This window comes from Phyllobates terribilis, unplaced genomic scaffold, assembly GCF_046119375.1.
Source record: "Phyllobates terribilis strain yellow unplaced genomic scaffold, ASM4611937v1 Scaffold_5__5_contigs__length_657084704, whole genome shotgun sequence".
In the NCBI taxonomy this organism is placed as follows: Eukaryota; Metazoa; Chordata; class Amphibia; order Anura; family Dendrobatidae; genus Phyllobates; species Phyllobates terribilis.
In genome coordinates this window covers 469,840,165-469,912,253 of record NW_027362765.1, presented here as the reverse complement: position 1 = coordinate 469,912,253, position 72,089 = coordinate 469,840,165, and the positions used below count along the sequence as shown (strand labels likewise).

The following is a 72,089-nucleotide window of genomic DNA, read 5'->3' as shown; positions in this document are numbered from 1 at the left end:
TACCTTTACTGGTGCTGTTGTTAGGTACGGTCCAGGGTACTCTGTAGGATAGGTGCACTTCAGGACTTCGCCCCAGTGAGCGGGTATAAGGCCTCCTGATCCGTGTCTGTCTCTGTGTATGCTCCTGGCCAGCCTGCAACTGAGCCTAGATTATGTGTCCTGCTATTATTTCACCTGTTGCTCAGAAGTAGGACCTCGGGTTGGTAACCACTTTCCCTGGACGTCAGGGCCTTCGTGGTTCCTGGTCCTGTGTGTGTCTAGCTTCAGGTTTGCCAGGGACTTGTAGTCCTCCTGGGATTCCAGTTATCCCTACTGGGTGTAAAGGGTCTCTATAGGCTCGGACCCCATGTCCGGTTTGTATAACGGAGTGAGCTTACTATGCTCCTCTGCCCCCTTGGCTCCACTCTCCTTTTCTCCTTGCTGTCGGCCACACTCGGGGCCTTCACTACTCGGCAGCTGACGTGCTGCATATTCGCTGCTCTCCGAGCGTCAGCACGCTCTCAGACTCTGTCTGTCTGACTAATCACTCAACGGCCTGGCTCAACCTTCCCTTTATATATCCCTAACGGGCACCCTCTGCTGGTCTGAGGTGGAAGGTGGAAGTGTGTGAATGTAGTGAGGGCCTCTTGTGCAGAAGTCCATCCATGCACCCTCATGGGTTCTGTGGCACCAATGCGTAGCAGGGCGCCACATATACAGAGCAGGAATCTATTTATGAATGAATATGAAGTAAATGGGGAATGCAAATGTAAAACTAAAAATCAAAAATGGTTCCTTTAGATATCTATTTTACAATCCAATACTTCGTATTGGGTTGTGAGAATCTCATTTTCTCCTTGGTTATTCTCTTGGTTTTGTGTATAGAATCCTTTCAATCAATTGTGTATTTCATGTGTATGCCGGTCATTTTTTGGATACTGGCAGGCTTTTTTTCTTTTTAAATGTGGTTGGGATGGAGTGTTCTCGCAGCCTGTGTGCGGGTGGGAAGGTGTAGGCTATTTGATATAATGAAGTTCAGCTTAATGCAGGGGGAGAGAGCCCCACTCCTTACTATACAAACAGGGTATTTAAAGCTTGTATATTGTATAGCTCAACATGCACCTGATGAAGGCTCCTTGAGAGGAGTTGTGCCATTATATGCTACTATATGCCAACCACTCATCCCTTGAGTGGTTTTTAATTCAAAATAAATTTTTATCTTGAATCTATGCGCTTTTGAGCAGTAACCTGCGAGCCTATTGGAACGTTTCCACTAAACTTACAGTGGAGTCTCTATCATTATCCACAGGAGCTCCTCCGGTAAAAAGTTATAAAGAAATAAAACATTTCTTATGACAGTTGAGGCTCCACTTAAGAATATTCTTCAATCACTAGTCAATAACAGAATAAAGAATATACAGCCATGGAAACCCCAATAACAACCCAGCAGGCAAATTACCCAAAACATGGCAGGAGATGGACTCAGAGTGAATTGTTACCACTTTAAGTGTGACTTCCACCATTATCAGCTGGACAAAGTTCTGGAGTAATAGTGTCCGGTCAATGGCAAGAATTTGAATAGGTCTTTCTAACCAAACTGTCCCAAATCCTAATCTGAGGACTAGTCCTGATTCTATGAAGTTGGCAATAGACCCACAATCAATGAAAGCTACCTCTGATAATGATACCTGACCCTGGACTTGGCCTCTGACTTTCCATGTAAGTTACTCTTTTGTCTTGATGTACTCTCCTGGCATTTGACCCTGGACTATTTCCTGGCCATGCCACTTGTCTTTCCTCTCTGTACCTCGAGCCCTCCTGGTATATGACCTTGGACCTACTGACTACTTTTTCTCATGGCTTCTCAGAGTCACATTACAGTTGACCGTTTACTTTTTTTCACCAGCATGGATCCCATGCACACGCTTGGTGATCATGTGGCGAACTTGTCTCTGGAGATTCAAGATCTGGCTGAGAGACACTAAATCCTTGAATCTTCTCAGTCCCAATTGAAGGGCCAGATGACTAGCTTTAGGAAAACTCCCCATAGTTCTTCGCTGCCAGCAGAGATTGTGATGTCTACACCATATGACTTTCAGGAGGTCTCCCCCAAACTCGTAGTGACCTTCCCATGTAAATATTCGGGGGAAAGAAACCAGTTTAAAGTCATCAACTGTAGTCATAGGCAACGGGGAAATAAGGTGTGAGATGGCCCAGCTATTAAGGGACGGAGGAGGCATTTTTTTTTCTCTTTTTAATTCTGCCTTATATGCAAGTCATTATACAGGAACGAATGGTTTCGAACATTTTTTTCTTGTAAAATCCATTTTATCTTCAGTTTAGTATGTTTAATTGTCAGTCTATGAAAGTGGAGGAAAACTCTTGACAACATTGTCCCCAACATCGTCCTTGGAGTCAGAGATGAGTCCTGGTATTTACTGCTGGATCATCACTAATCCTAATATATTGGAGCTGTGCTACTAATGGAATTATAAATGAGGCTGACCTAAGCATTGGTCCTGAAATATTTGGGGTAAGACCCCTGAAGATTGGTAATTTGTAGAGCACCTGGTTCTGTAGAAGTTTAAATGAGAAATGACTCTTGTAAGTGATACATTTTCGGATTGTCACCTATTATCTGAAACTGGAGAGCTCTAATCATCATGAGATGGGTGGAAAAGCAATGAATCAGGTCATTAATACTTTATTCAGCTGAGATGTTAAACTTTATTTCATGTATTAATTATTGTAATGGCTCACAATCTAATTATTGATATATTATTGATATTGTTGTGGCTCACATTCTAAACTCCCTATCTGTATAATTTTATAGTGTGGGAGGAAACCGGAGTACCCGGAGGAAACCCACGCACTCACGGGGAGAACATACAAACTCCTTGCAGATGTTGTCCTTAGTGGGATTTGAAACCAGGACCCCAGTGCTGCAAGGCTGCAGTGCTAACCACTGAGCCACCGCGATGCCCCAAATGTAATTCAGACAAGTTATTTCCGTACAACAGATTCATCCATCGCTTGTTCAGGCTTGTACTGTATAGCGAGGAGAGCTGTCCGCCTTGTCTCTTCACCCTGAGTTGCTCTTGTTGCTGTCACATCCTTACATGGTGGCCAATTGATGTACTCGAACTCCACAGCGGCGGCAACAAGATTTATTCTCGGCTACTTTTCTCAAACGCCCAAATCTACAAAGATAGAAGGAATATTGGTTAACAGACTAGCATGAATGTTGGTTAGTACCATGGATTGTATCAAAAAGAACAAATTGTAAAAAAAAATATGAAGAACTGTCTGTAGACAACAAAATATATATAATATATATAATATAATGTAGCATCCTTAACCCTACAGCTTCCAGATGTCAGTCAACTCTGACAGAAGTAAAATCTAAAAGCATAATACCAACAGAGCCGCACCGGTGTCCTTCCACAGTGATCGCGTTTCATGAGGTATAGCGTCATCAAATTTACTTACCTGTTATCACAAAGTACATCGACAGTAGAAGTTATATCATAAAGTATAATTGTGATATTTCTTCACCTCTGGCAGCTCAGGATGGATAGAATTGACCCTTTTTGCATAAGCCTGCCATAACGGACCATGCTTGTCCTTTACATCCTCGATTAACCAGCAGGCAGCATGGCACATCTCGTGTGCAAGTGTGGATCGTAATCGCTCTGAAAAGAAAATAATTTATTAGGCATGAGATTAACTAAGTATACCTGGTTTGAATTTTTTTGCTTTACATATCAGGACATAATAAGAAAATATCTGATTATTAGAAGATCCCTGGAGCAATACAGTTGCCACTTAGGGCTCTGAAATCGGTGGCTGTAAAAACACTCTGACTGAGAGCCACACTGAACTGCGCACTGTCGAGCTGGCTATCAGTCAGTGCCGGGGTGTGGTCACCGGTGACTGTAATTGCTCCGGGCACACCTGCATCACTGAAAGCCGGCAGTTCCCGGATGAAGTAAAGTTCATTGTCTCCCGGGTGCTGTACTTTCAGTACTGCGGCCGGGCTCCCTCGTAACACTATTACCCTACACAACAACCCTATATCTGCAGGCTAAGAGCATTATCGGACCTGACAGGTTCTCTTTAGGTCCATATTATTAGCAGCACGTGGCAGCTACTTCCCCTGTTAATTCCTTTTAAAGCAGATAAGGTGTACTTAATTTTTCCCACACTGCTTTTCTATGTTGGCTGAATTTTTGTCAAATACATAATGTCACAGAGTTATTTATCAGGAGTTGTTGTTTTCTGAGGTTGTATTTACCTAATTTTAAGACATTCTAAGGACCAAATGCTTTTTTATTTTGTCCTGATATGTAAATCCATAGAATTCAAAGAGGGTGTACTTAGTTCTTCTCATGATTGAATGTACAATGGGTATATAAGATTTATTACAACCAAGTAGCAGCTTTTTACCATGTATACACATTATCTTATGAAGCTGGTGGAAGTGATGTGAAACCTACCGGCAGAATTCAAGACTTTATCGGAAAGTTCTATAATGCAATAACTATCGTTATTCTTCTCCAGGTTATAGGTTAGACCAGATGTTGTGGTCAACGTGTTATTCCACACAATTTTCATTTCGTCAGGAAGCTAAAAAGAGGAAACAATTCCCATTAAATCTGTAAACTCTTAGGTCCCAATCTAACAAACTTCCCACGCTCATATGTTATTTACTTTACTGGTATCCTTATATTAGACATGGGGTATTGTGAGAAGTCCAAATTGTGAGAGCAAAAACAAAAATAAACTCATTATAAAATGTCCAAATGTCAACTACATGGATTTATATACAAGTGTAAAAATCCTTTGAACATCAAGATAAAATGTGAGATTCTCTATGTCTATGTATGGTGGATCTCCTGTATGGTCTCCACTCACTCCATAGATAAGAAGAGGGTTTTCCTGAGATTCTCAATAACTAAATTACAGAACAGTAACAAAGGTATTAGGGTGCCCTCCAGAAAGCTAAAGCCGCTTTTCTTGTTTTCATGTATAACCCAGATACTGATGATGGTATACCAGATTCCCGAAGACGGTTTCATTATACAGCCGATACAGTCGTTTCACTAGCTCCTCTTTATTCTCCTGGAAGTTTGTCACGTAGATGGAACTTGGTAATATGATTTCTTCCAGGAAACAACCAGCGATTTTGCACATTGGCATTCTGGGAAAAATAAGGAATCATCTATAAATTCACAGGAAACATTTCTTACCTAGTTCATGGTTTTATATACAGTAGAGATATTTATATACAACATAACCCACCTCTCCTCTGTGTCGGGGCTCTCTTCACTCTCAGATGCTTCATTATCTGTACAGAAATATGGAAGAGTGAAAAGATTTTTCAAAGTTTTAGGCTCAAAACTGATGATTTTGCTGATAAAGTATATCAGTATACAGGTCCATACTAGACAGTCTGGAGTCTGGAAAGCCAACAAGACTACAAATGTAGGTTCAAACCAGAGCAGAATACATCACTGACCAGACTACCAGGTCAACAGGATCCAACATTAGGACCAGGATCTGACATTATAATGAGGTCCAAACACAACAGGACCCAGGAGTTTTAGCAGATGTCTACCCCACCTGCTGCTCAGTTAAATTGTCCTTATTGATTATATGATTAATATATTCAGTACAAAATTAGAAATGAACATGTCCTACGTAGCCGGAGTGTGGACCCTCAACAATCTCAACCATTCTAACAAGGGTTGTCAGGAAATAAATGGATGCTGAAATTAGATGATTTCCAACTAGTTATAACAAGTTAAGTAACTTAATTTGTTCTGCACAGATAATACTGTCATATTAATTATTTATGGCAGATCAAAAGGAAAGGTCTGTCCAGTGGGGCATCCATTTAACATGAAAATAGACATCCCGTGACCTTAATTGATGTGTCATGGTAGTGTCCATAGGTTTTAATGGAGATGTGGGAGCACTTTTATAGGACTCTATCGATGTGTATGGGACTTACAGCAAAACCCAAGCAAATTTGTTGCATTGATGTAAGAAATTCTGTAAAGACAACGGTGGCCATAAGTCAACATGGTGGTCAGTTGTTTTGCCAATATGGAAGTGTCCACCACAAAAAGCTAAGAATTGTTCTTTCTACAATAACATAAACCTGAATTTCATCTTGAAGTTATTACTTACTTTTATCTGTGGAAGTTTCTCCACTATTAGAAGTCACATTATCACTAATAGTGATGTCGTCATTGGAGCTGTGAAATAAATGTAACAAAATGTGAGCCCATGATCATTAATCCCCATAAAGTCTCTAGTAATGGAGAAGATGTATGTCCTACCTGGTGGTATTGTCCGAATCATTATCTGAAGTTGGTATTTTCAGATCTGCAGGAGCAAAAATACATAAATCTCTTTTTAGAATATTGCAATAGCAATGACTGAGGCTCAACATCAAAGAAACAAATGCTAATAAAGTATTCAGTACATCCCTATATGTACATGGGAAAAATGATCCCATTCCGCTACAGTAAACTGCACTGAGGCCAACTTTAGTCAATGTGATTCAACATGAGAAGAAATTCATAAATCACATTTGTATCTGAATTGAGAAGGACATCATGAATATTCCTAACCAAATGTTGAAAATAAATTTTGAGTATTAATTCACTATCAGGGGAGTAAAATCACAGTTGTAGAGGGTGTGACCATGAGCAGACCTGTGGAGTCAGGGAGCCCTCCGACGCAGCATCTTTTTTAGCTATATATGTGTCCGAGTACGCACATTCAGCTGAAAAGTATTGTGCCACAGAGAGCCACCTGCTCCCTACACCACAACATCTATACAGGCCGCCGGGCAATCAGAGGCATGCCCATCGCGGATGGCACATGAGGCCACTTGCCACGAGCCAGTGCTAGCGATAGAGCAGAAAGAGACACTGCTGGCTGTCGGAGCCGGGTGTGTTAAGAATAATCCTTTGTTTCATTTTTTTTAATGTGCTGGAAAAGAACCCCAGGATAGGGTGCACGAAGGGGCCAGAATAGGGGACATTAATACTGGAAGGGGCCAGAATAGGGGACATTAATACTGGAAGGGGCCAGGATTAGGGACATTATCAGCACAGGGGCCCAGACGGAGAACATTATTACAGGACAGGGGACTTAATTACAGAATGGGTGCCAGTAAACGGGACATTACAGGAAGAAGCCAGAACGGGGGACATTACTACAGGATGGGGCCAAGACAATAGACATTGCTACAGGATAGGGGCCAAGAAGGGAGACAATATTACAGGATGAGGAGGCCGGACGATAGACATTATTACAGGATAAGGGCCAAAAAGGGAGACAATATTACAGGATGAGGAGGCCGGACGATAGACATTATTACAGGATAAGGGCCAAAAAGGGAGACAATATTACAGGATGGGGCAGGACGATAGACATTACTACAGGATAGGGGCCAGGAAGGGGGACAATATTACAGAATGGGGCAGGATGATAGACATTACTACAGGATAGGGGCCAGGAAGGGGGACAATATTACAGAATGGGGCAGGATGACAGACATCCTTACAGAATAGGTTCCAGGATGGAGGACGTTATTACAGGATAGCAGCCAAGATGGGGACAATCTTGTGACTTCTTGTACAGGGGAGACAGCGCAGGGTCAGAGCTGGGACAGCGCTGTGCACACGGGTGGTAACAGCACCTTTTGTTCCTCACACACTGAGACAAGGAGGGCAGTTGAATATCCCTCTGTTCTAATTTTGCTACTAAACAAAAATACCTAAACTAAAGTTTGTGTCACAGACAGTGTTCCTCTTGGAACAATTGTTAGATGGTCGTCATTCATTTTTCCCTATCCAGATAGGTTGAGATCACTTGGACATTACTGTGTTAGCATTGAAGAGCCCGGGTGACATAGGCTTTGCTTGCACCTGGGTTTTATATTAATAGTTACCTGGCTCCAGGACCACAACAACTTCAATCAGGTCTGCCTCCTCCAGTATGCCCCGACGTCTCCGGACGCCATACAGGTAACTGTGACACAGAGAAATGTATTAATATAAACTAGTACAGAAAATAATATTCAATTACCCACAATAATATGCCCCTGCCCCTCCCCCACTACAGAGGGTGAGATATAAAGGTACAGCGTATACCAGTCCTAGTATATATTACATCATAATACAGCACCAGGATCGGGAGAATGGCAGCTACAGATTATATCACAGTCCACACAGTCCACACAGTCCTGTAGTATTGCCTGGCTGCTGTAGTTACTGCGCCCCCTGTAGGTCTTTTTCATTTATTTATTTTCCTCACTTATATAGCATCATTAATTCCACAGCTCTTTACAGACATCATTGGCTCTGTCCCCACTGGGGCTCACAATCTAGATTCACTATGTCTTTGAAGTGTAAGCAGAAACCCGGACTACCCAGAGAAACCCACATTGTTGTGGCTCACATTCTAAACTCCCTATCAGTATGATTTTATAGTGTGGGAGGAAACCAGAGAACCCAGAAGAAACCCATGCAATCACGGGGAGGATATACAAACTCCTTGCAGATGTTGTCCTTGGTGGGATTTGAACCCAGGACCCAGTGCTGCAAGACTACAGTGCTAACCACTGAGCCACCATACTGCCTATTTATATGGGAAAAGAATAATGTGATATGTAGAGGAGAAGATGGAAACTCACCAGCAGATCCAGATCCCGACCAAGAACGTAAACATTATCATCAGACACACGGGCTGGACATAGCGACCAATGACTGGGAATAAAGAAACAAGATGCCGGTTATTAATTCCTATCCCAGGCGGAATATTCTAGAAGACATTGTCAGGATAAGGGGCGCCACATTATATATATAAGTGCAGGCAGGACTTGGTATAGGATGATGGGAGTAGAATCAGGAGATGAAGGAATTGACTACTCACTGTTATTATCGTCGCTGATCCTCAAGTTCAAGCTGGGGAATATCACAGCCCATGATCTCTGGGAAACCACTGTCCATAAGAGAAAGAAGGAAAATGAAGACATGAACCCCATGATAGCAGCAAGTGACCCCAATAACATGAAGGGGACAGAAGACTCCTTTAACTGAACCCTACAAACACAGTCCCCAGTGATAATGTCCATTACCTGCTTATATCATTAGAACTTTCTTAACTAAACATGAGCAAATTAACAAACATATAGAACAATTTTCTCCATTTTTATATTGTACAAAATTAACCCTCAAAAGACCCAACACATAGAGCACTGGGCCCAGCGCTGTGATGTCACACAGTGTCAGAATTCTATAGTGTGGGTGCGGGGCTGCTGAACGCTGCTGATGTCATCAGAGACACGACCGGAATGATGGCCAGTATATGGGAATATAATATGTACAGTGGATTCTACTTCCATTTACCTCTATGAAAAGCCGTATAGACATTAAATACATTGTATCATCAGCTGAGAGTAAATGTTCTCCCATAAATAAGATTCAGGATGTAAATATGTTCAAAATGTCTCACTGATTAATATCCTCATACTTCTTTATAATGGTCAGAGCTGAGTTTTCTCATACGGAGCTCACAATGGCCTGCATAGCCATAGAGGTAAATGACACAATTCTGTCTGCCACCACTAGAGAATATGGGAACTACTACACACATGTATACACTCAACTCAATAGAAGTCAGCATTCAGTGAGCTCCCTCTAGTGGTGGCTTCAGACATTCCCATTTTATTCTATAAAAGGGTATTCTTAAATTATAGAATAATGGCTAGTTTTTTCATACTACAGCACCACTCCTGCCCATGACCCGTGTCCGGTATTGCCGTTCTATGACTTTCAAGAGAATGGCGATACAATGCAATATCACACACAACTGTTTTATAACCAATACCCATGAACATATAGAAAAAAATACAATATATAATCCTCATTTATCAATGTCTCTTACCTCCTGGTGATTCAACAGGTCTCCCTTCTACACAATAGAAAACAATTGTGAACAGCACTACAGCAATGCTCCGCAAATCCATTTTCTCCAACATCAAACCCTCAAAAGACTCCAGAGTCCTCCAGCGCATAGATCACTGAGCGCAGCATTGTGATGTCACACAGGGTCAGAACTGCCAGCTGTGCTGATGTCATCAGCGATGTCACACAGGGTCAGAACTGCCAGCTGTGCTGATGTCATCAGTGATGTTACACAGGGTCAGAACTGCCAGCTGCGCTGATGTCATCAGTGATGTCACACAGGGTCAGAACTGCCAGCTGCGCTGATGTCATCAGTGATGTTACACAGGGTCAGAACTGCCAGCTGTGCTGATGTCATCAGTGATGTTACACAGGGTCAGAACTGCCAGCTGCGCTGATGTCATCAGTGATGTTACACAGGGTCAGAACTGCCAGCTGCGCTGATGTCATCAGTGATGTTACACAGGGTCAGAACTGCCAGCTGCGCTGATGTACACTTGTCGGAAGCGGTGGGTCTTCAGGTTCCTTTTGAAGTTTTCCACGGTAGGCGAGAGTCAGATATGTTGGGGTAGAGAGTACCAGAGTAGGGGGGATGCACGGGAGAAATCTTGTATGCGCTTGTGGGAAGAGGAGATAAGAGGGGAGTAGAGAAGGATACATTGTGAGGATCGGAGGTTGCGCGCAGTTAAGTACTGGGAGACTAGGTCATAGATGTATGGAGGAGACAGGTTTTAGATGGCTTTGTATACCAAAGTTAAGGTTTTGAACTGGAGTCTCTGGGAAACAGGGAGCCAGTGCAGGGATTGACATAGGGGAGAAGCCAGGGAATAGCGGAGTGACAGGTGTATTAGTCGGCCAGCAAAGTTTAGGATAGATTGGAGGGGTGTGAAAGTGTTAGAAGGGAGGCCACAGAGCAAGAGGTTGCAGTAGGTGGGAGATGATGAGGGCATGCACTAGTGTTTTTGCAGATTCATGGTTGAGGAATGTGTGGATCTGGGAGATATTTTGGAGTTGGAGTCGGCAGGAAGTGGAAAGGGATTGAATCTTAGGTTTGAAGGAGAGATCAGAGTCAAGTTGCGGGACTAGGGAGAGAGGGCAGTCATTGACTTTGATGGATAACTGAGGCACACGCGGACCGTACTGTGCTGTCAGGGCAGGTAGAGAAGGAGGGTGACTCTCATGGAGAGGAGTGGGAGAACAAATAGGATGATGATGAGGTTGTAGATCCCACTTGGTGTGAACCCAGAGGCACGCAGCTGATTAGCTCAGCAGAGGATGTGGAGGAGGAGGAAGACGAGGAGGTTATGTTGCGGCTTCCCGCGCAGACACTGACTGATGCAACCACGACAAGCACTGCATCCACAGCTGCAACTGTGGCCAGCAGCGTTCACGGGTCTGCAGTTTGCATGGGAGTCAAGGGTTGCCTAGCCTGGGTCTTTTTGGAGACCGCAAAGAGTGACACAACTCACATTATCTGCCAACTTTGTAAAAAACTATTGAGTAAATGCAAAACTTGCAATAATTTGACTACTACATGCATGAACTGGCACATGAGCGATCAACATGCATTAGACTGGGAATCTCACTGCTCTAAAATGCAGACTAGCAGGCCTCGCCAACCACCGGCTGGACCATCAACCGCAACTGCTGCTTCTTCCTCCTCCGTCACTGTGTCAAGTGTTTTCACACAGGTCTCTGGTCGCAGAATCCCCACTTGTTTACCCGCTACAGACAGGTAGGGTGAGAGACTGTCAGCTGTTATGGAAGTGGACATGCCTGCTGTTTTTGACCGATCTCAGACACCGAGCACACCACATCTTTTCCAATCAACCATAACATCTCCACCTGCACCTTTCTCACAGTCCAGCAGTTTGTCATATTCACCCTACTCCACCCTCTCTCAGCGCAGCAGGCAGCCCTCAGTACCACAGTTGTGGTCATGTAAAAGATTGTTTCCTTCTACATACGCCAAAGCAAAGAACTTAACCTTCACCATCTCCAATCTGTTGGCCACGGAAATACTGCCTTTCCGCCTGGTGGATACAGACGTTTTCCGAAATGATGGCTGTCGCAGTCCCCCCCCCCCCACACTACCAGTTGCCCAGTTGCCATTACTTCTCTAAGAAAGATGTGTCTGTGCTACACCAGCATGTTGCAGACAACATCACCCGTTCCTTGAAAAAAATCTATGTCTGACAGGGTGCATTTCACCACTGACACCTGGACAAGCAAGCATGGCCAGGGGCATTACATCTCACTGACTGGGCACTGGGTTACTCTGATGGCTGTGTGGGCAGGCAAGGAATGTGCTGCTCCACAAGTCTTGGAACCCCCAAGGCTTGCAGGGCGCTTGGGGATGGAGAAATAAACCACTATCCACCAGAAGATTGAGAACTAAACTACTACACAACAGGGGATGGAGAACTAAACTACTAAATAGCTAGTGTTGGAGAACTAAAGCACTACACACCAGAAGATGGAGAACTAAACTAATAGACAACAGGGGTTGAAGAATTAAACTACTAAACACTTAGGGTTGGAGAACTAAACCACTAGACACCAAGTCTTGGAATTCCCAAGGCTTGCGGGACAAACCCCTGTATCTAACACTTCCTCCACTGTTTCTGCCTCCTCCACCTCCTCTAGGGCCTCCACCTGTGTCTTCAAACTCTGCCTTAATGAGACACGTGTTCCATCAGTGGAGAGAGAATCTCTCCCACCTCCGTACTGCGCAGCCAGGGCTCTCGGCAATCAGGCAGTGTTTAAAATAATATGCCTTGTAGATCGCAGTCATACAGCTCAAGAGTTGTAGACAACTATCCAGGCCGAGTTTGAGCAATGGCTGTCTCCACTGAACCTGGAACCAGGTGAGGCCGTGTGCGATAATGGTCGAACCTGGTGGTGGACCTATGCCATGGCAACCTCACACACGTGCCTTGCGTGGCTCACATCCTCAACCTGGTGGTACAGCAATTTCTCCACCACTATCCTGGCCTGAATGCGTTGCTGCAGAAACCTCTGTGTGCTCACTTCCTCCATTTGCAATCCACGGTTCATCGACTTGCATGGCTGTTGAGATCTTTCAGCCTACCAGTTAACCGGTTGATATGTAATGTGCCGACATGGTTTAATTCAACTCTGCACATGTTGTAGCGACTGTGGCAGCAGCAACGAGCTCTGGTGCAGTATGTCCTTTTGCATAGCCTGGGTCAAGGCAGTACGAACGTGGTGTAAATCACACTTGCGGAGTGGACACAGATGAAGGACCTCTGCACCTTTCTGCACATGCTGAAGCACACTTTGAATAGTCTGGGGGAAGGTGGTGTTGATACAAGTGGGAGGGGAGGAAGAGTTGGAAGCAGAGAAGGATGCGGAAGGATAACAGTATCTCTAAGTTTCAGATTGTCGTCGCACAGGTGGTTGCCATGGGAGGGTGGATTGCAGTGATTAAAGGGGGCTCGTGTTACCAGAGACACTGTTAGTGAAGGTGCAGGAGTCGAGGAACAAATGGAGGAGGACAAGGAGGAAGAGTGGATGGGCGCGCAACAGTTAGGAGATGAAGAGGATGATCCACTCTTTGTTGTCCGTGGTTGGTGGGAGAGGACAGACGAAGCAAGCTTGAGTGTTAATCCACCACTAACACATTATGGACTTGGACCTCATGGAAGAGTCAGACCCATGAGCGCCTTTTGCTGCACTATCTGGAACATGATTGTTGCCCATATTGTTAGGATTAGAAATAGTGCTGACTACTGGGTTACCACACTGTTCGATCCATGTTACAAGAGTAAATTTTGCCAGATGCTTCCCCCCTGGAAAGGGATGCGCCCATGCTGGAGTATCAAAACATGCTTGAAGACAATCTTGAGAGTAGTTTTCCCCAAGACAGCAGTGAGGCACACAGAGTGCATTGCAGTTATAAACTTACAACCCCGGGAACGTCGAGTTGTCAACGCAAAAACAGTAGCAGCAGCAGCAGTGTAAATGTAGTTTCACCCATTTTTTAGACCAGCCCATGCACTAGCCGAATGTAGTGTACACCGCCTAACTTTCATCAAGATGAACAAGTCATGAATCCCCAAAGACTTTTGCACCCCAGTCACAGACTGGGCAGACTAGGCGATGGGGCAGCTTTAATGTGTGCTGCATTGATCTCACTTTATTGTAGTCTCTGACACCTTTATCATGGCTTCTGTGCCTGATGTTACTAAAATCAATTTGAAATGTGGAGACTCCAAGTTGGGTCTTCCTCTGGTGGATTGCCTGTAGTGAAAGGGGTGTCAGGGCCCCATTATACTATTTCTACTCTGGTGAAATTGATAATGTCTGTAAAGCGCTGTGGAGTTAATGGTGCTATATAAGTGAGTAAAATAAATAAATAAATAAAAATTTATGCCACTAGTGGTATCAGCCCATAATTCTTTGAAATGTTTGGTCTCCAAGTTGGGTCTCATTCATGTGTGTTGCCTGAATTTGGCTGAGATCTCAGAGCACCAGGCCTACACCTGTCACGCATCCACCTGTTAATGATAAAAGTTTAAGCTAAAAATGCTGCTCCAAGCCCTGTCCAATGCTGAAATATGGCCCGGTATCAGCACCACGCTATTAGCACATAAAAATTTAGATTCTGAAATTTGGACTCTTGGATGGAGCACAATATTACAGAAAAAAAATATATGCTGAAATGTAGCCTGGTTTCTGGACCACACTAGTAGCACAAAGAATTTAGATTTTGAAATGTGGATTCCTGACAGGAGGACAACACTAGCACAAAATAATTAAAAGCTGAAATGTGGCATGGTTTCTGTAGCACGGTAGTACCAGAAAAAATTAGACTTTCTAATGTGGAGCCCTAGTTAGAGCAGAATCTCAGCATAAACCAATTACAAGCTCAGATGTGGCCTGGTTTTTGTAGCACGGTAGTAGCAGCAAAAATTTTGATTTTATAATGTCAACCCCTGTATGGAGCAGAATATCAGCACCAAAAAATTAAAAGCTCAAATGTGGATTAGTTTCTGTAGCACGGTAGTAACAGAACAAATTTAGATTTTATAATGTCAACCCCTTGCTGGAGCTGAATATCAGCTGCAAAGAATTAAAAGATCAAGTGTGGCATGGTTTCTGAAGCACAGTAGTAAGACAAATTTAAATTTTATCTTGTGAACCCCTGTATAGAGAACAATATCAGCACCAAAGAGTTTAAAGCTAAAATGTGGCCTACTTTATGCAGTACAGTAGTAATACAATAAAGTTAGATTTTATCATGTGAACCCCTGGCTGTAGAAGAACATCAGCACCAAATAATTAAAAGCTCAAATGTGGCATGGTTTTAGTAGCACAGTATTAAGACAGCAAATTTAGATTTTATCATGTGAAGTCCTATAAGGAGAACAATATCAGCACCAAAGAATTTAAAGCTAAAATGTGGCCTGCTTTATGTTTCACAGTAGTAAGACAACAAAGTTAGATTTTATCATGACAACCCCTGTATGGAGCAGAATATCAGCACCAAAGAATTAAAAGCCAAAATGTGGCCTGCTTTATGTAGCACGGTAGTAAGACGACAAAGTCAGATTTTATAATGTGAACCCCTGAATGGAGCAGAATATCAGCACCAAAGAATTAAAAGATCAAATGTGGCATGGTTTCTGTAGCACAGTAGTAACACAACAAATTTAGAACTGTACACAGCACTCTAAGTGTGGTCGCACTAGTGACTTGTATAGAGGTAAAATTATGTTCTCCTCATGAGCATCTATACATCTTTTAATGCATCACATTATTTTATTTGCCTTTGCAGCAGCTGCCTGACACTTGCCACCAAACGTGAGCTTGTCGTCCACCAATACACCCAGGTCTTTTCCAGTGACAGTTTTGCCCAGTGTTTTACAATTAAGCATATAATTATACATTTTATTTCCTCTGCCCAAGTGCATTACCTTACATTTATCCCCATTAAAGCTCATTTGCCATTTATCAGCCCAAGCTTCTAGTTTACATAGATCCTCCTGTAATATAAAATTGTCCTCCTCTGTATTGATTACCCTGCAGAGTTTAGTGTCATCTGCAAATATTGAAATACTACTCTGTATGCCCCCTACAAGGTCATTAATAAATATGTTAAAAAGAAGCGAACCCAATACTGACCCCTGTGGTACCCCACTGTTAACTGAGACCCAGTCTGAGTGTTTTCCATTAATAACCACCCTTTGTTTCCTATCACTGAGCCAGTTCTTAACTCACTTACATATATTTTCCCCTATCCCCATTGTTCTCATTTGATGTATCAACCTTTTGTGTGGAACCATATCAAAAGCTTTTGAAAAGTCCATATACACAACATCCACTGCATTTCATTGGTCCAGTCCGGAACTTACCTCTTCATAAAAACTGATCAGATTAGTTTGACAGGAACGGTCCCTTGTAAACCCATGTTGATATTGGGTCATGAGGTTATTCTTCTTCAGATACTCTATTATAGCATCTCTTAGAAAACCCTCCAGGATTTTACCCACAGTAGAGGTTAAGCTTACTGGCCTATAATTTCCAAGTTTGTTTTTTGTCCCCTTTTTGAATATTGGCACCACATTTGCTATACGCCAGTCCTGTGGTACAGACCCTGTTATTATGGAATCTTTAAGGATTAAAAATAATGGTCTATCTATGACGTTACTTAATTCCTGCAGTACTCGCGGGTGTATCCCATCCGGGCCCGGGGATTTGTCAACTTTAGTGAATTTTAGACGCCGCCGTACTTCCTGCTGGGTTAAGCAAGTGACATTTAATGGAGAATTTTTGTTATCCCTGATCATGTTTTCTGTCATGCGATTTTCTTGTGTAAATACTGTTGAAAAAAAAATCATTTAGCTTATTGGCTTTTTCCTCATCCTCATCCACCATTTCACCCAGACTATTTTTAAGGGGGCCAACACTATCATTTTTTAGTTTCTTACTATTTATGTAGTTAAAGAATATTTTGGGATTATTTTTACTTTCTCTGGCAATGAGTCTCTCTGTCTCAATCTTTGCTGCCTTGATTTGTTTTTTACAGAATTTATTTAATTTTCTGTATTTGTTTAAGTACCGTATTTTTCGGACTATAAGACCCACCGGACCATAAGACGCACCAAGGTTTTAGAGGAAGAAAATAAAAAAAAAAGTAAGCAAAAAATGTGTTCATGGTGCACTTTTAAAGGGGAGGGGGTCTTCTGCTGACACTGGTATAGGGGTAATGTCCCCCAATTCTGACAATATCCCCCATCCTGGTATATATGCCCCCCTTCCTTTTATACGTGGTCCCCATCCCCATCCTGGTATGCCTGGCATCCCTCCATCCTGGTATGCATGGAACCCCTTCACCCTGGTATGCATGGCACCCCTCATACTTATCCTGGTATGCATGGCACCCCTCACCTCTATCCTGATATGCATGGCACCCATAATCCCTATCCTGATATGCATGGCACCCCTAATCCCTATCCTGGTATGCATGACACAGCAATCCCCATCCTGGTATGCATGGCACCCCTCATCCCTATCCTAGTATGCATGGCACAGCAATCCCCATCCTGGTATGCATGGCACAGCAATCCCCATCCTGGTATGCATGGCACCCCTCATCCCTATCCTGATATGCATGGCACCCCTCATCCCTGTCCTGGTATGCATGGCACCCCTCATCCCTGTCCTGGTATGCATGGCACCCCTAATCCCTATCCTGGTATGCATGGCACCCCTAATCCCTATCTTGGTATGCATGGCACCCCTCATCCTTATCCTGGTATGTATGGCCCCTCATCCTAATCCTGGTATGTATGGCCCACTCATCTTTATCCTGTTATGTATGCCCCCCTCAGCTTTATCCTAGTATGTATGGCCGCCTCATGTTTATCGTGTTATGTATGCCCCCCTCAGCATTATCCTGATATGTATGGCCCCCTCATCTTTATCCTGGTATGTATGCCCCCCTCAGCGTTATCCTGGTATGTATGGCCCCCTCATCTTTATCTTGTTATGTTTGGCCCCCTCATCTTTATCCTGTTATGTATGCCCCCCTCAGTGTTACCCTGGTATGCATGGCCCCCTCATCCTTACCCTGGTATGTATGACCCCCGCATCCTTATCCTAGTATGCATGGTCCCCCTAATCCCCATCATGCTGCACATAAAAAAACCTACTCACCTTTCTTCTCTTCTCCAGCGCTGCATCCGGTCTGCCCGCACTGATCTCTCCATGTGAGCCGAGCATGACATCACTGCCATGCGCGGCTCACAAGGAGAGATCAGCTGCCGGAAGTCACTGCTCCCACGCCGAGACTGTGTGCGCGGGGAGCAGTGACTTCATGCTCCTTCATAGCGGGCACACAGCGTAGCCGCAGCGCGGCTCCTGCTGCTGACGGGCTATCATGTGTGCCTGCTTATTAAAGGGCATGAATATTCACCCCCTCCCCACGCCCATGGGCATGGAGAGAGGTTGAATATTCATGCCCTTTAACAGCGGGCACAAGTGATTCCGGCAGCAGCAGGAGCCGCGCTGCGGCTACACTGTGTGCTGCTATTAAGGAGCATGAATATTCAGTGCTCCCCACACCCCATTTTCCTTAGCAGCGGGGACAGTGTAGGCTGCTGCCTCCTGTGCCCCGCTCCTCCACCGCTACCGCTCCCCCCACATCCCACATATATATACACCCCCCCGCCCAACAATCGGACTATAAGACACACCCCCCATTTTCCTCCAAAATTTTGGAAGAAAAAAGTGCGTCTTATAGTTTGAAAAATACGGTAAGTATTCATTAAAGTATGGTAAATAGTTGTGTGACATCAACCAGGAATGTACCTCGTATGAGTAAGGGCATATGAATGGCAGCTGTACAGTAGAATCCATTATGTAACTGGTGACCTTGTGGTGCATTTCCACTGTGTAAATGGTCCATGTGCGGTATGTATCCAGCATGAGTGGTGTGTATGAAAGCCACATCTGCATAATGTATCCTGTACTCTGAGAATTATTCGTGAGTATTCTTAAAAAGTAAAAAAAAAAATATAGTAATTATGTTGTATAGATTTGTCATTTGTTAAATTTTATCATTTTGTACACAAATAACATTATTTTTAGTGTGCGTTTGATAGCATTGAAGGGAGAGGGACCCAAACATATTTCTGGCCCTGGGACCACTCAGGGACCACTGTATAGTGATAACAAACAAACTATAATGTATAAAAAAATATTTTATTTGCAACTAGAGTATGAAAGCCAATAAAGTGACATCATATTTCCGAAATACAAACTGGGAATTCTCAAAGTTTGAAATCTGGACAATTCAGGAATGTGATAAATATCAGAAAACATTACACGGTCAGGAATTCTTTCAAAACACTTTTTCATACATTAATACAAATAGACAGTGGACAATCTTGGTCTGTCGGGTTATGAAAAAAAACATGATAATGTAAACACTACATACACCATACAAGACTACACAATAGAATAAATACAGATCCACATAGATCGAGATATCAGGGGGATTTAAAAGTGATAAGAAAAACATGAACATTGATTACTCAAACGGACTATTGGCTATTTTGGAAACAATGGCATAGCTTAGGTTGCCAGTGACAGGGGCATAACTTTCACCCCTGTGGACCATTAACACTCTCAAGTCCCTTTAGCCAGTCCAATATTGGAACCCCTTCTCCCCAAGCACATGTATTGAATTTTAAGAAAATACTGATATAATGAAACTAGTATGCTGTTATTGCTCATATATACAGTATAACCCCTCCTACCCCCAGATTGTAATCTTGGTCCTCGTGTAATATGGTTTTAAGTGGGCCCCATCCAACCCCTCCTCAGATTGTAATCTTCATCCTGAGGAGATCCTGCATAGTAATAATAATAACTTATTGATAACAGGTGGTTTAACTGTTGGGACGACTAGTGATCCTGAGAACTTGGCTGTGGAAACTGAGACTCTGCCGAACCCCGTCGTGAATGGAATGGAGGAGAGCATGGTCAACTCTCTGCTCTATTCATTGTCTATGAGACAGCTGGAGAGAGTCGAGTAAAATGCTCATCTATTTTCCTGCAGTCTCTAAGACATTCAGTAGAGCAAAAGTGGAGCATGGACACCTCAGTTCTATTTATGTCGTGGCTCTGCAAAGTCTGACTCACGAGTTCCGGTGCTCTGTTCTTGGCTTCGCTAGGGGTTCTAGCAATCAGATACTAGGAGCATTTAGCTCACACCCCCTCTCAATCCCCCTAGACTTCTTCTCCTCCACAGGGAGGTGGTAGTGCTACTGTACCTGAAACAGTCCACCTTATTTTGGTCTCAGTGTGTTTAGTAGTTGGGCATTGTTATACAGCTACTGCTCATCTCTATTACTGTCTATGCAGAGTGCAGCAGCCAAGATTAATTTAGTATCGGCTGCTGCTCTCTGCAGAGGCAGGCACCGACCAAGGTGATAGAGGAGCTAAGCAGCACATGCATAACATATGCCCTGTTAATAAACACACTAAGACCATCTTTACAATAAGTTTGATCCTTTCGGGCAGCAATCCCATTCACTGGCTGCCGCTCAAAGGAAAAGCGATGCTTCATGCTCAATAAGTGTGGAGAAGATTCCCCAGCTGGATAATGGCAGCTCCAGCCGTGGAGTGGAATGTTTAAGTGACAATTGGGGAAGTGTAGGAGCAGGACTTTGAAATTTTCTACCATGATGTAATTTGCCACCCAGTGCAATTTTCCCTCTGGCCCCCTGCATCACACCAGTGTTTGGAAATACCATTGATTCTGCTTTTGGGTCTAGTTCTGCACCTGATTAATTTTATACCTATCCAGATAGAGCTTGTAATTAATTTCTGCATGAAATCATATGACAAACATCTATTGGCTGAGTGCATGTCAGCTTAAGACTTCATAGTTTTACCTGCTTCTTGGAAAATAGTTTATACAAAGGTTACGTAAACTTTTGCAGTGATTTGTATTGCTCCCTTGCAACATAAATGAGTGCATATTGATTATTTAACCGTTTTGTGTATACAGATACTGCGTAGCCTTATATTTCTCAGCATAAAAGCAAAGAAAGAAACCTTGCAGTCATGTGTAGTCAACTACATGAGCCCATTTTTCTTATTGGCCTACAGAAAGTACAGGAGGAAACAAATACCAAACATATGATTGCTGGTTCAGTCTACAAACATTGTATAACTGTAGAAAAATACAAAATAAGAAGGTTTGCCTGACTTGCGAATCCAAGGTTTCAGGTAAAAGGGGATGCATGGATAATAGATCCAAACTGGTTTATGGGTGTCAGCGATACTGAAAATAACGGAGTTGTGTGCAGGAATCCCAGGGAATTAAAATAACATCCTTATTCCAAAAACATTAAAAACATGGTAAAATTATGCAGGAAAAATGGGAAGGAAAAGAGGGTTACAAAGTCACATTAAAGGGTGACACGTTTTGAAATGCATGGGTTCTTAATCATAGCCTTATCCTCTAATGTGACATGTCACCCTCTAATGTGATTTATTACCCTATTTTCCTTTCCACTTTTCCTGCTTAATTTTTCACCAATTTTCATTCATGTTTTTACTATTTTTTGGAATCAAAATGCTATTTTCATTCCCAGACATTGCTGGACACAACTCTGCTAATTTCAGTATGGTAGGACTGTAGTCTGTAACTATGGAGATACATACACTGGTGAGCAAAAGGGTAACAATGTTTTGAACTTTAGACTTTCAGGCTCCATATCTCACCATCCACTACTGCTTCCAACCTAAGACTACTATCATTTTATAGACAATCATCTTGGCTATCTCATACATAAATTTGACTTGCAACTATTTAGCACATGATTAGATATGCAGATTCTTGTCATGTCACTGCATTGTTACTGTTTTGCTCCTAAAAATCGAAATTTTTATTATTTTGTTAGTATTTTGAAAATCCACCTTTGGCTTTCAACACTGCCTGACTCCTTCTGGGCATGCTCTCGATCAGATTCAAGCAAGTCTCGGCTGAAATCTGATCACAGGTCTCTTCTACACATTCCCAAAGTTGGTGCATACTGGTTGACCATGTATGTATACAGTTTTTTCTTCAACTCCACCCACAAGTGTTCGATGGGGTTAAGGTCTGGGGACTGTGGGGGCCAATCCAGCACCTCTACTTCATTGTCATTGAACTATTTCTTCGCCAATCTCAATTTATGCTTAAGGTCGTTGTCCTGCTAGAACATTATATTGATCCTTTCATAACCATAGTACTCGAGTGTACAAAGTAAATTGCCCTGTTGGAAACTCACATATAGCTCAGCATTGAGACCACCTTCGATCCTGGTCAAGTATCCAACTCCTTTGGCTGTGAAACAACCCCATAGCATCAGGCTTCCTCCTCCGAACTTGACAGTTCCTTCAATTTCTCGATCCATTAGCCTCTTTTTCCCTTGTTACTTTCAGACCCATTTGCACCCATCAGAGCCCAGTCTATTGACTTTCGTTTAATCTCTCTAAATCACCCATTTCCAATCTTCTACTGTTCACTTTTTGTGCTTTTTTGCAAACTCAAGCTGGCGCTTCTTATGACGATATTGAAGTTGAGGCTTCTTCACCTTTTTTCAACCCACCATTCCAGACTTGTGTAACGTGCGTCGCACGGTGCTTGCATGGACGTCTGTAATCTCGCTGTTACGAGGCATACAAGCCACCTCCACTGCCATGTTTGTCACACCAGAAATGATAGACATTGTGATGAGCCGACTTGTTGACTCCAATATTTTGTCTGGACATCCACCTCTTGGCTTTTGAATAGATGGATGTGCTTTATTTCGTATTCTTCCAAATGTCATGGCGCTCACGTGATGCAGTTTGGCAATTATCTTTGCCGAGAGACCGTTATCAATGAGCTGGATGATGCTGTTTCTCTTTTCTTGGGAAATCTTCATGGCTGCTTCCAGATTCAAACCATTGACCTTTCACTTGGGAATCAACCTAAAAACACACTAAGCTTTTCGGGAATGTGAGAACAGGTCGTATGTTGTAGTATACAGGAAGAAAAAGATTTTCCACCACCAGGAGCAAAACAGTAACAATGCAGTGACATGACAAGAATCTGCATAACTAATATGCTAAATAGTTGCAAGCCAAATTTATGTATGAGATAGCCAAGATGATTGTCTATAAAATGATGGCAATCTCACGTTCGAAGCAGTAGTGGATGGTGAGATATGGAGCCTGAAAGTCAAAAGTTCAAAATATTGTTACCCTTTTGCTCGTCAGTGTAGCTCTGCATAAAAACTCTATAGATTAAATCATTGGAGATTTTGAATTTAAACTGTTTGCAAAGTTGTTTCATTTTAATTGGGATACATTGGAGAAAGATTGGTTGCAAATGAACACATGACAAAAAAAGTGAGCATTGCACATTGGGAACAGTTGTGTATGGCGCCACATTTATTGCTGAAAATTAAAAGGATTCTCCAATCTTATGACATTGAGGACTTAAGGTCCTTAGGGTAGATCATCAGATCACTGATGATCTGTCCAATGGTACCCCCATGATCAGAAGGAAAAAAACAGTAAACGGAGCCAAACCAGCACAGCTCTGTTCACTGTGTAGTGGTTCTTGCCAAGAACTGCAGATTTGCTCCTATTGAAGTGAATGGGTGTTGGTCCCTAAATATATGATACTGATGACCTATCTGTAGGATGAGTCATTATCAGAAGTCTGGACAACCCTTTTAGGAAAATTTGCAGCATAAATTGACAAAATGCAGATTTAGATTCATTTCAATAAAGTCAATTTCTATGAGGATATTCTGTAAATTTTATATGCAGCGTGTAGATGAGACTTTCCACAATTCTGCTACTGTAATACACCGCAAATTTCCCAAAATTCGGACTAACATCCTCAGTGTATCCACATTGCTTGAATAAATCCTAAGTACATAAAATACAGTAAGTACAGTAGACAGGTCTGTTGTAATACAATTTTCCAGTGTCACCATGCACCTAAGTCAAATTATAGAAGAAAGATCCTCACGTCGATAAAGTCACAGATGGTCGTATTTTGGAAAATGACAAGAGCACTTTAGTGTTTTATGCTGACTGTAGTTCAGTTCATTTAAAACACAGCAAAAAGTAAGCTAAATCTGAAATGATGTTTGAACATGTATAACAATTGTAAAGACAATGGCCCCGGTCATCTTGATGATAATAATAATAATAATCTTTTTATTTATATAGCGCCAACAAATTGATGAACAGTGCTCTGAAGTAACATGCGCCAAATTTAGGGGTACATTTTTTATCTGCCACATGGCATTACAAGAAATGTACTCCAAGGATATGTGCCACCTTTGAGGCATATAGTATGATGGATTTGTCATCAATGCAACCTCCAAGGAAGGTCCATTTTTTTTTTTTAAAGTTGGTGGAGCTTACTGCAACTAGCGTAAAAATGCCCAAATTTGCAAATTTTTTGAACAAGTACAAATTGCGCAAAATTTTTTGGACACTCCAAACAGTTTTACACCAGAATCCTGCTGAAAACTTTTATATTATTTATCCATGGAGAATATGGTGTGAGATAAAATACTTGCTTGAGGAGATTGATACCTTCTGAAATAAAGCCCTATAAGATTTAGGACTAGGTGAATACTGTATATTAATAATAATTTTAAAAAATCCTATAAAAAGTTGCATAGTATAATAACTAAATACTACAAAACTTCACAAACGTAAATTTGCAAGAGACATTCATACAGCTTGAGCTACAATATAAGAGTGACTCTTCAGAGAAGGTTCCAATTTTTTAGTTTGACAGTTCTTCCAAAATGGCAGTGCTACAAGTAATAAGCCCATAGCTCCTATTATAACGCATATTCCGCAGAAATAGAAGGCTATATCATAGGACTGTGTCCAGTCAAAAAACCAACCTGAAAAAGAAAAAAAAAAGTTAATAATAAAATCATAAATGATTTTTATAAGTATAAGGATTTGTTAGAGAAGCAAAGCAAAATCTAATTTTTGATACTGCCGCAGATTACCCATAAAGCTGGTAAGTATACACAACTCCTGTTACTCCAATGGTAACGTGAGCCTGGTCCCCCCCCCCCCCCCCGTATTATGTATTATGGCCAACGATGATATCTCATGTAGACACATGACCACTGCAGCCAATCACAGTTGGTTACACCATTTCTGAAGGTTGGATGTGCAGGAAACTAAACCAATGGCCCATGTAGACAGGCCAATCCAAGCCATTAAATGATCGCCAATTGGCAATATACTTGGTATTGGCAGTTCGTCTCCAGTTTATGAGACTGACGTGCTTTCGATAACAATGACAATTAGACTAGGGTCATATGATTGCATTTTCTCTCATCCAACAAAACGGGTCCGATTATGCTAATCACACTCTGATCACAGTTTGATCAGAGTGTGATCACAGTGTGATCCGATTTTCTCAGATGAGGAGAAGATGAGAAAAAAAAATCTCCATTCTATCAGTCCATGCAATCAGACCACTCTTGGATATCATCCAAGTGCTGTCCAATTTTTTCCACTTTCTCATTGACTTGTGATCTGAATATTGGATGCATATGTTGCATGCTGCTATTTTTTTTCTGTGGACAGACCAGAAAAAATTGATCATGTGAACGGACCCATAGCATAACATAGCAAAACATCGGATCGCACTCGGACCAAAAATACGGTCGTTTGCACGAGCCCTTATGACAGCATAAAAATCATCTCACCCTACGAATGAACATTTTGCTTGTTCCTCAGGATATTTCCGGCCTATTCTTATCAAAGCTTGTTTGCTAATTATTGACTTGTCTGAATGGGCCATAATGGTACCATGAAAGCATCAAGGGAGGTGAATAAAGTGCATTTTTTTAATCTATAGCCCAAAAAAATCCCCACCTACAGTACTCTGCTTATACAATATGGTGAGAATTTGATTTGCATTACACCTGGAAATTTTTTCTACAGCAAATGCACTATGTGTGAATGTTCTCCTAATGTAGAAATTCATGACAAATATATTTTCAGCTGCAAGAGCTACTGTTTGATCTCAGGTCCCGCAGACACCTTCACCTGATGACAGGTATGTTTACTTGACATAAGGCTGACAGCCAGCAGGATTCAGGAACTGCTGTATGCCGGGAAGTACACCGAGTCCTGACTAAGTCAATACACTGCTGGAGAATGTATATCAGATTACAGCTATTAGTCTGAAAGCCTTTCTGCCATTGCTGATGTACACACATGCAAAGCCATAGCCAAAGGAAAACAAAACTCTCGTTCTTTTATCTTACCAACCATAGGTGGTCCTAGGCAGTTTCCAATTCCAGCAAAGAACATCAGGATCCCATAGGCATGAGTGAGCTTATCCAACCCCACAGTGTTTGTTGTTACATACGGGAATATTGACCAGTTTCCAGTAAAAAATCCTATAGTACCGGCAATAACAGCCAAGGTACCATATGTCTTGGCAAACGGAACTGCAGATACTGCCAAACCTGTCGCTATTAAAGTGAATACATACAGATACAATGTATTCATCCACTTAAAATCTGCAAGAATTCCCAAAACAAGCTTCCCGATTGCCATCATGAGGCCGAGGATGAACACTAGGGGCACTACCATGTCCTCTTTATCAATATTGGCACTTTTGGCTACATCTTCCAGAAGAAAACTTGGAGGAAATCCTCCAATGTCAAATAATAAAATGTTGATGAAAAGAGCAGCAAATACTTTGTCTCTGAACAGGTTTATGGTGTCTTCCCAGTAGTCCAGGTAGGTATGGCACTTGTTCTTTACTAGCTGTTTGCAGTTGTATTTCTCTATAACTTTGCTGTTACAATTGTCCTTTATTACGTCACATTGAGTCATCTGGGGGTAATTTTCTTGAGAGCAGCAGTTCCCATTGGCTTCAGATGGTTTCTCCTTTTCAAGCATCCCAATATTTTCTTCTTTCTTCTGGTCTTTTTCATGGTATATGAGGTAGGCGTCAGGAACATTTTCCAAACCAGGCTTTTCTACTGCAGCTTCAGGTAGTTTTGGTAAGGGTCTCATTAGGATGCCACATGCTAATATATTTAATGCTAATGCTCCAATAATTAGCAAACAGCCATCTATTCCATAGACTAAAATCAGCTCCTTCTGTAAACTTGCATATATAAAGGTACCAACACTGGAACCTGAAAAGGACACATACAGTAATATCATCAGTCAAATTTACTTAAGGTAAATTTTCTACTTTACCATGCAAATTATTTGCTTTCTGCATATAAGTGCTTAATCAGACATCCATTTTCACTTGCGTGTCCTATCTGTGGTTTTCACTGATAGAAAATGTTTTTTTGTGCACAAGAAAAATCGCAGATGTCTCAATAAGGCCTAAGGAGAAGTGTGGGCCCCCAGGTCTAATGGGTGCTTGTTTTTTTAATTGTGTCTTATTATTTCTATATCTATCTATATAGATACTGTATGTATATCTATATAGATAGATAGATCTAACTATCTATATATATACAGTTGTGCTCAAAAGTTTACATACCCAGGCAGATTTTTTCCTTTCTTGGCCTTGTTTCAGAGAATATGAATGATAACAAAAAAAATTTTTCTCCCCTCATGGTTATTGGTTGGGTGAAGCCATTTATTGTCAAACTACTGTGTTTTCTCTTTTTAAATCTTAATGACAACCAAAAACATCCAAATGACTCTGATCAAATGTTCACATACCCTGGTGATTTTGGCCTGATAACAAGCACAGAATTTGACACAAATGGGTTTGAATGGCTACTAAAGGTAACATCCTCACCTGTGACCTGTTTGCTTGTAATCAGTGTGTGCATAAAAGCTGAGTGAGTTTCTGGGATCCAGACGAACTCTTGCATCTTTCATCCAGCCACTGATGTTTCTGGATTGTGAGTTATGGGGAAAGCAAATGAATTGTCAACGGATCTATGGGAAAAGGTAGTTGAACTGTATAACACAGGAAAGGGATACAAAAAAATATCCAAGGAATTGATAATGCCAGTCAGCAGCATTCAAACTGTGATTAACAAATGGAAAATCAGGGGCTCTGTAAAAACGAAGCCACAGTCAGGTAGACCAACAAAAAGTTTGGCCACAGCTGCCAGGAAAATTGTTCAGGATGCAAAGAAAAACCCACAAATAACATCAGCTGAAATTCAGGACTCTCTGAAAACTAGTGGTGTGGCTGTTTCAAAATGCTCAATAAGGAAGCACTTGAAGAAAAATGGGCTGCATGGTCGAGTCGCCAAAAGAAAGCCATTAATGCGCAAATGCCACAAAGCATCTAGCCTACAATACGTCAAACAGCACAGAGACAAGCCTCAAAACTTCCAGTACAAGGTAATTTGGAGTGATGAGAACAAAATTTAACTTTTTGGCCACAACCATAAACCTTACATTTGGAGAGAGGTCTTCAAGGCCTATGAGGAAAGCAACACGATTCCTACAGTAAGGCACGGAGGTGGATCGCTGATGTTTTGGGGATGTGTGAGCTACAAAGGCACAGGAAACTTGGTATAAGTTGAAGGAAAGATGAATGCAGCACATTATCAGCAAATACTGGAGGTAAATTAGCACTCACCAGCCCGGAAGTTGGACATGGGACGTACTTGGACGTTCCAACATGAGAACGATCCAAAACACAAGGCCGAGTCTACATGTCATGGGTTGCAGCAGAACAAAGTGAAGGTTCTGGAGTGGCCATCTCAGTCTCCTGACCTCAATATCATTGAGCAACTCTGGGGAGATTTCAAGCGCGTGGTTCATGCTAGACAGCCCAGGAATTTACAGGAACTGGAGGCTTTTGCCAAGAAGAATGGGCAGCTTTACCATCTGAGAAATTAAAGAACCTCATCCACAACTACCACAAAAGACTTCAAGCTGTCATTGATGTTAGAGGGGGCAATACACGGTATTAAGAACTGGGATATGTGAACTTTTGATCAGGGTCATTTGGATGTTTTTGGTTGTCATTAAGATTTAAAAAGAGAAAACACAGTAGTTTGACAATAAATGGCTTCAATAACCATGAGTGGAGAAAAAAAATTTTTGTTATCATTCATATTCTCTGAAACAAGGCCAAGAAAGGAAAAATTCTGCCGGGGTATGTAAACTTTGAGCACAACTGTAAATAAATATATATATATATATATATATATATATATATATATATACAGTCATATGAAAAAGTTTGGGCACCCCTATTAATCTTAAGCTTAATGTTTTATAAAAATTGGTGTTTTTGCAACAGCTATTTCAGTTTGATATATGTAATAACTGTTGGACACAGTAATGTTTCTGCCTTGAAATGAGGTTTATTGTGCTAACAGAAAATGTGCAATCTGCATTCAAACAAAATTTGACCGGTGCATAAGTATGGGCACCCTTATCATTTTCTTGTTTTAAATACTCCTGCCTACTTTTTACTGACTTACTAAAGCACTTTTTTTGGTTTTGTAACCTCATTGAGCTTTGAACTTTATAGCCAGGTGTATGCAATCATGAGAAAAGCTACTTAAAGTGGCCACTTGCAAGTTGTTCTCCTGTTTGAATCTCCTCTGAAGAGTGGCATCATGGGCTCCTCAAAACAACTGTCAAATGATCTGAAAACAAAGATTATTCAACATAGTTGTTCAGGGGAAGGATACAAAAAGCTGTCTCAGAGATTTAACCTGTCAGTTTCCACTGTGAGGAACATAGTAAGGAAATGGAAGAACATAGGGACAGTTCTTGTTAAGGCCAGAAGTGTCAGGACAAGAAAAACATCAGAAAGGCAGAGAAGAAGAATGGTGAGATCAGTCAAGGACAATCCTCAGACCACCTCCAGAGAGCTGCAGCATCAACTTGCTGCAGATGGTGTCACTGTGCATCGGTCAACTATACAACGCACTTTGCACAAGGAGAAGCTGTATGGGAGAGTGATGCGAAAGAAGCCGTTTCTGCAAGTATGCACAAACAGAGTCGGCTGAGGTATGCAAAAGCACATTTGAAGAAGCCTATTTCTTTTTGGAAGAAGGTCCTGTGGACTGATGAAACCAAGATTGAGTTGTTTGGTCATATAAAAAGGCGTTATGCATGGTGGCAAAAAAACACAGCATTCCAAGAAAAACACTTGCTACCCACAGCAAAATTTGGTGGAGGTTCCATCATGCTTTGGGGCTGTGTGGTCAATGCCGGCACTGGGAATCTTGTTAAAGTTGAGGGACGCATGGATTCCACTCAGTATCAGCAGATTCTTGGCAATAATGTTCAAGAATCAGTGATAAAGTTGAAGTTACGCAGTGGATGGATCTTTCAGCAAGACAATGATCCAAAACACCGCTCCAAATCTACTCAGGCATTCATGCAGAGGAACAATTACAATGTTCTGGAATGGCCATCCCAGTCCCCAGACCTGAATATCATTGAACATCTGTGGGATCATTTGAAGAGGCTGTCCATGCTCGGCGACCATCAAACTTAACTGAACTGGAATTGTTTTGTAAAGAGGAATGGTCAAAAATACCTTCATCCAGGATCCAGGAACTCATTAAAAGCTACAGGAAGTGACTAGAGGCTGTTATTTTTGCAAAAGGAGGATCTACTAAATATTAATGTCACTTTTCTGGTGAGGTGCCCATACTTATGCACCTGTCAAATTTTGTTTGAATGCAGATTGCACATTTTCTGTTAGTACAATAAACCTCATTTCAAGGCAGAAACATTACTGTATCCAACAGTTATTACATATATCAAACTGAAATAGCTGTTGCAAAAACACCAATTTTTATAAAACATTAAGCTTAAGATTAATAGGGGTGCCCAAACTTTTTCATATGACTGTATATATATACATATATATCAAACGGAGAGGTCATACAATACAGTCTACAAATACACATTACATGTCAATATCAAACCAGAGTAATTCTCTACTGTGTATAGTTATGACTGCAGTGGTTATACAGTATTTCATCCTCAGGCCCCCTAGAAAAAGAGGGCCTTGAGCAATTGCCCAGTTTGCCACATCTTTAAATTGTTCCTAGGACACTATAAACGCCCTTTAAGCCTGCCTATCTTAAAGAAGCACTCCAATCAAAATTTTTATCCTCTTAATATATTGCAGTCATCATATTATATAGCACTGCGTACTTACAATTGCTCATTTTTCCCTTCTGCCTAGTTAATTCTTCTCTTTTCTATTAGGTCTATGACCTCGCATGTTAAAAAGCAGACTAGTCTGCTTTTAATCAAGTGATATCATAGACCTAATGGAAAATGGAAGAATTAACTGGGTGGAAGGGCAAAATGAGCAATTGTAAGTACACAGTGCTGATGACTGCAATATATTAAAATGATAAAAACTTTGATTGGAGTTCTTTAATTATTGGTAAAATCAAGGAGAAACCAGTTATACACAGTGATGAAATATATATTGTGTTTTGTAATACAAGTAATACTGAAAAGAAAATGAAAATATGCATACAGTAAAAACACATTGGATACAAATGAGCTACCTGTTGAGACGATCCCAAGTGCAAGCCCTCTCCGTTTTTCAAAATACTGACAGGTGACAGTCACGGTGGCCGTGTACAGTAACCCACATCCAAAACCTAAAGTTAAAAAATAATTAGTTATTTAGAGGCTATTTATGTTTACAATATAGAAAAATCAGATTGTTGCAAGAATTTTCTTGGTGCATCATAAAATGTAAATATTGTGTCCAAGAGGTTGCAGCAGCCCATGCACATAAAATAGCCTTATGCCAACAGCTATTGCTGCTTGCATGTACTGGATGAGCATAATTTACAAAAGCAGAGGGAGCTGCTTGTCTGCTAGGGAAATAATGGGTTAAATGGAGAAATGTGCAGGGCCAGCCAACTCATAAGGACATCCTTCAAATCTGCAATGCTGCTATCAGAATTACACATGTGACCAAGACTTAAAGGGTAAACATCATTTCTATTATTTCGAAATAGTCATAACCAGATAGTGTTACATATTCTTTTTAACTAACCTGTTTTTATTTTATTGTTGTACATTTTTTTTTATATTTTCTCTACATGATAATGAGGACAGTCATTTTGCCTGAGGTAACAAGAGACAAGCTCTGACACTTTAATTTTTATGGGAGAGTTTAATAGGCATGCTCTGTTATCTGTGCAGAGGACATTGTGCAGAGAGGAGGAGGAGATGATCTGTGACATTGCCTACTATGAATTAAGTGATACAGCGTTTTCTACTGTATATAGTGGTGTTATCTTTCATTGTAATACTTCTTGTGATGATAATGAGATAGTTGCTGAAAAGTATTCTCTACAGAACAAGAAGTTGCAGCCAAATGTTAGGCTCTGCAATATTTTAGATTTATTTTAATATTAGTAATGAGAAATATAAAAAAGCACACACATTTAAAAAAAAAGAATTCTTAACATAAAAACTTGATTTAAACAATAGATAATGTCCTGATGGCACATTCCCTTTAACCTATAATAGTGTGTACTGTCCTCTTTTTAAAAACAATTTGTTATCAGAAAAATGTGTTAGAATTATTTAATCAAATTGTATATAAAAATACATGTTGTTTCACTATTTTCATTAAAGAGTTCTTTTATCAATGGTATTTTTTTATAAAAAGAAGATTCTCCTGACAGTAGACATGGAACAATTACACTTCCAAAGATTGGAGCTACATTCAAGGACTATAACGTGTAACCTTCCGATTGACATAATATTCATCCGTGGAGCTGAATTAACTCTTGAGCATGGGACGTAAGAAGAAACTGATGTAAATAATTCACTTACCAACCATAATTCCATATGAGAAATACAAGAAGTAGACATTGGGTGCAAAGCTGCTTAGAATTAGACCTCCAGCCACCAAGAAGCTGCTGAAAATGGTGACAGGACGAGCACCAAAAGAAGAGACACTTGCACTACACAAAGGACCTGGAGTGGGGAACAAATATATCAGTGCTTTTGTTTTTGAAAATTAGAATAGAAATTGTATGTATCATAATATTTAAATTAAACATATAATTGGTCACAGGATGGTACATTACTCAATATTTGGCCATCTGGATACCTAGATAAGCTCTTCTGCAGGTCTACATTCCACTTTTATACTTTTTTTTACCTAGATTACACCCTCTACTCTATTTATTCCTACCCCCCATTTCAGCTCACATTTTAACCTCTTCTAGTTCCAAGCTTCAACTCCCTTTCAAGCTTTTCATCTCAACTCATGAGGCCTTCCTAAACTTTAGCTTGATCTCTGCCTTTTTTTTACAGGAGATTGTAAAATAAAGCCTGGTTAAAGCAGTTCAATGTCCCTAGTAGCATCCTTATGCTTCGATCACCTTGACCAGAGCTTCTGAAACTTTGAGGCTAGCCAAAGTTTGGGGTGTCCCTAGTTATTTGAAAGGTACAGTGGACAAGGAATTTTCCGTAGAAGTGATCATAAGCTGTACAGTCCTTTTTATGGCTGAAGCTAACTATAGTTAGACAACATCATTGACTCGATTTGTACTCATTGTAATTATATATTTAATTCAGAAGACAAAACAGGAAAACTGAAAGAGATTATTAATTGAGGCATGGACTTCCACTACAGATGGTAAGGCTTAGACCTCATTTTACTGTCTGATGAGAGCCGGACATAACATTGTCTGTATGATTAGTATTTGAAGACTAGACCTAGACCATACATGATTCAGCAGAATAGTACCCAAGAGTGATTAATGTCCAGTCTAGTGGAACAACATGATGTCTAGGTGTTAAGGCCATAATACAGACCCCAATGATAAAACCTATTCAAATTGCTCATATTGACGCTAACCATGAAAGCAGCCTAATGGGCTGGTATGTAGCTCTGCACATACTCTAGTTCAAGCTTTCCCAAAGCATTTTCACTGTGCTTTCGAGATTGTAATCAACAAATTGATATGCTTCACTCATGGTAGATGTTCTCATATTTGGTCCATTTCTGCTCTACAGTGCATGGACCTCTTTTTTCCCTATTTCAAATCCAGCTTATGAAAATCTTTGGGAAGCCATTCTTCATTTTCAAACAAGCCAATGTATCCCCCCCCCCTTTCCTCCAAATTTAGGCTCCTATTAGTTATATTTTTGTCTAAGTAGACATTAAACTCTTAGGAAAAAGGTCTCTGTTCCTTTTTACGATTTTTGACTCTTCTCTTCCAATCAGTATTCTGCCATTTATTGTTGCTCAATGAAGATATTGGTTATCTTAAATGTAAATCCATCATGTTCCTATTTAAAGATTGCTCTATTTTCTGTAAATTCAAAAAACAACAAAAAAAAAACATTGGGCTATACTTTTTTTCTTTACATTTGTTATCAATGTTTTTATCTCTCCATAGTGAATGTTAGATAGCAACTGGTCTCTAAGTTACTTGAGGTCGTTAAACGCTTGATGGATTTCCTGAGGGTTGTTTCCTGTTGTTAACGTTTTGTCAGCAGAATTCATAGTTCCAAGAAGTAAAAAATACTGAGATAACATATCACCTGGCACTTCTTTGTAATAAATGTGTTAGTCTAACCATATGTAATGATAGTAAAAGCAATTTATGCAACCTTTAGCATAAGGTGACCATATGGCTTCAGGTTAAATTGTATTCCGTTTGTTGATTTTTCACTAAAGGAGACTGGGAAAAGTATAAATAGGTGTTCAAGGAAAAGAGGTCAGATTAACTGTGTGTGATAACACATAACCAGTTATGTACTTTATGTTTTTGCTTGGTCATGGGAAATTACTTTTTAGCAGTATACTTCAAAAGTCAACCACAAAATGATCTGCTGACTTATCACCGATATGTGTAAGAAGTTGACATCGGAGGAATTTGTTGGGTCAAGCCAAAGGGTTTGTAGCTCTTCACAAATTACCCACATGATGTCAGTTATTCAAAAACCCAACACTATATTATAAGTAAAGCTACATTGATTCACTTAAATGTTGTGTTACAAATTTTCAAAGATAAAAATCTCTCATCACTACTAAAGAGTTTGGGAAACTGATTTTGGAATGGCCAAAACTCCCCGACCCTACAGATGTGATCTCCTGACAAAGGTCGATAATATGTTAGAAGGTCACTTTTCAGTGGATTTCTCTTTAAAGCCTAATGCATGGAGGATTTCACTCTCAAAATTTAGGAATGCATTTTATAGAAAGAATAAGCTCGCCATGTACATGAGATATCTGTTTGCCAAACTTTCCTTTGGCAGATAGCTATCTCCCCCCTGCTCTCCCATATACATTAGAGGCCATGATCCATGTGTGTTTGACAGAGAAAGGCTGCATTCACACATTGCATATTTTCGCGCGCTTTTTTGCGCGCTCTTTTTGAAAGTACGCAATGTGCTTTGTGTCTGCCAGCAAAGTGAATGGGAAATTCACTTTGCCGTTCAGACACTGTGTAATTTTACGCAGCGGGAAAGCGCAGCTGCGTAAAGAATTGGCATGTCAATTCTTTACGCAGCTGCGTCCTGCGTTTTCTCCTATTGTGCCCATTATAAGCGATGGAATTACGCAGCGGTGTTCACACACTGCGTAATTCCATCGCTTTTTTACGGAGGCGCAGGATGGATACTCACCTACCCGATGTCAGGGGAGAGGCGTCTGGTCCGCTCCAATCCCACGCTTCCAGAATCTGCCGGTGAGCCGATCAGCTGTTAGCTAACTGGCTTGTAACCGGCCGGTCAGCTGATTACAAGCCGGTCAGCTGACAGTCGGCTGATCGCTTCACGGCAGATGCTGTAAGCGCGGGACGGAGCAGACGCGTCTCTCATCCATCGGGTAGGTGAGTATCCATAGTCTGTACATACACTGCTAGGGACACACACACGACACATAGACACACAGGACACATAGACACACACGACACACAGACACAGACAGTACACATGTCACACTGAAATGAAGTGTGACATTACACATGTCACCCTTCATTTTCACACTGCGTTTTATGCTGCGCTTTTTTACGCAGTGTGTGAATGGAGGTGCTTTTTTTACCTGCTTAAAAAAACGCAGGTAAAAAAAGCAGGAAAATACGCAGCATAAAAAAACGCAGGGAAATACGCAATGTGTGAACGCAGCCAAAGAGGAAAAAGCAGCAGCTTATATTCCCTGAAAACAAAAGAAGGTCCAAGAGCCTGATCTTTATCTACCCTGACATCATCTGTTGGGGGAGAGACGGTAAGCCCCTATACACATCGGATAGTCTTTCAGTCCAGCCTAAATCAGTGTGTTCAGCTAACTTTTATCTAATTTATATGGAGATCTTAAAGGTAATCATGTAAACTATTTATATGCACATGTAGCTCTTTAAAAGACAAGTCCACTAATACCTTTACATGACCAATCAGTTCTTCCGTTACTGAGAAATCAGCACTTGAATTGATATGCAAATGACTATGGTAGATCTGAAGCCTATGTCACTCCAGCTCTATACCCTGCCCAAGGATGCCTCCTCCTGCTTGACTGATGGCTTCTTTGACTGACATTACACAGCATAGAGGCTGTCAGTCAAGCAGGGGGAGGCAGCTGTGCTAGGCAGGAAATAGAGCTGGAGTGACAGAGGCTTTAGATCTACTATAGCTCTTCAGCTTCATTTGAATATCAATTCAAACACTAATTTCTCAGTAAAGGAGGAACAGACTGGCCATGAAAAGGGATTGCTGGACTAGTCTATGAAAGAGCTAATACTTTATACTTCTCCTTTCCTTGTGTTCAATTTCTGGTCTTCCTTACATGAGACAAAATAACCAACAACCCTCTTATGAGGGGTAATCTTTCTCATGCACCCTAGAAAATCTGTCCTCTTGTGAACTTGCAAAATATGTTATTTACATGCTTGCTAATAATTTAAGTAATCAGAGAGCATGTGGGGATTTAATATAAAGATTTCCATAAGCTTAACACAATACTTTCCGTAATTCCGCTTTATTAAGATACTCAGGGCAGAATATAACTCTTATTTCCCACTGGTGAGTACAATGGTGTGCTTGTACAAAGATAAGAATACTTTCTAAAGACAAATTACAGTATTTAATTGTGCAGTTTTATTTATCAGTGCTAAGAAAAACAATAGACATCAATTGTGTAATTGTTTGGATCGGCAACTATCTAATGTATATGGGAGCCTTCCAACTCTCCCTGATGGCACATTTCAGGACAAAAGAAAGACCGGGCAGGATGGATTTCCTTAATTCCTGCAGCACATAAGCCCCTGTCATTTGGACCAACAGCTATCCCAAGTGCATAGTCTTCCTTACAGATTGTAGAGTCGTAATATCCCCCAGTCTTTGGCAGTTGGGATAACCCTGGAAGACCACAGTTCAGATCCAGACCATCACAAGGATTTGTTTTTCATCTAGGCTTCGTTCACATTTGCATTGTGGTGCCAGATCTGCTATAAAGCTTGATACCAATGGTACTCTACTATGTTGACTCATAAAAGGGTCGAGAAGGTCCTGATGAAGTGTCCATTGTTTTGCCATTAAAAATGGCACTGTATGATGTAAAAATGACCAGAATTGGGGGGGTCTGTCCATGTGGAGTGAACTTATATAGTGCTGGGCAGCCCGCCTGATCTAATAGTATAGGCGTCACTAATAAGCCAGACATTGCACACTACCTCTGTGTGACTGGCACACTATACAAGCCTTATCCATGTACAATTCTAATACTAGGTGAACACCCACTCCATGAATTGGTAAGTTTAGGAGTGGTTGTTTCATCAGTATCTTGCACCCGTGCTGCCCCCATCTTTATCATGGGGGTTTGCAGCATCCTACAGTGCATTAGTATTGTGACCTAGTGTTGGAAATTACCACTGCATGTTTTCTGTTATGTTAAGTGTCCAGATTCTTACAGATGCACTTCAGAAATACATCAACTTCCCCTTTAAGAAAATTGTGCAATATTTGACTTTTTGGGAATTTTTGTAGATTTGGGCTTGCTAAGATTTGGAAACCAACAGGAGCGATCCGAAAAGAATAGATCTATTATTTATCTATTTACATGTACCATGTTAGGAAGTCATAAGAATCATTGGTTTGACATCTAATTTTGAAGAAGAATAATTTTATTAAGGTTAATTGTTATATACTTTATATCCTCTGAATACGTATTAGTTTTATAATCTCTGTAATCAAAGATAAATCATTCGATGGTAAATAATAAAGTATGCATTAAGTTTTAAAACCAGCATGGAGTGGGTAGGGGATATAAAAATTCCTCCTAATGTCATTTTTATATTTACATTCAATTACCCGTACTTATTAGTCACGCCGCATCAGACCAGGGCTGGTATGAGGCCATGTATGACCACCATAATGCACCGCAATTGGTTACAAAGTAGGTCTTTCTTTAGCCATTTTCTTAACTAAAAACAAACTTTAAACCCATTTTAATTCCTCAGATAACTCATTAATCTTGGCAAGAATTTCTATGGAGCAAACATCAGCAGAGAAGCTTAGCTGGTGCTCCGGGCTACTACTGTTCGCATTGTGTTGTCTGGATTTCATGCTATGAAGCCATGATGGTGTATTGAATCCGTGATGCAGCAAAAGCTATTGAAAGTGTCAATTTAAGATGTATTGCATCATGGACTGTAATGCATTAAAATCATTTTCAAATTTTGCAAACTCCTGCAGCTTGTTTTTAAAGAACAAATGTTCTCTATTTACCCTCCCCAGGTCAAACACTAAGTCACCCACTCCTGATGTTTAATATCGTCTGCAGCGCTGCTGTCACGTCGACAGGCAAAAACTTAGCTCAAAAGCCCTACCTGAATTATTGGCACAAGTCTCAGCTGTCAGAGATGAAGACAATAACTGCCACCAGGAGCAGTAGTGGAGACTCAGCAATGGACCCATGGAGGGTGAACAAGGCACAGTTTGCTTTTCTGAAGCAATCTGCAGCTGAGGAGTAGAAGCTTACCAAAACTGGAAAACTTCTTTAAGTGTCAAGTTGATAATCTGTATGTCATTACCATTTTTTTGACTGACAAGGATTCACACCTTCTAAACAAACTTGTTCCTGAGACAGGGAATTGTTTTGTTCTACTTTTTCTTTGACAAAAAAAAAAGATTCTTTTTATTTCAGGCCTAAACTAATTGTTGTCACAATTGTTACTGACTTCTATATTTTGCAGTCTGATATTTATATAGGGCAGCACGGTGGCTCAGTGGTTAGGACTGCAGCTTTGCATTACTGGAGTTTTGGGTTCAAATCCCACCAAAGACAACATCTGCAAGGAGTTTGTATGTTCTGCACGTGTATGGGTGAGTTTCCTCCCATAATCAAAAGACATATTGATAGGATATTTAGATTGTGAGCCCCAATGGGGACAGCAATGATGATGTCTGTATAGTGCTGTGGAATTAATGGAGCTATATAAGTGAGTAAAATGAATAAATAAATATAGCTTTGGGGTTTAGCTTGAACAGATCTCTTTGCAGCCAGTTTTTCTTTTATGAAGGGTAAAAGCCAAGAGGTTTCTATAGGTTATGTAATCCCTTCCATTTTTTGTGATGACCTTAAAGATAATAAACCTATCCCCTCCTGCAAAACTACAAAGATTTTCTCAAATATATACATATATCTATATTTACGTTTAGAGAATACTTTAAAAAAAATTCCTGCTAATTTAATGATGAAAGATGGCCATCTCAGTCTCCTGACCTCAATATCATTGAGCCACTCTGGGGAGATCTCAAGCGCGCAGTTCATGCTAGACAGCTCAGGAATTTACAGGAACTGGAGGCTTTTTGCCAAGAAGAATGGGCAGCTTTACCATCTGAGAAAATAAAGAACCTCATCCACAACTACCAAAAAAGACTTCAAGCTGTCATTGATGTTAGAGGGGGCAATACACGGTATTAAGAACTGGGGTATGTGAACTTTTGATCAGGGTCATTTGGATGTTTTTGGTTGTCATTAAGATTTATAAAGAGAAAACACAGTAGTTTGACAATAAATGGCTTCATTCACTTTGCTTGACCTGGTAAAATACAGCAGACGTTCTCCATGAAAAATTGCATAAAAAAGCAGCATTTTTGCTATGTGAGAACATGGTCTTTGTGTGTTGTGTCTGTGGATGCCTAATAGTGAGAGACTCGAATTAATAAGGCCGGCTGTAGATGAGCATATGAAAAATTGTCAGGGTTTTATCCAGAAAACTTGATTTTCAACTAATTTTCATCTGATCTTCATCCGCATGTCCGATTCTTACATTCGTGACGTCTGTGTGCGATCTGATTTCATACATCTACACTAGAAGATGTACATGATCTAATATTGTTTTCTAGGTTTATAATAGAAATGTATCCTTAAAAATCAGATGTCACTGCATTAATTCACCATGGTTGTGATTTTCTTATGGAGAATTTATGAGAAAAGTAGGTGAATCAATTCTCCAAATATATTCTATGGCCCAGAGAATTGGCAAAATAGCGAAAGAAGCCAAAACTGGCCAGATCGGATCACGGGGCTCTACTCTACCATCCAACTCTTGATTTCAAGGTTGGTATCGCACAGATCAGAGAACCTCCCCGGATTTTGAGCTCGCTCTTCTAAAGTATCAATAAGGGAAATCATCTGATTTACTAATGACGTGTTTGAGAAATTGAAAGCAGATGGAAACCAAATGGTCCGAATCGTGCATTTTTCTTTCACTAACGCTTTACATCTGTTGGAACTATGGTGATGACTTAGAAGTATCAATATCTGTGTAATTATAAATATTTATCACTAGACGTCAAGGCTATATGGTATTTCCTAATCATATAAAACTGGGGATAGCATGAAAAAATGGTGTGATGATTAAAAATGTCTACTTACTTGCAAGTAATCCGACTCCGGCTGCCAGAGACCCGACCCATGCAGTTTTTCCTTTTCCTTCATCAAAGACTTCTAACCATTCGACATACAGGACTCCAACGGCAAGAGGAGAACCGTAGCACAAAAACTGAATAAAGAATGAGGCCAAGACAATAACCCAGCCCCATGCCCCATCTGGTGGCTTCTGGTGCGTCATTTCTTAGCAGCTGCGTAAGGTTCTGTGAGAATATAAGTAACCATATAAAAGAAATCGCTTAATATGATGAAGAACAACCAAAGGTCACGCAGTGTTTGCATTAATGTTCTCCTATGGATTTGATGATTTTCAATCTCTACAATTAGATTTTTTAATGGGAACCTGCTGCTATTGTCTTGTAACAATGTGGAGGTCTTATCACGTCGTCCTTTGACTTTAGGCAGTGAATGGTAATAACGCAGGATACTTGGAGCGAAGAAGCATCACTAGATAGAAATGTAGGGATGCTAAGAGATTGAATTGTTCTCATTGGAAGAAAATCCTTTAACTTTAATGGGTTGGTACCTACTTAAGTTTGGAAGACTTTTGTATGGTCCTCAATTCCAACAAAGTACTGAACGCTTGTATTACAAAATTGTCATGACTGACCATTGACATTAATTCACACTATACATGCCGAAGACTAAAACCTACTGGCAGCAGAGCTCTAAATCATTAAGCATTACCTGGTTATATGTAGGTATTATCTTATCAAATTTTGCAATATAAATGGCATATATAATAAAAATAGGTCTCTTAGATCTGATGAGGCTGGTGTACTCACTTTGAAAATCCATTTCAGAATAGCTGCGTTGTCCCATTTGAAAGTTGAAGCTTAATGTCTGCCTTTTGGCCTAACTGGCAGCTCCTCAGTGTTCATCCTCCCTGTTGCTGAATCTCACACTCCTCAGTGCAAGCTGTCAGTCAGGCTGAATAGATGGGAGGAAGCTGAGTACACTTGAATTTCACTCTTTACCTGGGCTTAAAAAAACTCATTTTCATGTAATTTTTATATAGCCATTCTGACACAGATTTTCAAAGTAAGTACACCGGCCTCATCAAATCTAAGAGATCTATGTATACATCTATGTAATAATGTATGAAGTTTGCATTATCAAATTTGCTAACAGATCCACTTGAAAGAAGAAAATTATAGCATGTGTCTAATAGAGGTTTTAATTAGCAACTCTAAGAGTGAGGTCCCAAATGGAACATCTCTAGGTTACACCCAATAACTGATTAAATGTAACCTGTCACCAAAATCAGGCCACTCTAACCCTCTGATCTGGAAATTTGGAAATCAGTCTCAAATTAGTATTCAGCTCAAAACTGCATTTTGAACATGGGAATGGTAACTTTACTCTCTACTGTGTATCTTATTAGACTGTTCCTTTCAGCCTTGGATATGTGAAGGTTGGTAGTAAACTAAAGCAACGTAGGACTGTTACTTACAGATAGGGATCTGGAAATCTGCAGAAGTGCACATCATATTAGAGATCATCTATATCTATCAAGAAAAAAGACGTGATTTTACATAAATCACCATCGCCTCCATATCCAATGGCATTTTTCATTTTCTGATGAGTGCTAGGATTTACTTGTCTACTTATATATCGCCAACATATTCTACAGCGTTGTAAAGACTGTCATCATTCACATCAATCTCATTCCTAATGTGCTCATAGTCCCGCTTGTATTTCAGCCTTCTTCATAGATTGCACCGATATCCTGTCCTCAGAATGGAGCACGTGACCAGATCTGTCCATCATCATGCTCCAACACACAAATTGGCCAATTCATGAAAACCCACCAGACGCAACAAGGCATACCCCTTTAATCAACACTCCTCCTATCAGCCTAAGGTGTTTTTAATTAGAACTGGATCCTGCATGTCCATAAAAATGTATGCTTTCAGCCCGGGAGAGGCATTTTAGGTTAGGGTTCTATCAAAGGGGTAAGACTTGTTGAGGCTGGTGGGCTCTCATGAATTTGCCAATTTGTGCACTAAGTACCTTCATTTTTAAACATATTTTCTATAGCAGTAATGTAGTTCTAATTTCATATATTCAATGTTTGCATATTATAGCGTTTCAGAGTGAAGTCGTATTTTCTTGGTTATATCGAATAGTCGTGACAGCTTGCACCTGTTCACACTTGCCTTATTCTATTTGGAGGTACAGAGTTTGATCAAAGTGTGATCAGAGTGGGATCTGATTTTCTCGGGAGGTGGAGAGGCAAAAAAAAAAGTTTCTCCACCTCTATTATGTCAGTCCTTGAAAATCGGACTGCACTCAGATGTCTTCCGAGTGCGGTCCAATTTTTTCCACAGTCCCATAGACATGAGACAAATCATGAAAACTTCAATTTTTTCTTTTTTTTTTCCTTGGACCACTTGGTCCGTAGAATAACATGGGTATGAGTTCTATCCGTCAAAACAATGGATAGCACTCGTCCAATTAAGACGGTCGTCCTGATACTTGTATATGGTACATGTCACAAAATAATGTCCCCAACACATGTGATGACAATAAAGTTCAAGTGGTCAACCCCTTTAAATTGCTCTTTACTAGTTGCCATTACCAAGATATATTTCTATATACTTTGGTAAGAAATACGTGAATAAATGGTTGTGGGGCGTTTAAGGTCACAATAGATTATTTCTGCAGTAATAAAGATGTTGACTAAAGCCTCCAGGAATCAGCTGTTGATGCGTTCAGGTTTCCAGGGATGAACTTCTGCTCTCGTAAGACTTGGCAGCTCCAGACTAAACTGAATTATAAGTCGTAAAGTCTGTTTGTGGGGTCTTGTGACATTGCAGCCCAGCTGTTGGTGCTGAGATGTACTAAGATGGGACGGTGGCCTTGGAAATTCCTTATTTATGATATAGACGACCCCTAGGCAAAGCTTACCGTAAGAACATATAGTAATGACACCGGTCATTGTGTGTATATTATACATAAATAGGCCGTTCTCATGTAACACAAGGGTTTCCCTTTAGGTGATAAATCCCAGTTTTGGGAACCAGAAGCTTTTAATCACTTCCTCTTAGTCACTGCCTGTTAACATTCCTCAGCTGCAACGTGTCCATTTCTAAACTACTGTAAGTGACACATCGGCCGTCATCGTCATCGCAGGGCTGAAGACTGGAGTCATTTCCATAGGCTCCAAGGTTCCATACGGGATTCTCCCACACTCCTCAAAGCCTGTCTTGTATTTCTATCATGTCTGCTTCAATGTATAAGTGCAACCATCCAATATAGCATAAAGGGAATATTCACTTGTAAGCAGAACTTTAACCCCTTCGCAACCCTGGGATTTTCCGTTTTTGCATTTTTGTTTTTTGCTCCCCTTGTTCCCAGAGCCATAGCGTTTTTATTTTTTGGTCAATATGGCCGTATGAGGGCTTATTTTTTGCGGGACGAGTTGTACTTTTCAACACCATTACTAGTTTTACCATATCGTGTACGGGAAAACAGGAAAAAAATTCCAAGTGGGTGAAATTGCAAAAAAAGTGCAATACCACAGATGTTTTTTTTTTATTTTTTTTACCACGTTCACTGAATGCTAAAACTGACCTTCCATTATTATTCTCCAGGTCATTACGAGTTCGTAGACACCAAACATGTATAGGTTCTTTTTTATTTAAGTGGTGAAAAAAAAATCCAAAGTTTGGTAAAAAAAAAATATATATATATAGTGCCATTTTCTAAGACCTGTAGCTTCTCCATTTTTCAGGATTTGGGGCCAGATGAGGGCTTATTTTTTGCGCGTCGAGCTGAAGTTTTTATTGATACCATTTTGGGGTAGATCAGATCTTTTGATCGCCCGTTATTGCATTTTATTGCAATGTTACGGCGACTAAAAAACTTAATTCTGGCGTTTAGAATTTTTTTCTCGTTACGCCGTTTACCGATCGGATTAATTCTTTTTTCATATTGATAGATCGGACGATTCTGAATGAGGCGATACCAAATATGTGTATGTAGGGGTTTTTTTTTTATTTTCTTTTGAATAGGAGGACTAGAAGCAGCACTTGTCTGATCGCCTCTGCTACATACAGATGATCAGCAGATCACCTATATGTAGCAGAAATGGTCCTGTGCTATGAGCGCCGACCACTAGGTGGCGCTCATAGCGACCAGCTCATGACAACCACTGGAGTCTGCTGCAGACCCAGGGTTGTCATGACTACCCATCGGTGACCCGCGATCACGTGACGGGGTCACCGATGGGCGGGGTAAGTGATGCGATTCCGGAGCGGCGCTGTTAAATGCCGCTGTCAGAGATTGACAGCAGCATTTAACATGTTAACAGCCGCGGGTGGATCACGATTCCACCAGCGGCTGTTGCGGGCACATGTAAGCTGTAATAATCAGCTGACATGTGCCTGGTTCAGTGCGGGCTCAGCGCCGGAGCCCTCACTGAACCAGGGGATTACAGCCTGTGCATACTAATACGTCACAGGCTGTAAAGGGGTTAAAAAACAAACAGAAGAAAAAAAAACAAAACAACTACATACATGTTTTTTGGCTGATTTGTGAACAAAGTATTACCTTTATAGCTGTTGGAACTTTTTTTTCCATGCTACAAAACTCTGAATCTCCTCAATAGTTAGAGAGCTAAATTATACAATTCTGACTGTCTTCAGCCACCAATAGAGGGAGCTCAGGAGCTTACTACCGAGATGAAATTAACTTTACTCAATGCAATGACTTTCAATCATAGAAGCGCATATTCAATCACCACTCAGTACATAGTGAGCTGTTACCCGACCCCTGCACTGACTGATAGCCGGTCCTGGACTAAAACACTTCACAGTCAGCTGTCAGTCAGTGCCGAGGTGTGGTAACAGCCGGCCATGCTTCCTGAACTGAAAGCCTGAGGCTGTCAGGAGGAATAAAGTTAATTTTCTCCTGGCAGCGGGGCTTTCAGTGCAAGCGCCACACGGCTTCAGAACACTGTTAACATGCAGATTAACTCTATGTCTACGGGTTAATTGCAATTTTCCACATGGCAGGTTCCCTTTAACCTTAAAGAGGATCTCTTACCAAGTCAAAGGTGCACATTTTCTGCTATTATACTATTCCTGCTGCTCCCCTGATTCATTTTGATTCATACGGTTCCAGAGATATGGGCCTTTCTACTTGCTGCTCATTTTTATGATTTTTACCAAGTGGGTTTGGTTCACACGGTTCTCTGGGGGCATGTCTTTAGGCAGTTGTGTCTAATTACCCTGTGAGACACGCCCCCTTGGTAAAGACAATAAAAAATAGCACTAACTAAAAAGGCCCATATCTCTGGAACCGCATGGCGGATTTTAAAACAACAAAAAAATGGAATACTCAGGGAAACAGTGGGAATAAAATAAGAGGAAAAACTGCCCACTGTTAGCCTGGTGACAGGTCCTCTTTAATGATTTGGAGCTATATTATGAAATTAACTCTGTGACTGCCTGTTGAAGAGTAGGAGATTTATTTTTACCTAATTATAACTCCTCTTAAAAGACAATGAAGATGTCTAAGAAAGTCTGATATAAACTTCCCACTAGGGAAGCAGAGATAGATGACTCACCCGGGCCTTGATGTCTGAGTGACCCAAAAAGCCAAACTAATAAATGACACTTTGTAATTGAGGTATTAGGACTCGGGAGCTTCGGGTGACTCCTTTATCTTAGGGATAGGCAGATTGGAGCTGTATATGGGGCACTGATGCAATCCTCCCTGTAGTTACACTTTTCTGAATTAATAGCTAGCTGAGTGAGGTATGGGATGGCTGTCTGTTCACATGTGATTCTCTATAATTGACACTGAAATTTCTAAAACTGAATATATTTAAAAGATTGCAATAAAAATAAGAACAGACAGGAGGAATCAATAATAATAATAATAATAATAATAATTTTTATTTATATAGCGCCAACAAATTCCACAGCACTTTACAATTAAAAAGAGTCGTTAATTATAGAAATTCACTTTAGCGGAGAGATCACGGTACCTGGGCTGCACTTGTGGAAATAAAGAATCTTCTATGGTATAAAATGAAGGTTTTTCATTACACCAACGCATATCGGCACCTTTTTCAAGGTTAGAAAAGCCCAAATCATATTTGTTTGTTTTTTAACCTTGAAAAAGGTGCCAGTCTGTCGCCGAAACGTTTTGGTGTAATAAAAACCATCATTTTATACCATAGAGGATTCTTTATTTCCACAAGGGCTGCCCAGGTACCGTGATCTCTCTACTAAAGGGAATTGCTATCGGGAAGAATTTTTCCTCCAGCTGCGGATTCTCAGGCTCTTCTAGGTGTTAGGTCCACCCAACCACCCCAGGTGAGCACCACCATCACTCTCCCTCTCCCTCATTTCTCTTGCGGTATTGCCCTATTGTGCACCTCTGTCCCAACCAGACCTCGTTAATTAAATGTCGAATGAAGCGTTCCTTTAATATGATGCCACTTATTGATTGTGTACAGTTTGTGAACGGTTCTTTTGTCAAAGGGTATTAGCAATTCTTCTAGGAGAGATCTTGAGAATGGAAAGGGACTGGTTCAGAAAGAATATTAGAAAATTGTCTAATTTTTCATTACTACATTAACTGAAACGGTAATATCTTGTTAACTCTGTGACCTCTGGCCTGGAGTTGGGTATCTAAAGTAGTACAGCAGCCTTGTAACATTGTGCTAATAAACAAGAAACAGTATGTATGAGAGTCTAGTCTGAAAAATGATTATTGCAATAAATTACAACTATATTGTCATTCATCACTGGACATATAACATCTGTTCTAAAGGGATTTTTTTCCAAAATCACAAGATATCCCTATCCACAGGATAGGAGATAGGTGCTGGTCACTCTAGGTCCAGTAGCTGTGAACCCTAGGGATCCCAATAACGGGGCTCTGAAGAGCCTTCTCTTGAATGGAGCAGAGGTGCACATGCTCGATCTCCGCTCCATTCATTGTCTATGGGACTGCTGGAGAGCAGCGCTCTGCTATTTCTGTCAGTCCCAGTGACAATGAATTGAGCAGCGGTCCAGCATTTGCATCTCTACTTCAGTCAAGACTAGGCTCCTCAGAGCCCTGCTTTTGGGATTCCAAAAATCTGATATCAGGATCTCTGAGGGTCCCTGCTAGGAGACCCCCACTGAACAGAAAGTTATTCCCTATCTATCTTATGGTTAGGGGATAACTTGCAATCTTGAGAAAACCTCTCTAACCTCTCATTTCTCAAGGAATGTGTAAATTGCACATAAGTGCATCGTACGAATAACTGCGATGCTATTTTTTTTGTCAGTTGTGATTTTTCTGCAGTTTGAGAAACTATTGCACATAAATGTGTTTTATGAAACTGAATCTGGGAAAAAAAACTGTTACATGCCTAATTTTCTATGCAAATCACATGTTAAATGGCTTCCAACATCTTTCAGTGGAGTGCGGAAGGAAATCAGAGGAAGCCCACACAAGCCCAGGGAGAAGATGCAAACTCTATAAAGATGTCGTTGGTGGTTGGAAATAAACTCAGGACCCCAACGAGTCAACAGTGCTGACCACCGAGCAATTCAGCTTGTTAACATTGCAAAATAAATCATGAAAACTTGACCGTATATGTGGATAATACCGAAAAAGCCCAGAAGCTTCCAAGGGTTAATTGCAAAAATTTTGGATTTTTTTGTGAACAGAAAAAAACATTGTGGATAGTCCGGATGAGAGAAGTGTAATCATGTCACGATAGCGGGATGAGCTTTATCATCAGGAAGCAGAATTTAGAGAAGGAAAGCGAAATAATAATATAATAACTCAGAGACGATATGAAAATATCTAGAGGCAAGAAATTTACAAAATGACAGCAAGCCAACAGAAATAAAGCATGCGGCTTTACCTGCGGACCTCATCGCAGCTTCAGCACCAGGATCGAGCTTGCAAGTGCACCCACCACCTTACCACAGAGGAGTCACGGTGCAGAAAGGGAGAAGGAATATTTTTGTTTGTGTCTCCATTATATGGTGCCCTCCTCCTCCTCTTTCTTCTTCTCCACCCCGCTTCACCTCCTTTCCCTGCCTGACATCAGTCCAGTCTGAACCAGTTCCCATAACTGCAGAGTGTGGAAGATAATGAAATAGGAAGGGAGGGGGGGGTAGGTGCTGCAAAATGCACAGACAACCCAGGCGCTCGCATAGCTGTTGGCACAAAGATCCCTAAATGGTACCTTGTGAAGAGAAGGGCTGGTGACAAAGAGCTAGAAGCCCTACAGCCGCCCACTGCTGCACCTCTCTCCTGCCTGTCTGTCATTGTGCTCAAGTCTTTTCCCAGGCTGCATTATCACCAGTGTCATCAATAACACGTCTAGATTTACACCCACAAGTACTGCACGCGTTATATATGTCCTCTCCTTCTGCTACATCCAAAACATTCAAAAAAAAATCATGTGATGCGAAAAGATAAGCGATGGGAATTTCATATCCTTTTTTTTCCACTTGTCAGCAATTTGCGGATAGATAATAAAATTGTTTTTTTTTTTAAATAAAAATAAACAAAAATTGTAATTGATAAAATGCAATTCTGTACAAAATGAGATTAAGCAATACGGGGAAAACCGAGTGCAATTGCAGGCCACACAGAACTCGTGCAGACGACCGTAGATACGAGTGCGATTCAACAAAACATCGGATCGCACTCGGACCAATGTTATACTATGGGGCCGTGCACATACTCAAATTTTTCCTCGGACCGAGTCTGTCTGAAGAAAAAGTTGCTAAGTTAATGCCTAAGGCTATGTGCTCACGATGCAGAAATGCTCCAGATTTTTTCCTGAGCGTTTCTGCATCTCCCTGGCAGAAAAAACACATGTGGATTGTACATGCGGATTGTACATGCAGATTGTACATGCGGATTGTACATGCGGATTGTACATGCGTTTTTCCTGCCAGGGACAAGCAGATGTGAAGCGTTCTTCACATGCATTTCCACATGCGGGTTGTCAAGCGCTTTCCAAGCGATTTTAGCATCACTTGGAAAGTGCTTGACAACTTGGTCACACTATATAAATCCATGCAACTGGCATGGATTTATATACTGAGACCGAAAGAATGGTAAAAAATAAAAAATAAATATATACTTACATTCTGATGGCCCCCGGTGTCCTTGTCTTGACTTGCGTTTCAATGTGTGGATGGTATCCGGATTTGGAAAAGAGGAGACTCTCCTCTGGACCCGGGTACCATAGTACCTGTAAAAAAAAGAATAAAATAAAAAATAAATATTATTCTTACCTTCTGATGGCCCCCAGAGTCTTTATCCGATACGTCCTGGCTTGCCGGCAGCTCGCGGTAGACTAAAGGACCTGCAAACGGCAGCGGTCGCATGACCCGTCACATGACTAAATGACGTCACCGCAGGTCCTTTAGTCTACAGCGGACTGCCGGCAAGCCAGGACAAAGACACTGGGGGCCATCAGAAGGTAAGTATAATATTTATTTTTTATTTTATTCTTTTTTTTACAGGTACTATGGTACCCGGGTCCGGAGGAGAGTCTCCTCTTCTCCAAACCCGGGTACCATCCGCAGATTGCATTGAAACGCATGGAATCCGCATCTGCAGATAAAGTGATGCAGATTCCATGCGATCCAATGCAAATCAATGGCGGCGAAAATACTGCGCTTACGCAAAATTAATGGACATGCTGCTGATTTTTCGGCACTGATAATCCGCAGCGGAAATATCCGCAGCATGTGCATGACGCACCCCTGGGCCTACTTGGTGTAGCGTTGCGCACGCGGGGACTACCCGGAGCCGAGCCTGTTGGGGGTAGTAGTCTCGTGGCGGAGACCCGGTCTGTGCCCAGGGAGTCAGACTAAGTGGCGGTATATTAGCAGTAGATGTAGGACGACTACGCCACCCGTTGAATGCAGCTATGGAGCTGCCGCTGCAGGGCAGACCGCTGAGGCCGGTGGTAGGATAGTGCAGCGTAGATGGTATAACCCCCAACGGGAGGGGTATGGCCTCAGGGCAGCCGACGTGGATGATGGGGGTAGCAGGAACCACTCAGAGACGATGCGGTGTAGTTCAGGGTCTTTACTGGTGACAAAGATAGACCCTCCCGGAGTACTGGCTAGCGGTCGGGGCCTGGTCAGTCCTTGAGCAGATGGGATCCCCCTTGGCCAGGCGAAGTTGTAGGCCTCCCCAACTAATCGCACTCTTCTGGCTACCTTGCTAGAGGCGGGTAAAAGTAGCCCACGTCCCTGAGTGTACCGTGTGGTGCTCACCCGTATGGCTGGTGACTCGGGGCCTTCTAGTGGCTTCCGCTCCACGACGGCGGTGCTGGTCCCACGCGTGTGACCGTGCCTTCGGGTTTCTTGGCCAGAGGACCTGAAATCCCCTGCCGGGCGGTTTCTGCTGCTGGGTCTGGGTTAATCCCCACAGCCTCGGACTCCGGGTCCGGTAGTAACTCTTCAATCAGGGCGAGCTCTTCAGCTGCCAGCCCCTAATTCCTTTTAGCCTGCTCCCACAGAGCTCCTGATCTTTCTTTCCTATGCTGCTTCTCTTCTTCTCAACTCTTCTCTTCTCCTCTAACCCTGCCTCAGCCCCAGTTTTATATAGGGGAAGTTCTTCCCCTCCCAGGACTGGGCAGGAGGTGTGGCATGCATAGGATTCCTGACCAAGAGACCTCCCACCTGCTCTCAGACATAACATTGCTATTACTGTGGAGACCAGACCCCTGGGGTGCCACATGCACAGCACATAGGAAAAGGGAGAGCAGAGAAAAATGCATTTGCAGGCACTGAAGAGTGAAGTTGCCACATTCCCCCCTAGTGAAAGTTAGTACTCCGGGACTAAACATACTTTTGTAAACATAACAAATTACAAACAGAAACAACGCAATAAAGAAAATCATTAGGATGGTCACGGCGTGTCCGCAACCGGGTGCAGTTTTTCAAGAAAACAAGGGTGTCCATTTCACCAAAAACAGGGAGACGTAACCAGGTAGGGGTCTGTCCTGCCCCGAGTCCTTAACAGTCTTTCAGTCCATTCCTAAGTTACGCTCCAACTATATACACAAAGGATTCCCGGTAAATCCACCAAAGACTCCTATAAATAACTAGAAACACAAAATTATACACAAGCAACAATAGACAGGTAAACATTAATAAACAATCTAAACACTTAGATCCTCCAACGTACGGGTAACTGGCCTCTAGTGACCCTAGTGGACCTACGGAGCTGGCTCACTGGTCCTGAGCTACAGGGTATAGGAGCTGTCAAGGGTAAACTGGGCAGCCGTCTACGGACTCTTTGGCTCACTAGGGGTATGGCAGGCTCACTATAAGCAGAGGGTTGATTCTCCGGGTCTGCTTGTGTAGGGTCTTCTGCCTCCTGGACCGGCTGTTCTTCCAGTTCTACCTGTGTCTCCGTAGGCACTTGGGATGCTGGTTGGAGGAACGTGAGGACGGGTACCACAACAGCACCATTGACTTGAGTCCAAGACCGAGGGAAGTCTCCGAGCACAGTACTAACCATATCTTCCCTTTCCTCTACGGGTCGAGGGTCCTCTTGTTCCTCTTCAGGGTTCCGTAGCTGTTCGGGACACTTCTTTAGGTGATCCCGGGATACAATGGCTGTGGTTTCCCCTCCGTCTTTACTGATTGTACAGATCTTTGGGTTGTCGTGGCTTGAGGGCAGTACGGTGTACGGGTCCTTCTCCCACTGGTCGTCCAACTTGTGGAGCCTTCTTTTCCTCTTCAAGACCTGCTCTCCGGGCACCAGGGGAACAGCGGGAGCATACTGGTTGTAAGTTTTCTCTTGTCTTTCCCTAGCTTGACAGAGACTTCGCTCCACGCTCTCCTGTACTTTCCGGTACTGCTGCTGCCTCTCTGTGTCCCAGTCTGCTTCTGGTGAAGTGTCCTCGGGTGTCAGGACTCCCATCTCCAGATCAACAGGAAGCTTACCAGGTCTTGCCCTCATTAGGTAAGCCGGGGTACAGTTGGTGGAACCTACAGGGATGTGGTTGTATAGGTCCACCAGGTCGGGCAGCTTTTCAGGCCACAGACTGCGTTCCTCCAGGGGCAATGTTTTCAGGAGATCTATCACCACCTGGTTCATTTTCTCACAAAGTCCATTAGTTTGCGGGTGATAGGGTGTTGTTGTAATCTTCCGGCATCCATACAGGGTGCAGAACTCCTGGAAGACCTCCGCTTCAAAGGCAGGCCCCTGGTCCGTCAGCACCTGCTCCGGGTATCCATGCGGACGGCAGAAGTGCTGCTGGAAGGCTCTAGCTGCTGTGTGAGCCGTTAAATCCTTGACGGGGACGACAACCAAGAACCGGGAGTAGTGATCCACGATGGTTAATGCGTAGACGTAGCCACTTCTGCTTGGGGTCAGCTTTACATGATCCAAGGCTACCAGTTACAACGGCTGTCTGGTGATGATGGACCGCAGGGGAGTCTTCTGGCTGGCACGGTCCCTCCTTCTTAAGTTGCATGGGCCACAGTCTCTGCACCACCTCTCGATGGTCCCTCTCATGCCTACCCAATGGAACCGCCCGCGCAGCAGAAACTCCAGCTTCTTCCATCCGAAGTGCCCAGCTCCGTCGTGGTATGCCTCCCTCACCATAGCTGCGTCTCTTCTTGGCACCACTACTTGCCAGATTAGTTCATGCGTCCGGGAGTTAACCATTCTGCGGCACAACTTCCCCTTGTAAAGGAACAGTCGACTCTTCTCAGCCCACAGTTGCTTGGCTTCCTCCGGAGCGTCTGGGTCAAGGCGTGCATCTGGCCGAGTCAGCATCTCCTTTACCAGTCGGACGGCAGGGTCACTGTCTTGCGTCTCCGCCCAGTTGTAATGAGGTAACGGGTTGAACGTAGCGGATTGCTTACTCCTTACATGGTGGGAATACTGGATAGTCCCATGACGGTGGAACGCGGGGAGTTCAACTTCTTCCAGTTCCTCTGAATCTTCCCCTACGTCCGGTAGGTTCGGCATCCTGGACAGGGCGTCCGCGTTGGTATTGGAGCGTCCTGCCCGGTATTTGATTGTAAACTCATAGTTGGACAAGCGGGCCATCCATCTCTGCTCTAGGGCACCGAGTCTTGCAGTGTCCAGGTGTGTCAACGGGTTGTTATCCGTGTACACGGTGAACCGGGAAGCAGCAAGGTAGTGCTTAAAGCGTTCGGTGACTGCCCACACCACTGCCAGGAACTCTAGCTTAAATGAGCTGTAATTCTCAGGGTTTCTTTCGGTGGGTCGCAGTTTTCGGCTGGCGTAAGCAATTACCCGTTCTTTCCCCTGCTGGATCTGGGACAGTACGGCTCCTAGCCCGATGTTACTGGCGTCGGTGTAGAGGATAAAGGGCTGGCTGTAATCCGGGTACGCCAGGATTTCATCCCCCGTGAGGGCCATCTTCAGCTGGCGGAAGGACTATTCTTCCAGCTTCTCCCATCTGAAGGGTGGCTTCTGGTTCTTGGCCTTCCTGGACTGGCCTATCAGGAGGTCCTGCATAGGAGCTGCCTTCTTGGTGAAACCGGGTATGAACCTTCGGTAGTAGCCTACCAACCCGAGGAACTGCCTCACTTCCTTTACGCTGGAGGGGCTTGGCCATTCCTTAATTGCGGTGATCTTATCAGGGTCGGGAGCCACTCCGTCAGCACTCACCACGTGTCCCAGGTACTGCACCTTTGGCTTCAGGAGGTGACACTTGGAGGGTTTCACCTTTAGGCCGTAACTTGCCAGAGCTTCGAACACTTCCGCCAGGTGTTTCAGGTGGTCCTCGTAGGTCTTGGAGTAGACGATAACATCGTCCAGGTATAACAGGACCGTCTCAAAGTTCCGGTGTCCAAGACAGCACTCCATCAGTCGCTGGAAGGTTCCTGGTGCGTTGCAGAGTCCAAACGGCATGCAGGTAAACTCGCTAAGTCCCATCGGGGTGGTGAATGCGGTCTTCTCCCGGTCCGCCTCTGCTACAGGAACCTGCCAGTACCCGCTAGTGAGATCCAAGGTGGAGAAGAAGTTAGCAGATTTTAAAGCAGCCAAAGACTCCTCTATTCTTGGTAAGGGGTACGCATCTTTGTGTGTGATACGGTTAATTTTCCGGTAATCTACACACATTCTCATGGTGTTGTCTTTCTTTTTGACTAAGACTAGTGGAGCTGCCCAGGGGCTACAGCTATCCCTGATTACCCCAGCCTCCTTCATGTCTCTAAGCATCCCCTTGGCGTGTTGGTAGTGTGCAGGGGGTACGGGTCGATACCTCTCTTTTATGGGAGGATGGTCTCCCGTGGGGATGTGGTGTTCTACCCCCTTGACTCGCCCGAAGTCTAACGGGTGTTTACTAAACACTCTCTCGTACTCTTGAACCACCCGGTAGACTCCCTGTTTCTGGTGGGAGGGAGTGGAGTCAGTACCCAAATGTAGTTGCTGACACCAATCCTCCATTATTTTCGTAGAGCCGTTACCTTCCTCCGGGTGAGATGGAGGCAAGGGTTCCACAGACTGTATAGAATTTTGGTTGATAGTATATAATTTGGCTAGCGTAGCATACCGGGGCAGGTATACTTCCCTTTTCCCGATATTTATTATGCGAACGGGTACCCTCCCATGGCGTACATCAACTACCCCCCGGGCTGTCAAAATGGTGGGCCTACTGTCTGAGTAGACTGGCTCTACCATGGCCTGGTAATCTCTACCTCTCAGACCAATAGCTGCCCGGCACCAAATCATCATTTCACTTTTCGGGGGTATGGCAATAGGGAAAGGGTCACACATTCTTACGCTACCAATCTCACCGCCGGAGAGTTCCACTTGTTGCCGTCGCATCAGTGCCCGGATCTCTTTCTGGAGCACTCGCTGCTGGCCGGAGCTGGCGTTCTTGGCAACCTGCTGTAAAATGAAAATCACCTCTGCAAGACAATTTTCAATCACATTAGTTCCTAGAGTTATCTTTGGGTGACTCTCGCGCTTGTCAATGTCTACAATGATCAGTCCCTGTGCTGCCAGTTCGACTCTACCGATTTTAATGGTCATTTCTTTAAATCCGATCTGTGGCACGGGCTGACCATTACTGGCGATGATACTCAAGTCGTCGTCTGGATAGCGGGTTATATCCGAGTCATTCCAGTACTGCTTGAAGAGCACGTACGGGATGGTGGTGACCTGTGACCCGGTGTCCAGTAGGGCACTCATAGGGATGCCATCCAGTACCACAGGCAAGACTGGACGTCCTCCCACATATTTGTCGCGCCAGCTCGATGGGCCTGGTGATCTTTTTCCTGGGGGTTGGCCCTCTACCCCAGGTTGTGCCAGTTTAAAGGACAGTACCTTGCCATATGTCCGGGTTGATTGCAGCGGCGGCAGATGGGTTGTCCGTCCTCGTTGTATCGGTCGCTGGGTCTTCCTCTGGCCGGTGGGGTCCTCCTTGGTCGACGCCACGGGATGTCCTCCGGTCCGGATGCCAGCTGGATCTTCCCTGGAGTGGAAACCTGTAAAGACTGCACAGTTCGGGTTAGCGCAGCAACGCTTTTAGCTAGCTCTTGGACCTGATGGTGCAGGTCTGGAGCCGGGTCATTGTTCAAAGCCTGCGCATCAGCCCCCACAGGCCCTGCCGACAAGGGCGCCGCCTCCTGGTGGTAAGTGATAGCTGGGCGCCTGTGGGTCACAACGCCACCCGGTGCCGGTTCTCGGAGCACCCGGATGGCTCTGTCCTTGAACTGTGCAAAGTCCAGATGAGGATCCTGTAAGGCCATTGCCCGCAACTGGGTTCGGTGGGCATTGCAATATAGTCCCTCTATAAATTGTTCGGTCAACAGCCTGTCCTCGTTTCCCACGCCGTCAGGGTCGGTCTGCTTAATGGCTCTCAAGGCCTCTTGTAGGTTTAGTGCATAGTCCCTTATACTCTCATGTGCTCGCTGCTTGCACCCATAGAATCTAAGCTTAATCTCGGCTGAGGTGCGGGTATCAAAGGTGTCCCTCAGCCGGGTTAGTATCCCCGCGACAGTCTTCCTCCCAGGTGGCCAGGACTTTACCTCCCTTTGGGCTGCCCCGGTTAGTTGGGCCACCAGGATGCTCACTTTTTGCTCCTCTGTGAGGGGGTACACCTGGAAGAGGCTATCCAGCTTTTCTTTAAAGTCATTCAGGGTATGTGACTCCCCTGAGTACTGGGGTAGCCAGGCTGCTCCCGGGATATAGGGCATGGTGAAAGGCATGACTGCAGCAGCGGTGGCGCTGGCGGGGGTTGAGGCAGTGAAGCTCTCCTCCGTATCCGACATCTTTCTCCCCCCTAGTGGACCGTGGCCTACCTTGCGATGATCCTCTTCCGTAGGCCGCCGCTCCGCAGTGGATCGTCAGGGTTGAGGACCTTCCGTCGCGCTCCTGTGACGTCAGCGTCTGCTGGGCTCCTTCCAGGACCTTACGCGACGTCTGGACGTGAGGCGGGGCTTCAGTTCTCGCGCGCTTTTGGAGTCCACGCCCCTCTTCTTCCCGCGCGGCGTCTTCAAGATGGCGTCCAACGGCGGGAAAACTCCACGGAAGGCGGGAAGAAGGCTGAAAATGGCGCCGGATGGCGGGAATCTTCACCACTGGTAAGTTTGAACAGTCTTTTTCAGGCACGCAGTACCCGGTGGTTGCGGGCTCGAAATCCTGCCGACTACGCCAAAAGCTGACGCACCCCTGGGCCTACTTGGTGTAGCGTTGCGCACGCGGGGACTACCCGGAGCCGGGCCTGTTTGGGGTAGTAGTCTCGTGGCGGAGACCCGGTCCGTGCCCAGGGAGTCAGACTAAGTGGCGGTATATTAGCAGTAGATGTAGGACGACTACGCCACCCGTTGAATGCAGCTATGGAGCTGCCGCTGCAGGGCAGACCGCTGAGGCCGGTGGTAGGATAGTGCAGCGTAGATGGTATAACCCCCAACGGGAGGGGTATGGCCTCAGGGCAGCCGACGTGGATGATGGGGGTAGCAGGAACCACTCAGAGACGATGCGGTGTAGTTCAGGGTCTTTACTGGTGACAAAGATAGACCCTCCCGGAGTACTGGCTAGCGGTCGGGGCCTGGTCAGTCCTTGAGCAGATGGGATCCCCCTTGGCCAGGCGGAGTTGTAGGCCTCCCCAACTAATCGTACTCTTCTGGCTACCTTGCTAGAGGCGGGTAAAAGTAGCCCACGTCCCTGAGTGTACCGTGTGGTGCTCACCCGTATGGCCGGTGACTCGGGGCCTTCTAGTGGCTTCCGCTCCACGACGGCGGTGCTGGTCCCACGCGTGTGACCGTGCCTTCGGGTTTCTTGGCCAGAGGACCTGAAATCCCCTGCCGGGCGGTTTCTGCTGCTGGGTCTGGGTTAATCCCCACAGCCTCGGACTCCGGGTCCGGTAGTAACTCTTCAATCAGGGCGAGCTCTTCAGCTGCCAGCCCCTGATTCCTTTTAGCCTGCTCCCACAGAGCTCCTGATCTTTCTTTCCTATGCTGCTTCTCTTCTTCTCAACTCTTCTCTTCTCTTCTCCTCTAACCCTGCCTCAGCCCCAATTTTATATAGGGGAAGTTCTTCCCCTCCCAGGACTGGGCAGGAGGTGTGACATGCATAGGATTCCTGACCAAGAGACCTCCCACCTGCTCTCAGACATAACATTGCTATTACTGTGGAGACCAGACCCCTGGGGTGCCACATGCACAGCACATAGGAAAAGGGAGAGCAGAGAAAAATGCATTTGCAGGCACTGAAGAGTGAAGTTCATGTTCCCTAGGGCAAGAGATTGGAGGAGACATCAGGTCAGGTCATGATAGCTGTGTTATAAAAGGCCCAGGAGGGCAGTGAAGGGGAGGAGTCAGCATCTGAACCTGTATCAGGACGGACACACAGTGCAGCAAGGTTGGCTTACAGCCTCCATTATGAATGACCAGACCCGAGTGAAGAATTTAGTGACCAGACCAACCCGACTGAAGAATCGAGTGACCAGACCCGACTGAAAAATCGAGTGACCAGATCCAAGTGGGGAACTGAGTGACTCGACCAGAACCCAAACTAAGAGAAGAACCAAATGACCAGAACTGAGAAAAAAAACGAGTGACCAGAGACAAGAGAAGAATCAAGCGACTGAGACCGGAGCTTAATAAATGGAACCAGAACCGAGTGAGCGGGAACAGAGCCACAAGAAGTGGGCAGATCGCATTAGAGGGACATTCGTGAGACCCATGATGTGAGGTGCAGAAGTACAGGGGAACTGGGGCCACTTCAGGGAATGTAGCCGACCAGCGCAACGTGTGTTAGAAGCGACTCAGCAAGAAGGTACTTGCAGCCTAATGATGTAGTAATATAGACTCTCGTTAAGGCCTGGATGGCGTGCGTCTTTACAAACCAGAATGACAGGGCAATGACGGTGATGGGTACACCACTGACAATGAGGCACCATAGGACAAAATAAGAGACTAGAGATGCTTGTATCTATTGCAAATGTTTAGTGCCTAGTATGATAGGGTTTAATTATGTCCGTTATCACTGCTTCAATCTCAAGAAGTGACTTACGTTTAAATTGTAAAATATTTTATTGCACTCTAATAATCTGCTTACCTTGTTTAATTTTGTATCTGAATCATTCAAGTTGTTGTGTCAGAGTAATAAATAATCCTTGGTAAAGTTACCGCTGTGTCCTCATCTTCTGCGCTGTTGCATCCCAAGCACCTGTTTACAATACCACAGTAAAGATTTTGGGCAAACTCAGCTCTTGACCTAACCTAGATTACTAGGATTACTGGGTGACAAATGGCAATATAGAGGATTATACTTTCAACAGATTTCAGTTTGGCAGTCTTTCTCAGCGTAAAAAGACTGCAACCCATTTATGCCCAATGGCTGGACAAATTAATAATAATTATCTTTTTAATCTGTCTCAGCTTTTTGGTAGCTAGTTCAATAATTTTCTAATTATTCTAATTTCTATATGGAAAGTGATTAATGAGTAGTGAGTAGCTTTGTGCAATTGAGCACCTAAGTCTTTGGTTTAAATCTGGCCAAGAGCATTAATAGAGTTTTCAGTATGTTCTCATTGCATTGAATTTCTTCAGATTTACACTGCACAAAACATGGGTAAAGCTAGAGAAGCAAATGAGGAATCTACCTCTGGGTACAGTAAAGTAGAAATGCAGAGGGAGGTGCAGGATAGAGATGTCTGTAGATCTTGCCTTCACTCTTGTTTACTTTCCTGTGTTTTCTTAAGTTATAGCAGCTATAATTTACCAGCTGTTGTAACTTGATCCAGGTGTCATAAGAGGAAGGGATGAGGATTGAAGAGCTCTTCACAACAGCTGACTTCTCAGCAGAGGTGAGCATGCATAATATGTGTAACTATATTATTATTATTTATTATTATAGCACCATTTATTCCATGGAGCTTTACATGTGAAATATGACTGTTTAATGTGTGTATTTATTTTTAATGTGTTCAGTGATATGTATGTATAATGTGAATGTATGTGTGTAATGTGTATGTACAGTATATATAATTTGTATATGCATTTGTGTAATGTTAAAGCATAAATGCATATGTGTGGGTGACATGGCCATGTGAATTAACTATAAAACAAATGATAACTTTAATCAGGGGTGCACAACATTTTTCGATCCAAGGGCCACAATGCCATACTGAGCCAATCTCAAGGACTGCAATTTTTTTTAAAGGAGTAGTTAAATTAAAACATCACCAAAACCACAATCAATGCATTAATACATCATTTGAACCAGATTTTGAGTATTTGAGAAGGATTTGGAAAGTTTCTGCTCGGCTTCTGCTAAAAGAAAAACAGTGTGAACACATACTAACTTAACCTGAGGATTTTTTAGCAGAATCTCGCCAAATCCTCCTCATAATCTCAAATCTCTAGGGTTTGACACTTTTTAAGGTTAAACATAGCCATGAAACATGTTATGGATTGCTACATGTGTACAAGATCAGAACCACTGTCCGCACTTGAGTACAGCACCAGAACCATCATCAGTATATGAAAGCAGCATCATAACCAGCATAATTACATGAACGAAGCACACAAATCACCGTCTGTACAAGAATGCAGCGCCAGAAACACTGTCAGTACATGAATGCAGCGCCAGAAACACTGTCAGTACACAAATGTAACACCAGAAACACCGTCTGTATATGAATTCAACACCAGAACCTCCTTCAGTTCATGAATGCAGTGCCAGAACCACCGTCAATATATGCGCCCCCACATTGCAAATATATATATACGGTGTATATATATATATATATATATATATATATATATTTATATACAGTACAGACCAAAAGTTTGGACACACCTTCTCATTTAAAGATTTTTCTGTATTTTCATGACTATGGAAAGTGTACATTCACACTGAAGGCATCAAAACTATGAATTAACACATGTGGAATTATATACTTAACAAAAAAGTGTGAAACAGCTGAAAAAAATGTCTTATATTCTAGGTTCTTCAAAGTAGCCACCTTTTGCTTTGATGACTGCTTTGCACACTCTTGGCATTCTCTTGATGAGCTTCAAGAGGTAGGACCAGGCCATATTGCCACCCGTTGTCCCCTGACCCCCGAGCAGATGGACACCTGTGTTCATATTACGCGTATCTGGCCTGCAGGGTGAACTGTCCACGAAGCGAGGGGCCACAAGCGTGATGGGAGGTATGTATCACAGAGATTGCTGGTCTCTGTGATGTAACTCAGAGTATTTTCTCTAGTGCATGTGACTCGCCCCCAGGGCCGTGGGGCTCTCTTTGGGAGATATCACGGTGGCTGGCCCAGGGCGGTCAGTGCACAAAGGGGGGTATCACTTATTAGTAAAAAGTTCAGAGAGTTCGTGACGCCACCTGTGGTGTCTGGTGAGGATCACCAGCGCTGCAACAGTCCTCTGATGCAGATGTCAGGGCAGCTAAAGATGGTACGGCTCCCCACAGGTGGAGCGGGCCTCAGGGCAGTGAAAAGTAAATGAATGGTGCGCTGGGCGTTGTAGTGCGGGGAGGAAGAATGGCGCCAGTAAAGAAACAGTCAGAGGCTTTTCGATGCAGTCGTCCAAGATTTTACTTACAGTTCTTAGGCAATTCACAAGTGCACTTTACAGGTGAAGGCCTCCCTCGTCGCGCCGCGTTCACCAGACAGGGGTTCAATCCTTCTTCAAGCAGCTTAGCTTTCTTGTGTTCCTACTTTGACCGTCTTCACACTTGGTCCTTCTCACTGCTGCCCTACGCTGCCCACTCTCAATCCTTCTCGGGTATGCTGAAGTCCTTCCTGTACATCGGATCCGGGACCAACCTGACCCCCTGGAGATTAGAATGAAGCAACTGATCCCTCCTGACACCTGGCAGGAGCGGGACGTACGGGTGCCGTCCTGTATGCGCCGTACCCCCTGGGATCCCTTCCTTAGAATGGAGCCTACTCCCTGCTCCTCTCCGGGGCCTCTATCCTGGGCCCTACCTTGTGGAGCAGAGCTCCTGATGAGCCTCTGCCCCCGGACTGTTCCTCTGAACAGCCCTCACTAAACTCCACTCACTCCACTGTTCTGCCACCCTAACAAATGGCTTCCCTTTTATATCTACTGTATAAGTGCTTCCTGTATCTGCTTCCTCCACCCACACCCACTATTGGTTCCCCCTCCCTTTGGGTTCCCCCTTATTCCAGCCAGGGCCAGGGCTCAGCAGAAAGCTACATAGCGTCTTGCCCCTCCAGCTGGCCTGGAGTAGTGTAGTGTTGGATGCAGGTGTTGGGGTTCCGTGCAGCACTCCCATCTTACCTGAGAGAAGGGAGACACCACACCTCTGGGTGAGGCGCAGTATCTCTGTGGCGACTGAACGCTTAGGGGCGCCACACATGCACGCACTAAGAGGACTAATTTGTGCACCTGGGACCGGGTTATGGGTAGTTTCAGAGATGGGCGGATCTTGCTACCACCTACCTCACCTCTGGGTGTGGTTAACAGCCTATTTAATAGAGGCTGTTGTTTGGCACATGGTCTGTGTGTCTAGAGGGAGAAGGCCTCCTGTGTGTGGTTGTCTCCAGTGTGGTCCGTGTACTGGATCTCTACCAGCCTGTGTGACCACAGTGCTGGCTAACCAGAGACTTTGCTAAAAGGACTCTTTCTTTGTTTTTGCCTGCACTAAAGGTTGTTTGTTTGCTTTTTGCTTTTGACGGTTTATGAAGCCAATAAACCGCTATGGACATTTAAAGGCACATGCCTCCTGTTTTCCTGTCATCGCACCTGAGTAAGTACAATCCCTACAATATATATATAAAATACCCCCACACACACTGCCCTTCTTCAAAATATCCTCCCATTCTGCCCATCTGTATAATATTCTCCCCACACTGCCTTTCTTAATAATATCTCCCCCACGTAATATCCCCCACACACACCCTCTCCATAATGTCCCCCACGCATACTGCCCCTTTCCATATCTACCCCAAACTGCCTCTTTCCAAGTGTACCACCACACTGTCCCTCGCTATAATATGCTCCCTGTCACAATCCCCCCAATTGTCCCATGATGTCAAAAATTGCCCTATAATATCCCCCATAATGTCCCAAATTGCCCCATAATGTCCCAAACTGCTCCATAATGTCCCAAATTACCTCATAATGTCCCAAATTGTCACATTATGTGCCCTTGTAGTAACACAATCCTTCTTCTCCTGGACCTTTATCTAAAATAACATGATATTTAATCTTCGGCTCCTCCATGGAGCATTTACCAGTGCCCGAAATCTCCTCTGCCTGTGTGGCCCCCGGTAACAGCAGCAGGGTGCCTCATCATGCCGCTGCATATAGAGACGGAGGCTGACAAGCGCTTTCTCTGCCCCAGTCCTGGCGCCACATTGCTGAAATGTATTAGCGTCTCAAAGACGTGAATACATTTGAATGTGGGAAAAAGGAGCAGTCGCACCCCGGACAGGTCCACGGGCCACACAACATCGTTCTGTGAGCTGCACGGGCCTAACTTGAATTGACCAATTAAAGCAAAAATATCACATTTCAGTAAATGGAAAAATACCCAAGTTTTAATAAGCAAGCGATCCAGTCAGGACTCATAAATGACATGAGGATAATAGATCAATATATAATATTGTCACATATAGGAAAACTGTTGTGAATCCTGTTATCCTATTTGTATTGGAATCTGCAGCTAAAAAGCCTTTGTGGATTGCTGTGTGAAACTATCCAATAATTTAATTGTCACAGAATTTGTATGTTTTCCCTGTGCTTGTGAGCAATTATTGTTGTTTTCTGCTTTACTCCAGTGACAATTGTAATGTAATTTTCATGTAAGATTAGTAGTGATGATCGAGCACTAAAACGCTTGCGTGCTCCGTACTCGAATCGAGCAGGTCGGACGCTCAGACGGGCTCAACTCGAGAAACTTGTTCATTTTCCCAGCAGGAGGGCTGAGGAGGTAGGAAAATCGCTGAAATGGAGGGAAACAGCTCTCAAATGGAATGGGATCAGCATGGGGAAGACTCCTGGACACATCTCTGACTCCCAGGTCGCTGCTACACTTGTAGGGTGACATAAAAAATGTCGTTTCTGAGACAAAGCCAACAAATGCCAGAAAATTGTGGGATGTAGTCAAAGCATCCTGGGCTGGAATAACAGTTGTCAGGTGCCAGAAGTTGGTTGACTCTATGCAACATAGATGTGAAGCAGTTCTAAAACACTGTGGGTATAAAGCTAAATATTAGGTTAGTGATTCACAGGAATGCTAAATCCTCAAAAAAAGAGTACATATTGTGAGTTTGTAAAGACAAATGCAGACACTGCTATTTTTTAGAACAGCCCAATGTTCATTTTTAGTGATGAGCGAGCATAAATTGCTAACACTTTCGGCGAGCACACTCGAGTGCTCGCTGAGTATTTGCTGCATGCTCGGCATCGATGTTAGTGTCGCCACGGCTGCATGTGTTACGGCTGTTAAACACCTGAGACACATGCAAGGATTGCTTAACAAACAAGCAATCCCTGAACGTGTCACAGGTGTTTTACAGCGTAACACATGCAGCCGCGGCGACACTAACATCGATGCCGAGCACACCACAAATACTCGGCGAGCACCTGAGCGTGCTCTCCAACAGGATTAACAATTAATGCTCGCTCATCACTATTAATTTTTAGTTATTTTCTGTAAAGTAGTTAAAGATTATATACATTTCTCTTCATGTTTTGAATTAGAAAACAGTGTGCAATGTTCCCAATGCATGGAAATAAAAACTAGTATAAAGATTTTGTGCTTAACTCATGTTTTTGAACACTACTGTATACAGTATGAATAAGATTAGTTACAAAGAACCAACAAGGTTCTGGGTGTTTTGGGCACAGACCTATATGGAACCAACATTATAGAAAAAAGAAGCTTTTGCCAGCAAGTTTGCCTTTGAAAGAATCTCTCAGCATTTACACGTGATACAACTCTTATGGTTCACACGTTCCCTAATTTTTAATCTGTATTGCTTCTCATGTAGGATTTGTCAGCAAGAAATGTTTCATCTTAACCTTCTCAGAGGGTCATAGAGAGGGGCGCAATAGACTTATTAATGGAACATTTGCTCATAAATAACAGCATTAAAGTCGTTAGCAAGAACAAATAGACAGCAAAAATAAGGAGAAAAGTAAAAAATCATGAGAAAAGTGCAGGATTATGTAGAGTACATTCATTCTGACATAGATGTTTGAAGTACAGTACAGACCAAAAGTTTGGACACATCTTCTCATTTAACGATTTTTCTGTATTTTCATGGCTATGAAAATTGTATGACGCACCCCTGGGCCTGTGTCGCGCTGCGTTGCGCACGCGGGAGCTTACCCGGAGCCGGATCTCTTGAGGGTTGTAGTCTCGTGGCGGTGATCCGGTCCGTGCCCAGGGAGTCAGACTAAATGGCGCTGTATTAGCGGTAGATGTTGGACGACTACACCACCCGTTGAGTACAGCTAAGGAGCTGCTGCTGCAGGGCAGACCGCTGAGGCCGGTGGTAGGATTGTGCAGCGTGATAGTATAACCCCCAACGGGAGGGGTATGGCCTCAGGGCAGCCGACGTGGATGATGGGGGTAGCAGGAACCACTCGGAGACGGTACGGTGTAGTTCAGGGTCTTTACTGGTGACAACGATAGACCCTCCCGGAGTACTGGCTACCGATTGGGGCCTGGTCAGTCCTTGAGCAGATGGGATCTCCCCTGGCCAGGCGGAGTTGTAGGCCTCCCAAACTAACGATACTCTTCTGGCTACCTTGCTAGAAGTGAGTATAAGTAGCCCACGTCCCTGAGTGTACCGTGTGGTGCTCACCCGTATGGCCGGTGACTCGGGGCCTTCTAGTAGCTTCCGCTCCACGACGGCGGTGCTGGTCCCATGCGTGTGACCGTGCCTTCGGGTTTCTTGGCCAGAGGACCTGAAATCCCCTGCCTGACGGATTCTGCTGCTGGGTAGGAGTTAGTCCCCACAGCCTCGGACTCCGGGTCCGGTAAGAAATCTTCTCAGTCAGGGCGAGCTCTGCAGCTGCCAGCCCCTGACTCCTTGTAACACTGCTCCCACAGAGCTCCTGTTGTTTCTTCCCATAGCTGCTTCTCTTCTCTGTCTCTACTTCTGGCATGGCCCAGGAGCTGGGCCCAGGAGCTGGGCCCAGCCGGAGCCACAGCTCCCTGTCAGCCCTCCTGGCTGAACTCTCCCTCTGAACTCCCTAACCCTCCCTCAGCCCCAGGTTTATATAGGGGAAGTCCTTCCCCTCCCAGGACTGGGCAGGAGGTGTGGCATGCATAGGATTCCTGACCAAGAGACCTCCCACCTGCTCTCAGACATAACATTGCATTACTGTGGAAACCAGACCCCTGGGGTGCCACATTCCCCCCTAGTGAAATTTAGTACTCCGGGACTAAACATATTTTTAGAAAAACATAACAAGGTATAAACAATAATAATACAATAAGAAAAACACATAAAGATGGTTACGGCGTGTCCGCAACCGGGTGCAGTCTTTGAAGAAAACAAAGGTGTCCATTTCACCAAAACAGGGAGACGTAACCAGGTAGGGGTCTGTCCTGCCCCGAGTCCTTAACAGTCTTTTAGTCCATCCTGGGTTACGCTCCACTAACTGTACAAAGGATTTCCGGTAAATCCACCAAGGACTCCTATAAATTACTAGAAACACATAATTATTTACAGGATATGGCCGCTCTCAGTCCTCGGCCAGTGGGGATAAGGATTGGCTGCTCACAGTCCTCAGCCTGGTAAGGGATAGGGGATGGCTGCTCACAGTCCTCAGCCTGGTAAGGGATAGGGGCACATGGGGAACAATTCACTAATCCCAACGGGGACCATATTTTAATTAGCAGCAGTCCTTGTACCCTTACGGGTAACTATTTACAGCTCTTTATTCACGCTACTTCCCTTCAGTAGCTATGTCCTCTTTGTGCTCCCTCCTGAGGGTAGTCCTCAGACCCGTCCGGGTCCTCTTGGCTTTCCTCGTATTGGTAGTACTGCAGCTCCTCCTCGGTTAGCTGGGTTAGTATCTCTGCGACAGTCCTCCTCCCAGGTGGCCAGGACTTTACCTCCCTTTGGGCTGCCCCGGTTAATTGGGCCACCAGGATGCTCACTTTTTGCTCCTCTGTGAGGGGGTACACCTGGAAGAGGCTATCCAGCTTTTCTCTAAAGTCATGCAGGGTATGTGACTCCCCTGAGTACTGGGGTAGCCAGGCTGCCCCCGGGATATAGGGCATGGTGAAAGGCATGACCGCAACAGCGGTGGCGCTGGCGGGGGTTGAAGCGGTGAAGCTCTCCTGCGTATCCGGCATCCTTCTCCCCCCTAGTGGACCGTGGCCTACCTTGCGATGATCCTCTTCCGTAGGCCGCGGCTCCGCAGTGGATCGTCAGGGTTGAGGACCTTCCGTCGCGCTCCTGTGACGTCGGCGTCTGCTGGGCTCCTTCCAGGACCTTACGCAACGTCCGGACGTGAGGCGGGGCTTCAGTTCTCGCGCGCTTTCGGAGTCCACGCCCCTCTTCTTCCCGCGCGGCGTCTTCAAGATGGCGTCCAACGGCGGGAAAACTCCACGGATGGCGGGAAGAAGGCAGAAGATGGCGCCGGATGGCGGGAAAACTTCGCGGATGGCGGGAAGAAGACAGAAGATGGCGCCGGATGGCGGGACTCTTCACCACTGGTAAGTTTGAACAGTCTTTTTCAGGCACGCAGTACCCGGTGGTTGCGGGCACGAAATCCTGCCGACTACGCCAAAAGTTGACGCACCCCTGGGCCTGTGTCGCGCTGCGTTGCGCACGCGGGAGCTTACCCGGAGCCGGATCTCTTGAGGGTTGTAGTCTCGTGGCGGTGATCCGGTCCGTGCCCAGGGAGTCAGACTAAGTGGCGCTGTATTAGCGGTAGATGTTGGACGACTACGCCACCCGTTGAGTACAGCTAAGGAGCTGCTGCTGCAGGGCAGACCGCTGAGGCCGGTGGTAGGATTGTGCAGCGTGATAGTATAACCCCCAACGGGAGGGGTATGGCCTCAGGGCAGCCGACGTGGATGATGGGGGTAGCAGGAACCACTCGGAGACGGTACGGTGTAGTTCAGGGTCTTTACTGGTGACAACGATAGACCCTCCCGGAGTACTGGCTACCGATCGGGGCCTGGTCAGTCCTTGAGCAGATGGGATCTCCCCTGGCCAGGCGGAGTTGTAGGCCTCCCAAACTAACGATACTCTTCTGGCTACCTTGCTAGAAGCGAGTATAAGTAGCCCACGTCCCTGAGTGTACCGTGTGGTGCTCACCCGTATGGCCGGTGACTCGGGGCCTTCTAGTAGCTTCCGCTCCACGACGGCGGTGCTGGTCCCATGCGTGTGACCGTGCCTTCGGGTTTCTTGGCCAGAGGACCTGAAATCCCCTGCCTGACGGATTCTGCTGCTGGGTAGGAGTTAGTCCCCACAGCCTCGGACTCCGGGTCCGGTAAGAAATCTTCTCAGTCAGGGCGAGCTCTGCAGCTGCCAGCCCCTGACTCCTTGTAACACTGCTCCCACAGAGCTCCTGTTGTTTCTTCCCATAGCTGCTTCTCTTCTCTGTCTCTACTTCTGGCATGGCCCAGGAGCTGGGCCCAGGAGCTGGGCCCAGCCGGAGCCACAGCTCCCTGTCAGCCCTCCTGGCTGAACTCTCCCTCTGAACTCCCTAACCCTCGCTCAGCCCCAGGTTTATATAGGGGAAGTCCTTCCCCTCCCAGGACTGGGCAGGAGGTGTGGCATGCATAGGATTCCTGACCAAGAGACCTCCCACCTGCTCTCAGACATAACATTGCATTACTGTGGAAACCAGACCCCTGGGGTGCCACATGTACATTCACACTGAAGGCATCAAAACTATGAATTAACACATGTGGAATTATATACTTAACAAAAAAGTGTGAAACAACTGAAAATATGTCTTATATTCTAGGTTCTTCAAAGTAGCCACCTTTTGCTTTGATGACTGCTTTGATGACTGCTTTGCACACTCTTGGCATTCTCTTGATGAGCTTCAAGAGGTAGTCACCGGAAATGGTCTTCCAACAATCTTGAAGGAGTTCCCAGAGATGCTTAGCACTTGTTGGCCCTTTTGCCTTCACTCTGCGGTCCATCTCACCCCAAACCATCTCGATTGGGTTCAGGTCTGGTGACTGTGGAGGTCAGGTCATCTGGCGTAGCACCCCATCACTCTCCTTCTTGGTCAAATAACCCTTACACAGCCAGGAGGTGTGTTGGGGTCATTGTCCTGTTGAAAAATAAATGATGGGGCAACTAAATGCAAACAGGATGGAATAGCATGCCGCTGCAAGATGCTGTGGTAGCCATGCTGGTTCAGTATGCCTTCAATTTTGAATAAATGCCCAACAGTGTCACCAGCAAAGCACCCCCACACCATCACACCTCCTCCTCCATGCTTCACGGTGGGAACCAGGCATGTAGAGTCCATCCGTTCACCTTTTCTGCGTCGCACAAAGACACGGTGGTTTGAACCAAAGATCTCAAATTTGGACTCATCAGACCAAAGCACAGATTTCCACTGGTCTAATGTCCATTCCTTGTGTTCTTTAGCCCAAACAAGTCTCTTCTGCTTGTTGCCTGTCCTTAGCAGTGGTTTCCTAGCAGCTATTTTACCATGAAGGCCTGCTGCACAAAGTCTCCTCTTAACAGTTGTTGTAGAGATGTGTCTGCTGCTAGATCTCTGTGTGGCATTGACCTGGTCTCTAATCTGAGCTGCTGTTAACCTGCGATTTCTGAGGCTGGTGACTCGGATAAACTTATCCTCAGAAGCAGAGGTGACTCTTGGTCTTCCTTTCCTGGGGCGGTCCTCATGTGAGCCAGTTTCTTTGTAGCGCTTGATGGTTTTTGCAACTGCACTTGGGGACACTTTCAAAGTTTGCCCAATTTTTCGCACTGACTGAACTTCATTTCTTACAGTAATGATGGCCACTCGTTTTTCTTTACCTAGCTGCTTTTTCCTTGCCAATATAAGACATATTTTCAGTTGTTTCACACTTTTTTGTTAAGTATATAATTCCACATGTGTTAATTCATAGTTTTGATGCCTTCAGTGTGAATGTACAATTTTCAAAGTCATGAAAATACAGAAAAATCTTTAAATGAGAAGGTGTGTCCAAACTTTTGGTCTGTACTGTAAGTACGTCAGCCTCTTCTGGTCTGAAAGATCTATCTAACCCCTTCCTGACATGTAACATACATATCCATCAATTTTTTGGTGCAGTTATGTGTTATACAGCCGTTATATGCCTATAGCAGCAGGAATTTGAGCTGACAATTGTTGACAGCAGGATTTACGTGGTTAGAAGAATCACTGCTGGGGTACAGAAACGCCTCAGTAACATTAAAATAAACAAATCACCAGGACCTGATGGCATACACCCACGGGTACTAAGGGAACTAAGTAATGTGATAGACAGACCGTTATATCTTATATTTAAGGACTCTGTTGAGACTGGGTCTGTACCACTTGATTGGCGACAGGCGAATGTAGTGCCAATATTCAAAAAGGGAGCGAAAAGTGACGCCGGAAACTATCGGCCGGTGAGTCTGACGTCCGTTGTGGGCAAAATTTTTGAAGGCTTTATTAATGAGGCAATCATGGAGCATCTTGATGCTAATAATCTATTAACCCCGAACCAACATGGATTCATGAGGAATCGCTCCTGCCAAACAAACCTGATTGACTTCTACGAGGAGGTTAGCTCTCGAGTAGATCAGGGGGAACCAGTGGATGTCGTGTATCTCGACTTCTCAAAAGCGTTCGATAGCGTGCCACATAATAGGTTGGTATACAAAATGAGAATGATGGGGCTGGGGGAAAATGTCTGCAAGTGGGTAGCTAACTGGCTAAAGGATAGAAGGCAGAGGGTGGTTATAAATGGAATATACTCAGATTGGGTAAACGTCACTAGTGGGGTACCACAGGGGTCTGTACTAGGCCCAATGTTATTTAATATCTTTATTAACGACATAGTCAACGGGATAAATAGTAAAATATCAATATTTGCAGATGACACAAAGTTATGTACAACAATTAATACAAAAGAGGACAGTGCAGACCTACAGAGGGATTTGGATAAGCTGGGTAGGTGGAGCATTAAATGGCAAATGAGGTTTAACGAGGAGAAATGTAAGGTCATACATATGGGAAGGATAAATGGAAGTCACCAGTACTCACTGAATGGGAAATCATTGGGGAATTCAGAGATGGAGAAGGACTTGGGCATCTTCATTGATAGCAAACTAAATTGGAGTGCCCAAAGTCAGGCCGCTGCTGTAAGGGCAAACAGGGTAATGGGATGTATCAGAAGAGGTATAGCTGCAAAGGATGAGAACATTGTTCTTCCACTGTACAAAGCACTGGTCAGACCACACTTGGAATACTGTGCTCAGTTATGGGCCCCAATATATAGAAAGGATATAAATGAGCTTGAAAAGGTACAAAGGAGGGCAACAAAATTAATAAAGGGAATGGAGGGACTGCAATACCCAGAGAGGTTGGCAAAACTAGGACTATTCAGCCTGGAAAAGAGAAGGTTGAGGGGGGACATAATAAATGTGTACAAATATGTTAGGGGACAGTATAGAGACCTTGCCCGGGATTTGTTCAAAAGGAGGAATATTACGGTAACAAGAGGGCATTCACTAAGACTGGAAGAGAAAAGGTTTCAGCACCAGCATAGGAAGGGGTTCTTTACGGTAAGAGCAGTGAGAATATGGAATTCAC

General features: G+C 43.6%; 1 protein-coding gene across 5 annotated transcripts; it reads right to left on the bottom strand.

Moving 5' to 3' along the window:
- Positions 1-19,176: 19,176 nt before the first annotated feature.
- On the bottom strand, positions 19,177-49,213 carry SLC16A9 (solute carrier family 16 member 9). Of its 5 annotated transcripts, none has more exons than XM_073685462.1 (7): positions 49,070-49,213; positions 42,323-42,377; positions 40,855-41,072; positions 32,796-32,939; positions 31,508-31,603; positions 26,288-27,172; positions 19,177-24,901 (listed from the first exon to the last, which is right to left on the bottom strand). In XM_073685462.1, the coding sequence occupies exons 3-7, from the start codon at positions 41,048-41,050 to the stop codon at positions 24,723-24,725; spliced, it is 1,500 nt and encodes a 499-aa protein (XP_073541563.1). In that variant the 5' UTR covers positions 41,051-41,072; positions 42,323-42,377; positions 49,070-49,213; the 3' UTR covers positions 19,177-24,722. The 5 variants fall into 5 exon arrangements, with proteins under 5 accessions (XP_073541563.1, XP_073541562.1, XP_073541565.1 ...); XM_073685461.1 differs by lacking the exon at positions 49,070-49,213 and adding an exon at positions 48,743-49,063; XM_073685465.1 differs by lacking the exon at positions 49,070-49,213 and adding an exon at positions 48,743-49,063 and having other exon boundaries at positions 24,730-24,901; positions 26,292-27,172.
- Between the last annotated feature and the right edge of the window lie 22,876 nt (positions 49,214-72,089).

Excerpts from the sequence above, each read along its gene's own strand:
- SLC16A9 (XM_073685462.1), bottom strand. The coding sequence starts at position 41,050 with ATGACGCACCAGAAGCCACCAGATGGGGCATGGGGCTGGGTTATTGTC. Across the intron at positions 32,940-40,854 it reads CGGAGTCGGATTACTTGCAA|GTCCTTTGTGTAGTGCAAGT; the intron begins GTAAGTAGACAT and ends TCCCCACTCCAG. Across the intron at positions 31,604-32,795 it reads CTCATATGGAATTATGGTTG|GTTTTGGATGTGGGTTACTG; the intron begins GTAAGTGAATTA and ends TTTTAACTTTAG.